General features: G+C 41.7%; 1 protein-coding gene and 1 non-coding gene across 3 annotated transcripts; both read right to left on the minus strand.

The window, feature by feature from the left end:
- Positions 1-252: 252 nt before the first annotated feature.
- Positions 253-53,829, minus strand: TTF2 (transcription termination factor 2). 2 transcript variants are annotated; one of them, XM_065906193.1, is made up of 23 exons: positions 53,738-53,829; positions 53,557-53,659; positions 51,570-51,656; positions 39,564-39,630; positions 37,253-38,251; positions 36,822-36,936; positions 36,074-36,256; positions 34,253-34,380; positions 32,268-32,349; positions 29,534-29,653; positions 27,811-27,961; positions 26,020-26,125; positions 20,751-20,932; positions 19,893-20,046; positions 19,466-19,557; positions 18,335-18,417; positions 17,800-17,933; positions 15,469-15,639; positions 12,578-12,636; positions 11,607-11,757; positions 9,927-10,009; positions 8,263-8,337; positions 253-3,386 (listed from the first exon to the last, which is right to left on the minus strand). In XM_065906193.1, exons 1-23 carry the CDS (start codon positions 53,763-53,765, stop codon positions 3,242-3,244), a joined length of 3,498 nt encoding a protein of 1,165 aa, XP_065762265.1. In that variant the 5' UTR covers positions 53,766-53,829; the 3' UTR covers positions 253-3,241. The 2 variants fall into 2 exon arrangements, with proteins under 2 accessions (XP_065762265.1, XP_065762256.1); XM_065906184.1 differs by having other exon boundaries at positions 36,074-36,259.
- LOC136156677 (U6 spliceosomal RNA) lies at positions 7,316-7,421 on the minus strand. Its single transcript, XR_010661166.1, has one exon. It is a non-coding gene; the product is annotated as a U6 spliceosomal RNA (small nuclear RNA).
- Positions 53,830-72,089: the final 18,260 nt, after the last annotated feature.

The raw sequence follows: 72,089 nt of genomic DNA on the forward strand, positions 1-72,089 counted from the left end.
CAAGAAGAAAAGAAACAGCACAAAGAATCGTATGCAAAGTTTTAGAAGGGCAGATAAGAAATGACTCACACATCACTTCTCTCCACATTCCATTTGTTACAGCCACACTCTCCGGGAAACAAACTCACTCAGAAGGATAATGCAGACAGTGGAGTGCAGTTTATTACACCGGAGGGCCCAAGGCAGAGTCTCCTCTGAGCCAAAGACCCCGACCAGCATTTGTGAAAATCTTTTATACCCCATGTGTTCGTGTCTAAACCCACCACCCCAATTTCCTTGAGACTTAAATAAACAAAGGAAGGGTAAATACAACTACAATAACCCCATCATTTAAGTGTTATGTGTTCAAACAGTTAATAATCAATAAGTCCGCAGTTACATTCCAAACAGTTAATAATCAATAAGTCCATGGTCATGTTCCAACCAGTTAATAATCGATAAGCCTGTGATTACATCCCGATATGGAAAAAAATGTATGACCTGTCCGGAGGCAGGGGTGATTACAGTATGTTTCCTCTTAGGCAATGAGTAACCTGGATGTGGTCTTCAAGATTCCCCTGCCCAGAGGGGGTCTTATCCTTCTATTGTCATTCCCATAGGCGCTAAGCACAGAGTTCAGAGTCCACTGGAGAGGTGGCCGTGCACAACCAGTACAGACAGGCCTGAGATGGAGTCCAGGCCCTATGAATTCCTTCTTCACACTGACTTAGAACTGAGTAATATGACCCATGTAACTGCAGTGAAGAATAGGAAATGTAGTCTCTGGTAGTCAGGAGGAAAGGGGACATGGGGATTAGTGGATACAAAGCATTATCTCTGCTACATGTCAAACACATATTTATTGGATTATGCCAATGATAATAAAAATACTATATGATTCAGTAATACTGAATATAACAATGAGACTAAGTGCTTCTATACTGCAAATGTGTAAAACTACAAATCCTATAAAGACACAAATGTTAAACTACATGACACAAATACTATATGGTAACAATACAAAATTATATGATAACATAAAAGATATGATACCAAATTCTAAATGATACAATAATAAGGAAGGGAATAGGTTTATTACTTTTATTTGTTTTATTAAATACTACCCAATTACGTATTAGGTAGGAGCCCACTTCTGCTCAGTCTATACAGAGATGGTTACTATAAAACTCTTAGAGGAAAATACAGGCAGAACACTCTTTTGACAAAAGCACCAGGATCTTTTTTGACCCACCTGCTAGAATAATGAAAACAGAAACAAAAATCAACAATTGGGATCTAATTAAATTTAAAAGCTTTTGCACAGCAAAGGAAACCATAAACAAGATGAAAAGACAACCCCCAGAATGGCAGAAAAATATTTGCAAACAAAGCAACAGACCAAGGATTAATCTCCAATATACACAAACAGCTCATGCAGCTCAACATCAAAAAAAAAAAAAAAAAAGACAAAAGACAAACAACCCAATCAAAAAATGGGTGGAAGACCTAAATAGATATTTCTCCAAAGAAGATAGAGATGGCCAACAACACAAAAAAAGAAGCTCAACATTGCTCATTATAAGAGAAAGGCAAATCAAAACTACAATGAGGTATCACCTCATACCTGTCAGAATGGCCATCATTAAAAAATCTACAAACAATAAATGCTGGAGTGGGTGTGGAGAAAAGGGGACCCTCTTGCACTGTTGCTGGGAATGTAAACTGAGACAGCCACTATGGAGAACAGTATGGGGGTAACTTAAAAACTAAAGACAGAACTACTGTATGACCCAGCAATCCCATTTTCCACATTCCCAGGGAAAACCATAATTCAAAAAGATACATGCACACCAGTGTTCACTGCTTCCATGTCCTGGCTATTTACAATAGCATAGCCAAGACACGGAAGCAACCCAAACGTCCATCAACAGAGGAATGGATAAAGATGATGTGGTGCATGTATACAATGGCATATTAGCCATAAAAAGGAACAAAACGGAGTCATCTTGAGAGGGTAACAGGCAGGAAGGCCAGGAGTCTCCAAAGGGAGGAAATAAGCTGTAAGCATCAGACATTTTTATCTCTTTTAAGCGGCAGGAGGAAACAAACTAGCGATTTTTTCCTTCTCTATACAAATTTAAAAGGTTTCTCTTAAAATACTGTGTTGCCATGACACCTGGTTTCACCTGAAGCTAACTATTCTCAAACCTTGAGTTAGCCAATACATTTTTCTTATGGAAATGTTTGTCTTAAGCTATGTTAACGTGCTATGCATTTACCCCAGACTTTGTCTTCAAGTCGGTTCAGCCAAACAGCTTAGAACCTACTTGACAAACCAGTATGTTATACTCAGATATTGTTCCCCTAGTCTATGTAAATGAAACTATTTGTATGGTAATCTGCCCTTCTACCAGATTCATGTCAATCGTTTTATGGCCTGGGATGAATCATCTGGTGCCAAGATTATCACAAAATGCAACTTATGGATGAGGGGCCTGGTGCCATTCTGAGTTTTAAGACATTCCTTTCTTTTCATTAACAGACTACTAGTGACTATATAACATCCAGCTGAAGACTAGCAGGGGGTACTCTTTCTGCCCCCTTCTGATGCCTATGTCAGAAGCTTTCTCTATCTCCTTTATACTTTAATAAAACTTTATTACACAAAAGCTCTGAGCGACCCAGCCTCGTCTCTGGCCCCGGATTGAGTTCGTCTCCTCCGGAAGCCAAGAATCCCAGCGTCTTATCGTTCAGCAACAACCTTTCAATCTGTAGAGATGTGGATGGCTAGAGACTGTCAAACAAAGTAAGTCAAAACGAGAAAAACAAATACTGTATATTAATGCGTATATGTGGAATCTAGAAAAATGGTCTAGAAGAGATGGTTATAGGAGCAGCCTTGTGGGCAGGAATTGAAGAGATGGGAGGGAGCCTATTAGAAAAGGCAGCAACACTGGGTCCCCATCAGCTGAGAAGAAAAAGGTGCAGAGGGCTTTCTGAGTTTTTATTGAGGCTTAGGTCCAACTCTCCCAGGGCTGTTTATCTGAAGCACTTTATTGGTTTTATTTAATACGCTGATTGGTTAACATGACTGGTTACCTAGCTGGTTAACATGATAATTCAACCTCGCTTGGAGAAGGGCATCAGGCTTGAAGGTGAAACTGAAAGCCAAGGAGAGCTCAAAGGACCAGGGTTAAGTCGTTCCCTCCAGATCCTAGTACAAACCAACAGTGGCACTACTCTGCGCCCGAAAAACAGGAAGTTAGATGCCAAAAAGGACTTTGAGGTCAGCCAAGGAGAGCTTGGTGACAAATTCTCCAGATCCTGATAGAATCTGTTTGGCTAAATCTTTCTTTTTTTCTTGGAGTTGCAAGATCTTCTCTTCCACTGTTCCCTCACAAACAAATCTGAAAAACAGACAAGAAAACAATCAAAATCCCAAAGCAGCATATCTAAAGAAATAGTCAAGCTTCTATGTATGCTTAGTTTTTTTGTTGTTGTTGTTATTGATACTTGCTAACAATATTTTTTAATATCATTTTACCCACACAGTACTTTACTGTTTAACAGAATACTGAAAATATAGTCCAACATCCCAGTTTTAAGTGCAATAATCAGAACCACCATTGTATTTAGGAAGTGAGAGTGAAAGTGAAAAGCCGCTCAGTCGGGTCTGACTCCTTGCAACCCAATGGAGTGCAGCCCACCAGGCTCCTACATCCATGGAATTTTCTAGGCAAGAGTACTGGAGTGGGTTGCCATTTCCTTCTCCATCTATGTATGCTTAGTTTTTAAAGGAGATTTCTTCCTTTATTTTTCCTTAGGTTTGATTAATAACTCTAAGTTTAGGAAACCTAAATAACTTAGACTAAATATATACATCCGTTTAAAGTGATCTGAACTCAGACTGACTTATTATTTCTTTTCAAAGCTGAGATAACTGACAAACGCCAGAATCACAAGAGATACGTGCCTAGTCACTCAGTCATGTCCGATTTTCTGACGCCATGAACTGCAGCATGACAGGTTCCTCTATCCTTGAGGATTCTCCAGGCAAGAATACTGGAGTGGGTTGCCATGCCCTCCTCAAGAGGATCTTGCCAACCCAGGGATCGAACCCACGTCTCCCACATTGCAGGTGGATTCTTTACCAACTGAGCCATTAGGGAATATGCCGAACCCAAAAAATAAAAATTGTAGAGGTCCAGCTTTCACACAAAAAGCCCCATTTTGGGAAGGTCAGAAGGTCTAAAAATATCAGGCTTCTGCTAAGAATATGTGTACTGGTTAAAGTACAGAGTGTCTTATTTCATGGCTAATTCACAGTGAAAACAGGTCTGACCAGTTGAGGAAATGCCACTGTCAGTCCTTTCGTCACTCACTGAGCAAGTACTGATGGAGAGTCACCATACGCCATGCACTATGCTCGGTATAGGAACATAGAGGCGAACATGCTCGTGCAGTCAAAGAGAACACAAGACAGAGACATGAAAATAAACAGCAAGAATAACGATATCACCTGGAAACTGCTCTAATGGAAATACGTCCACTGTACAAGACAAGTGAAAGGAAATCTGTCTGGGGTATTCAGGGACGACCCCATTGACAAGTTAATTCTTAATGTGACTTGTAGGATGAGCAAGGGTTTGCCAGATGGAACAGTGGGGAGGGCATCCCAGGGAATGGGAACATGTATAAAACCATGGCTAACATGTGCAGCAACATGAATGGATCTAGAGATTATCGTACTAAACCAGGAAGAGACAAATACACCACATGATATCACTTATATGTGGAGCCTAGAATACAACAGAAATTAACATATCTATGAAACAGAAACAGACTCACAGGTATAGAGAACAGACTTGTGGCTGCCAAGGAGGCTGGGGGTGGAGAAGGGATGGCTTGGGAGTCTGGCGTTAGCAGAGGCAAACTATTATATGATGGACAAACAGCAAAGTCCTACTGTATAGCACAGGGGACTATATTCAGTGTCCTGTGATAAACCATAAGGGAAAATGTGAAATAGAATATATATATGTATAACTGCCACTTTTGCTATACAGCAGAAATTAACAAACACTGTAAATCAACTGTATGTCAATAAAATTAAAAATAACAACAAAGAAAAAACAGAATGAATAGACTAGAGAAATTGTCCAACTCTTTGCAATGCCATGGACTGTAGCCCGCCAGGCTTCCCTGATGGAATCCTCCAGGCAAGAATACTGGAGTGGGCTGCCGTTACCTTCTTCAGGGGATTTTCCCAACCCAGGGATCAAACCCAGGTCTCCTGCATTGCGGGAGAGTTCTTTACCACTAAGTCACCTGGGAAGCCTAATAGGTATTTGTTTTTTTGAGTTGAATGAGATAAACGCATGAGTAAATGAAAAATGGGTGCGGATGTGGACACTTGGATTCATATATTTTGTGGGGATTTGGATATCTGGGCCTGAAGGTTAGGAGACCTTGGAATTGACGGTGTAGATTTTGGACTTGCTGGAGTAGATAGGATTATCGAGAGAGGTGCATACAAAGTAAGCTGAAAAAAGAGCTAAAGATAGAACAGTTGACACAACCGCTGTACTTGGCACATTTTGGAATTCATTGGTGCCCCTTAGCAAGAGCAGCTTCAGTGACGTGACAGGGGTGAAAGCCAGTTCATACGGTTGAGGAATGAATGGAAAATAAGTAAAGATAGACAATGATTTCTATATGTTCAAGAAACTTGGTCATGAAGATGAAGGAAAGCGGTCCACAACTGGGCTGGACTGCACTGTTAAGTGTCGGGAGCCGCCGGGATGCGGCCAATCCTTGACAAGGTCATGGGACGAGAGAGGAACCTGCAAGGCCGTTCTTTCCCTCGGGGTTGTCCCGGGGACAAGGTCACGGACGAGAAAGAACTTGCAAGGCAGCTCTTCCCCTCGAGGGTGTCCCGGGGGCCCGATATGTCCCTTTCCTCTTTCTGTCTTACTGTTGTTGAGCTTTCTATTAATTTTTGGAAATGTAATATATAGTAATAAGGTCTCCCTGGTAAAGTCCAAGCCTATTTAGAAATGCTCATGATTGCTCTGGCTCAGGACACGACCATAAACATCAAGTCAAAAAGGAAAAGGCCACAGGCATAGTTTGGCTGCTTGCTTAAAAGATTATAATGTTCTAGAATAGAATAGAGTAGAGGCATTTAGATTTAGAAGTAGAGATACGCTTCAGTTTAGGGTTTTCATTATTGCTATTTCCTTGCTGCTATTTGTCCATTGTTTCCCTTCCTTTAAACAACATGGAATATTATGGGTATTTTTGCAGAGTTAGGAAATGTGGTACATAGGATTTCAATAGAAGATTTACATTAACCAGTTTCACTGCCATCACCTATTAATAGAGGTGTTTTGTTGCTTTACAGGTGCTTTGCTGCTTCATAGTTAATCATTGTAGACTGAGGTTTTGTGGTTTCAGGTAAAGAAAAATATCAAAGTTTTCACATGGTACTATTCTCAGAAATGTTAAGCATGTTTTTGTAACCTTTCCCATGTATTGTTTTATTGTCCAAAGAATTCATACTATACCTGAAATTTGTGGAATATTGTTTTTGTTAGAATGAAAATGTTAGGCCATTGAAGCAAGAAGACTAATGTACGGGACATTCAAGAAAAAAAACCCTGTAATCGGAAATGTTCCAGATGAATGCACAGGGGAAAAACATGGGGAAGGAAAATATTGACAGAAGCATGAAACCAACATCTGATGTAACATGTGGTGACTTAAGGGGAGGTAATGTTCATTCTATAAAAACTGAGCTGTCCTAAAAATAAAAAAACTTCTTCTTCCATGCAACCTTCTGTGTGTGTCTGTCTCCTTCCTCGCTGACGCCACTCATCCCTTGGGTACTCCTAGACCCACTGGGGCTGGACTCCAGCAGTTAAGGCAGGTTCTATTATTGTTTTTATTTATTTTTTTTCTTTTTTATTTTTCAGTGGATTTTGTCATACATTGATACGAATCAGCCATAGAGTTACACGTATTCCCCATCTCGATCCCCCCTCCCACCTCCCACTCCACCCGATTCCTCTGGGTCTTCCCAGCCCACCAGGCCGGAGCACTTGACTCATGCATCCCACCTGGGCTGGTGATCTGTTTCACCATAGATAATATACATGCTGTTCTTTCGAAACATCCCACCCTCACCTTCTCCCACAGAGTTCAAAAGTCTGTTCTGTCCTTCTGTGTCTCTTTTTCTGTTTTGCATATAGGGTTATCGTTACCATCTTTCTAAATTCCATATATATGTGTTAGTATACTGTAATGTTCTTTATCTTTCTGGCTTACTTCACTCTGTAAAAATATGGAACGCTTCACGAATTTGCGTGTCATCCTTGCGCAGGGGCCATGCTAATCTTCTCTGTATCGTTCCAATTTTAGTATATGTGCTATACTAAATATAGTATATTTACTATACACACATACTAGTATATGTGCCAAAGCGAGCACCTATTATTGTTTTTAAAAAGAGGAGGGTCTCACATAAAGGGACATTCTACAAAATAACTGCCCCATGCACTTTAAAAATGTCACTGTCATAAAACACAAAGAAAGACTGAAGTGTTGTTCCAGATTAAAGGGGATAAGAGAGTCAGGAGAATTGAATGCTATGCAGGGCCTTTTGCTGGGAAGGACATCACTGGAAGAAGTGGCAAAATTGAATAAGGTCCATAGATCAGATAATAGTATTGTATCATTGTTAACATCCTGGTTTTGATAACTTTATTGTGATTATGTAAGAGATGTCATTTTTAGAAAGTGCCTATTTTAGTATTTAGAGGTAAAGGAACATCATGTCTGCAACTTACTGTCAAATGGTCCAGAAAAAAGCTCACACACATACACACACACACAAATGTCACAGCAGTCAGGAATTTTTTGGTATTATTCTTACCAGTCGAGAACTCTGGGGTATTTTTGTAAGAATTCTTACATTCTTTTCTATGTCTGGAGTCATGTCAAAATAAAAGTGAAAGAGAGAGAGAGAGAGAGGAGGGTCCTTTCATGGGCAGCCTTGACTGAGATAAGGCTCATCACTGTACTTGTTTTCCTCTGCAGGGACCAGCTCCAAGGTTACCCCCAAACTGCTTGTGTTCCCTTCCTGACCTGAGTGCCAAGGAGGGTGAGCCCCACAAACACCATCAGTACAGCGACCACCAAATACTTTACATTCTGTTAAAACACTACCCAACAAAGATTTTCACGGGAGCAGATCTTGGCCCCAGGAGATCTTTATATACTTACTTGTGTATGACGACATCTTTCTGCTGCCCTACTCGGTAGATTCGGTCACAAGCTTGATCTTCAAGCGATGGATTCCTGTGAGAAGACAGGTTGGGCTCAGGTTTACTGACATCCTCGACAAGGGGCGGGCAAATCCCACAGGCCAAATCCAGCCTGCAGTCTGTCTCTGTATGGCTCTTGAGTTTGAAATAGTTGTTACATTTTTAAAGATTTGTTAAAAAAAAAAACAAAAAAACCAAAACCAAAAATCCACAAAGAAAGAATACGTGACAGAGACCCATGTATCTGCAAAGCCTGAAATATTCATAGAAAAAGTTGGCAGGTCTCTGTTCTAGTCTATGTGGGGCTTGGAGACTCCCAGATGTCTTCTTGCCCCCTCATGAGAAACTGGGCTCAGATTTGCCTCCAGTAGGAACTCTTAGCACCACCATCAGTTGAAACTATAGGTAACAGAGGTTAAAGTGATGCTCAAATCCAATCATTAACTAGCTGGATGACTCTAGGCAAGTTATCTAACCATAACCTAAAAGGCTTGGGAATGGGAGGGCTGGCAAATGATCATTAATGCCTTTATCTTAAGATTTTTTTTTTAATGTGGACCAGTTTTAAAGTCTATATTGAACTTACTACAATACTGTTTGCCTTATGTTTTGGTTTTTCAGCCGCAAGGCTTATGGGATCTTAGCTCCCCAACCAGGATTGAACTGAACCCACACCCCCTGCAATGGAAAACAAAGTCTTTTTAACTACTGGACCATGAGGAAAGTCCCCTTTAATGCCGTTTTCAACTTTTAACTTTCTATGATTCAAATAAGAAGACTGAATTTGTTTCCTTCTTTCTAGATTCTCCTTTCCAACTCCAAACTAGTTTCTCATCTTGCCACATTTCTCCAATTCAGAAGCCAGCATGATTTCAATTCTGCTTTCCTCATGCATGGGGGTGGGAGGGGTCCCAAAGTAAGACCTAATCACATTCTCCAGGAAGATAACAACAGGTGGGCCTGTCTGTGCCCATCTGGGCTGCCTGGAGAACAAACGACAATCCCTGGCAACGGTGCCTGGTGTGGCAATCCCTAACTGGCATTACTGAAAAATCAAAACTGGGACAGATTATGATACTTTCTCCTAGCAACGCATGAATCATTTGCTTCGTATCTAGGAAGAACGCTGCTATGCTCCTGGTGTTGACACTATGAGTGGTGAGTCCAAAGCTGTATCTTAAGTGTGTATCTAACATAATTAGAAAATTTATTTCCCTTTCCCTTTAGGAGTAATGGTTCTCCTTCTTTGCCAATGTTGAGATTTCCTTGGACGTCAATAAGTATGTCTGAAATACGGTGTTTTGCAGAGATAAAACTCTTTGCTGAGTGAAGTAGCTCTTAGCCATGAGAAAAAGCCCTATTTCCAGTTTCCATGGAAACAGACATTAGGTTAACAATAAAGTGAACAGACTATTTTAAATAGTCATTTGAATCCTTCCTTGCTCAGGAATACAGGGCCATCAACTCAGCCTACACCATTTTGATCTGTATCTATACACATGTATGCACAGAGGCAGCTCCACAATACGAAAGGAACACACTCATTATAAGAAGTCAGGTTTTACTGCCCCTCTGGTCTCCCTGCAATGCAGGGACAACTCAAGAAAAATCCATAATTGTTACCAGTGCATGTCCAGAAGAAAAAGATGGTTTCCTCCAGTCAGGTTTAGACCGACACCTCCAGCCAAGAGAGAAATTAGCATAACCTTCAAAAGGAAGCACACCGTTCACTTTACACAGATTCGGTCTCATAAACCGTCTCTCCTGCTCCTTGGTTCAATACCAAGATCAATACAAATAAGCAACATGTTCTTATCAAATTTCCTTCTGCAGTCATAAAGGCATTGTTTTGAAACTTTGAGATGCTATTTCCCCTGCCTCACCTTGAAGAAGATTCTCATTTAACCTTTTTTGGGTGAGTCAATCTCAAGACATTAATTGTGTGCCTGCCGAACTACCATTTAGAATACTGGGGCTGGTCAGTTCAATACACTTTCCATCAACCAGATACTGTCTCTTCCACCAGTCCCTCACCACTGCCACGACTCTCCTGCCTATCACTCAACTGTTGTTTGGTTGCTCAGTTATGTCTGACACTTTGTGACCCCCGTGGACTGTAGCCCTTCTGTCCATGGGATGTCCCAGGCAAGAATACTGGAGTGGGTAGCCATTCCCTTCTCCAAGGGATCTTTCCAACCCAGGGATCGACCCCAACTCTCCCCCTTGGCAGGCAGATTCTTTACCACTGAGCCACGAGCAAAGCCCTAAATTCCCATCATCCATAATTAGATGTCTCTGAGAGGACAGTGAAAAAATTTGCTTAAAACTCAACATTCAGAAAACTAAGATCATGGCATCTGGTCCCATCACTTCACAGGAAATAGATGGAAACAGTGAGAGACTTTATTCTGGGGGGCTCCAAAATCACTGCAGATGGTGACTGCAGCCATGAAATTAAAAGACGCTTGTTCCTTGGAAGAAAAGCTATGACCAACCTAGACAGCAGATTAAAAAGCAGAGACGTTACTTTGCCAACAAAGGTCCGTCTAGTCAAAGCTATGGTTTTTTCCAGTAGTCATGTACAGATATGAGAGTTGGACTATAAAGAAAACTGAGCGCCCAAGAATTGATACTTTTGAACTGTGGTGTTAAGAGAAGACTCTTGAGAGTCCCTTGGACTGCAAGGAGATCCAACCAGTCCATCCTAAAGGAAACCAGTCCTGAATATTCATTGGAAGGACTGATGCTGAAGTTGAAACTTCAATACTTTGTCCACCTGACGTGAAGAACTGACTCATTTGAAAAGACTCTGATGCTGGGAAAGATTGAAGGCAGGAGGAGAAGGAGACGACAGAGGATGAGATGGTTGGATGGCATCACCGGTCAACGGACAAGAGTTTGGGTAAACTCCAGGAGTTGGTGATGGACAGGGAGGCCTGGCGTGCTATAGTCTGTGGGGTCGCAAAGAGTCAGACATGACTGAACGACTGAACTGAACTGACTGTTCTCCCACTTCCCTCCATCTTTCCTCATATCAAGATCCCACCCATCCTTCCAGGCTTGCCTTTTCCACAAAGAGTTTCTTGATCCTAACCATTTCTGTCCTTACTCTTTTTAACCTTTATATTTTATTCTCTTAGAGTATTTTCACACTTTGATACATACCCCTGATAAATGTCAAAGGAATCAAAAATATCTGGAGGGATCAAAGCTATGAATATTTTTCAATTGAGCTATGTTAAAATTGTGTAATCGGGAACAATCTGCTCTTAATTACAGAACTCAGCTGTGATCAGCTCGTACCTGAGGGCCCCTGGGGCTGTTAAATGCCTCTACCAAGTCCATTCTCTGTTTGGGGTTGACAGAACCATCGATGGTGGCATAAGTAAATCCACATCTCTTAAGATGCAAGGCTATAACCTTCAGCATGCTGGTCCACTGAGAGACAATGACACTGGAAGAAAGGAGAAAACAGAAATAAACTCATGAAATAAACACATCTGCAGGGCTTTAACACCTGCTATCCATATGATTCAGTTATCAAATGTGGAAGAAGGAAAGCCTTCTGATACCTAAGGGTACACACTTAGGTGACATAAGATTATAATGCTTCCAGTTATTTCTATATCCAGTCTGCTACGTATCTTGTGCGAAATGAAGTCAGAACAAATTGGTGGTGAAACTAAAGTGACGGCTGCAGCCTCCAATTATCTGGGGACTTAGTTCTCATCTAGAGGTCTGTCCTGCAGAAAAGGAGGACAGGCCCCTCCCCTTGCCAGTCAGAACCATAAGCCTCTAGGGTTTCTCTGTTCCCTCCATGCTGTGCTTTAATTAGAGTTTTAGATCAAAATCTTTCTGATCTACAAATGCAGTGAGTAACACAGAGTAAAGTAAAACAAAGACTGAACCTCCTGCATCCCCCGCCCCTAGCTCAGGAACATGTCCAGCACTGCGGGGGCTCCCGGTCTGACCACACCCCTCTCCCTCCATTTCCCTCTGTTATTCTCTAGCTTTGTTTAAGATGCTTCTTCTCTGCTCTTAAACGTTTCTTCAGATGCTCAGCTTACTTAGATCCTCCAGGGATTGCCTTTGCAACCAGTGTCAGAAATATTTTAATTAGAAATCACAGGAAATTTGTGCCGTAACCTCAGTACTTTCTACTGAGTGTGACTCAAGGTCCTTGATATAAAAAGCTAAGATTTATAACCATCCACAATACCCAATTTTCTTGCATAATTACAAGCAACACTTGGATAATGAAATAACACATTTACCTCTTTTGGGACCCTGAATTTCTTCGGACTGCCTCCAATTCTGTCAACAGGGATGAAATCTGGGAAAAGGTTGAATTAACATAAGTAGGTTTAAGCAAATTTGCTTTTCTCCATTTTCTCTGGCCTGAATGAAAGAATCAGTCTCCCCCAGGGCCTCTCAGCTTTAGGTGTTACTCCTCTCTGGTTCCCTCTCCTCTCTGCAACCAGAGGACTATTTCCAAAATGCCAGTTTCTTATTTGCTTTCACTGGCTGAAGACCCTCCAGTGGCCTCCCACAGAGAATAAAGCCCAAGCTCCTTACAGTGACCTCCCAGGTTCTCACTTCCTCTCATATCTCCAGCCTTATCCCTCACTACACCCAAATGATGCTTGGGTGAAACGAACACTCTCCCTCCACTGAGCTATGCTTTGTCTCATCTCTGTCCATTCCGTTCCCTCTGCTTAGAACAGCCTTAGGTGCCAGCTTAATGTCATTTCTTGGAGGTCCTCCCCAATTCAAGGTGCCCACTGACTATGTGCTACTATACACCTTTTCTTTCTATTATCATGGTCTTTTTAAAAATTATATAATAATTGCTTATTAGTTATCTCTTGATTTCAAGGCCAGAGATGCTCCAAGGAGGCAGAGCTGGCATGTGTCTGGTTCATCGGCACCCTTAGCACGGTCCCCCAGCACGCTGCGGGACCACAGAAGATACTACCCTAATATTTGCAGAAGGAGAAAGTAAAAGAGCCTGACCCGGTCTGAGGCCTGCTGCAAATGGTGTTGAAGAAGAGAACCTTTCCAGACTGAGGAACACTTGCTCAAGCTTTGTGACAAGCTCCCTGGCTATTTATCCAAACTGCTCCGGGCACAATCAAGTCAATGAAGGACCAGACAGTAAGAACACATGGGCAGGACTTCAAAGAGTGACTGAGTTCATTCTTCCCGACTGCTAAGGTGAGTGACCTTTCTAAAGGTTCTAAGAGGCCTAGAGTTCATCTCCAGAGTGGTACAGGAGGAAGAGAATTGGACTAGGAACCTGGAGATGAAGAGTTCCTACTTTGCCATCACGGGGCGAGCTCACTCTGAAACTCCTAGGGGAGAGTTCAGCTTCCTCGTGGGTGAAAGGAGCTGAGCCAGAGCAATGGAGATTCGCTTAGCTCTTCCCCTCTATGCTGTCGTGACATTAGTGATAACCTGTAGAGGCTCCCACATGAGGCTGCATTCCAATCTGAACAAACACTCCCATGACTGCGCAGGAAGATGGTCATAGGACTGTACCATTTTGAATCAGTAGGAATTTAAAAAGCACATACATGAAATGCCTAGTGTTCTGACAACTTGAGGTTATAGAAAGTTCTTCAATTGCCACGTGAAAAACCTAGCCATAGGTATTTTGAAGAAAAAAAAAATGCAGTGGGAGAGCAGGATTTATGGTCTGTGAGCTGTAGACTAATTCTAATAACATTCTGTATGAGTTTAGGTTTGTGATATCAAACAAACTCCCTTCTTTAACATGAAACCACCTTAAGAGGTTTGAACTATGATTAATGGGTTCACATTAAGAAGGCTTGTGAATCATTAACTGAGTATCAGACAAGTTGTGAGGAACACAAATTATTAGCAATGTGAGGTTTCAACCCATCTGCTAACTGAGGGTTGCCAGGGCCTGAAACCTGGCCACATAGGGTGCCCTTTGCATGTTCCCACCAGTTACTGATGGTGAAGACCTATGTAAATATTTTTAGAACCCTAATTAAAAGTAGCTGTGAGGTAACACAATTCCCTTGGCAGTGACCTCCTTCCTAGTTACATATTTTAAAAACTTTGAAAAAAATCTGAGGAAGCCTCAGAAAGCAGCAGAGAGAGAAACCAGCCACGCAGGGCAGGCAAGACAGCGGGCAGGTTCCAAGTGAGCCAGTGGAGGGGCAGGCCTGAGTCACACACACCCCAGGCTTCTTCTGATAGAACCCTTCAGTTCTTAAATCACTCTCGTGGGAGTTCAGTTCAGTCACTCAGTCATGACTGACTCTTTGAGACCCCATGGACTGCAGCACACCAGGCCTCCCTGTCTATCACCAACTCCCCTAGTTTACTCAAACTCAAGTCCATTGAGTCGGTGATGCCATCCAACCATCTCATCCTCTGTCATCCCCTTCTCCTCCCACCTTCAATCATTCCCAGCATCAGGGTCTTTTCAAATGAGTCAGCTCTTCGCATCAGGTGGTCAAAGTATTGGAGTTTCAGCTTCAACATCAGTCCTTCCAATGAATATTCAGGACTAATTTCCTTTAGGATGGACTGGTTGGATCTCCTTGCAGTCCAAGGGACTCTCAAGAGTTTTTTCCAACACCACAGTTCAAAAGCATTTCAGTGTCCTATCTTTTTGCCTTTTCATACTGTTCATGGGGTTCTCAACGCAAGAATACTGAAGTGGTTTGCCATTCCCTTCTCCAGCTTCCGTGGGAATAGAGTGACTAATGAGGACAGAAGGCTGGTAACAATCAAACCTGGCAGATTGAAGTTTCTCAACAAAGGAAAGCAATTGGCGCTCAGACGTAAGACATTGTCTTAAGGCCCAGGTCTTTGTGGCTTTCCCAAAACAAACTGCTCACTTGCCCAGGCCCTGTCCCCAGTGTAAACCTGACAGATTCTTTCCCCAGGAATCCATGCCAGAAATCTGCCTTGATGTGAGAGGTGGGCCCAAGCCACTCTCTGAAAGCCCACTTCAGTTCTATTCATGAAATGAAGCCAGAATTCAGAACTAGAGGGAGAATCTGACCAGCTAACATCTAGTAGCTCCAGCTCTGCCATCAAACGACTGGACCCACTTGGACAAACATGGTGCTCTCAAGCAAATATGTGAGGAGTTGAAGTCTTTCTACTAGAATGGAGGTGATCATACTACCTTGGTGCTCTCTCTCTTGTCATCAAAAAGCTCCACCTTGAAGTATTTGCCATTAAGGGAAACGGAGGCAGACGGCTCTGAGTCGTGAAATTCGGACAAGGTCAAGGCACTGAGTTGCTCCTCCAGGGAGAGGGCCAGACCTTCACTCTTCAGCTCCGTCGGATCCAGGGCCTAATGGGAATCAGACAGGGGACACAGCAAATGGGCGGCTGAGGCAGCAAGCCACTGGACTTGCCAAAGTGCTGACTGTTTAACACTGCACGTGGCAAAATGTTTTGTAATTTACCATCAGTACCCCCTTGAGTAAACCCAGATTAAAATGAAGTCTTACAAGTTTTTCTCACCAGATCAAAAATAAACCAAAGTGGAACTTTTTAGAAAATTGCCAGATAGACTACAAGATTATTCTATTTGCCCCAGCTGGAACAATAGAGCTAATTAAGCTATTGATAATCAAGACATAATTTACAGTACTACCAAAAAAAAAGACACATTACTTCAATGCCTCAAAGAAATAGCACATTTCAATAAAAACTTTTTAAATAAAAAAATTTTCAAGTACTAAGCAGTTTTTTTTTCTGTTCATAAAAATGATATGTGCTTATTACAGAAAACCTGGAAAAGTTCAGAAGAGTATAAAGAAAAGAATCATTGATGACCAAGGAGAAAATAATATAAATTCTAACTGCCAAGGAGGAAAAAAAGTAACACATTTCTCTTTTTTTCATTGAAGTATAGTTAATTTACAAAGTTCTGTTAGTTTTGAGCATACAGCAAAGTACTTCAATTTTATATCCATATATATTCCTTTTCAGGTTTTTTTCCACTATAGGACACTACAAGATACTGAGTTTAGTTCCCGGTGCTATACAGTAGGTCCTTGTTGTTACCTATTCAATATATAGTAGTACGTATATGTTAACCCCAAACTCCTAAATTATTCCTCCCCCCAGCCAGCCCTCTGCTATCCCCTTTGGTAACACTGTATGTTTTCTATGTCTGTGAGGCTATTTCTGTTTTGTAAATAAGTTCATCCATATCATCTTTTTTGGATTTCAGTTGTCTTTCTCTTACTTACTTAATACGAACTCGCTAGGTCCAACCATGTTGCTGCAAATGGCATTACTTCATTCTTTTTTCCGACTAATATTTCACTGTATGTATGTATGCGTGCATATATGTGCATATATATATGTATACATATCACATCTTTTTTATCCACTATTCTGTTGATGGACATTTAGGCTGCCTCTACAACTTGGTACTGTAAATAGTGTTGCTATGAACACTGGGGTGCATGAACCTTTTTGAAATAGTTTTCTCTGGCATGTGCCCAGGAGTGTGATTGCTGGATGGTGTGGTAACTCTATTTTTAGCTTTTTAAGGAACCTCCATGCTGTTTTCCACAGTGGCCGCACCCACTTACATTCTCACCAACAGGGTAGAATGGTTCCTTTCTCTCCACACCATCTTCAGCATTATTTGTAGACTTTTTAATGATAGCCATTCTGATCAGTGCAAGGTGGTGCCTCACTGTGGTTCTGATTTGCATTTCTCAAATAATTAGCAACATTGAGCATCTTTCAATGTATCTGTTGCTCATCTGTATGTCTTCTTTGAAGAAATGTCTATGTGAATCTTCTGCCATGTTTTGATTGGGTTGTTTGGCTTTTTGGTATTAGCTGTATGAGTTGTTTGTGTATTTTGGAAATTAATCCCTAGTCAGTGGCACTGTTTGCAAATATTTTCTCCCAATCCATAGGTTGTCTTTTCATTTTGTTTACGGTTTCTTTTGCTTGCAAAACCTTTTAAGTTTAATCAGGTCCCGTTTGTTTATTTTTGCTCTTATTTCCATTACTCTAGAGAACAAATCCAAAAACATATTGCTGAAATTTATGTCTGAGTGTTCTGCCTGTAACATATTCTTCTTAATTATGAATGTGCCTCTACCCATTGTAGAGACAACTTTTCCAACTGTATAAATACTTGAGTTTTCATAACTAGACTTATTAGCTTTACGACACCCTAAAATACCAAAGTATTCACAAATGGTTTCCTTTTTAATGAGGTAGTACTATTTTCTATTCTAAAGTAAAGCTTTTTTTAAAAATAAAATAAATAATAAAAACTGTTCTCAACATCATGGGAATTATCTCAAGATCACTAATGATTAAAATATAGTAAAATACGCAGTCCCATCTTTGCTGCCCCACCAAAAAACAAAACACCCTCGAATCCCATCTTGCTTGACCCGGCAGACGGGAGCCCAGGCACAGGAGCCTGAGGGGAGCCCTCCGCGGCCCCCGGGACCCACACCGGCGCTCTGCTCACCGACTTCAGCAGAGAGAGGTGGCAGCAGCACTGGCGGAGCCGAAGCAGCTGTGACAGGATGTGGACGGTGCTGGCGGTCGCCCAGCTGGCGGCCGAGGAGGGCCCAGGCCCGTGGGACCCAAACTCCTGGGCCACTTCCAAGAAGGAAACCAGACATGGGAAAGAGCACAGTGTTTAAAACAGAAACATGGGGAAGACCCGTGAACTAAACGAGGAGATTTGAAACCTGCTTTGATCTGAGCTTCAATAACACAGTTCTAACTCACTTCTCTGCTAATGAAGAAAAACAAAATACTCATTTTCTCTACAGAACTACTGTATTTGCATTTCAATAAAACAGATTTCAGAAATAACTAAAAACAAGTTTACATCACCAGGTCTGGTGCTCACAGATTATATTTTACTTTAGTTTGAGGTTCCAAGCTAAAGTCAAGTCTCCATTATCAAGAATTCACGACCCCCATTTCTGTAAGTTTACCAAATCTGCAGCCATATTTTCATAAGTTTCTGTATTTACAAGTGTCCCACTGCTCACCTCTATTGAATGGATTGTCAGGGCTTCTTCCAGATTGGTTGCTCCCACTTTCATGTCTTTTTAGATAGTACTGCAGAGCCAACCTGCCTCAGATCAAGAAACAAAATGCACATATAGTGGTCACTGAGACCAAACAGCTTTACCATGGTCGCTGCCTAACTGTGATAGTGGCAGGACCTTGAAGAAACATAGAAGTGGACTTCTTGGACCTCCCTGGTGGCCCAGTCGTTAAGGATCCACCTGCCAATGCAGGGGACATGGGTTCAATCCCTGCTCTGGGAAGATCCCACATGCAGGGGGGCCACTAAGCCTGTGTGTCACAGCTACTGAGCCCACATGCTTTAGCCCATGAGCCTATGCTCTGCAACAAGAGACGCCCCGAAATGAGGAGCCAGCGCACCACCAGGAAGAGCAGCTCCCGCCTGCTCCAGCTAGAGAAAGCCTACGTTCAACAACAAAGACCCACCACAGCCAAAAATAAATAAATTAATTTTTTAAAAAGTGGAAAAGTGGACTTGTTAAATGAAGGCAGGCTCACAGCAAGCACTGGCCAAAGGTAATAAAAATAATTAAAAGCAAAATCATTTAAAAATGATTAATAAATACTAACAAGCTTATTGTAATATTAGTATTACATTCTATATCAATTTAATATTAAATATGTAACAGTAATATATTATTAATTAGTTAAGATTAATATTAAAATGTTTATTAATAAATATAAGATCTACAAAGAGGAAAAAACTTAATCACTTAGGAAGGTTTGATGAACAGCTTCTTAAAAGTTCTGGTGAGAGGCTGGATAAGAGGTCAAAGGTCAAAGAGATGTACTAGGTTGGCCAATATTTTCCTAATACAGCCCCACAGCGATCAGAAAGACCTGGTGACAGTGTGCACAGCCTAGGCCTTCCATGCAAGAAAGCCAGTGAACAGGCTCGCTGTGTATATGAGGCAAAGGTCAGCTGGGGGCGAGGTGAGAGAACAAGGGAGCTTTTGTAAAAAGGACCACCAATATTCAACTTGTCCGTAATACCGTAACTGCAGTTAGAGGAACCTTGACTCAATCCCAAGCAAGAACAAGAATAAACAAGAATAAACAGCTGTGAGAAGGTGCTTCTTCACTGCACATACCTAGATCTTGCAAAAAGGACACTATAGACAGTCTCTTCGTCTTCAGAGAGTTTTAAACGGTGCAACTGAAATTTACGCTGGGGCAGCACCACCTGGAAAAGTGAAAGACAAAAGAAGCTGCAGTGAAGTTCTACAATTAACTGCGTATTACGGAGCATGTTCCCCAGAGTTGACACTGGGAATCTAGTCAAGCCTTCGATGGCAGCGCCCACCCTCCCCTGAGAGCAGAATGGCTGTAACACACCACAAAACAGGACAGCTATGACCCCGGGGGCAGGACAGCAACTCAAGGGCCTCTGTGTAGGAGCATGGGAGACTCGGGAGCTTCTGAAGCAAAGGCTATGGCAGTGCAATGAGAGTCAAGAACACAGTCACCCTCCTTCCTAACCCCCCACATCCACCCAGCGACAAGTGTCAGTGGGATTACCAAGGGCTTGCCGGCGGAGTCCAGCTGGTCCTTTGTTCTCCTCAGCAAAAGGGTCCTGGTTAAGATATTTAACCGTTCTCCTCCTTTCTTTGAGCCATTGTCTACTTGACTCTTCCACAGCTTAAACTCATCAAATGGAGAACAACGGAGAAATCTTTTTCATCAGAGGACGGAGAACAGGAAACAAGCATGGGATGATGGAGGAGAGAGTCAAAGACAGACATAAGAGGAAAAGCATACCAGGTTTCACATGTCATCCCAACCAATGCGAAACGTCAATTTCACAGCAAAGCTCTGCTAGACAGAGCAAAAGGGTCCAAGTCAACAACCACATCATAAAACCACATCATACAAACGTGCCTTTTCCCATTAAAATGTCTATATCACCACAACAGGACATATAACCAATAGCTAGAATTCATTCCTAAAGGTTCGAAGGCTAATATAGAAATTCTATATCCTCTTATGCGCTGACTTAAATAAAAGCAAATATTTAAAAATCAGCATTCTTTTCTGTTTGCTTCAAATCAACTGTAGCCCTGACCTCAGGCCATATGTTTTAAAGCAGAAGTAACTGAAAACATTCCTAGGACTTAAAAAAGTGACTTTTGTTTCCTTTAACTAGTCCTGTATTTTTCCACATAGAAGGACTGCATGTCATGAAAGTCCTGTATCAGCCAGTCAATCAACAGATTATATTCTCATAAATATTAATTCTCCTGTCCCTTAAATGTTGACAGGTTTGCCACCTGCTAGACATGCTAATCTGGCGTACACACTGGCGATACGAGATATGAAATAATCAAGAAGGGTTACCGACAGGGCTCACATCTACCTAATCTCAAAGAGTGTACTCACTTCAGCAGTGAATACATGTCCAACAAGTTGTTCTGAATCGGTGTTCCAGTGACAGCCCACCGGGCTTGGGCCTGGAGCTTACACACGGCCATGGAAGTCTGCACCCGGGGATTCTTAATGTTGTGAGCTTCATCCAATATGATTCGAGCCCACGTTACTCGAAGCAAAGGTGATGACGTACCCTGGAAGAAACACAAGTGAAATCTAGCAGAAATATAGGAAAACATGTGTGTCTTCCAGCCAATAAGGGGAAATAAGCAAATTTCACAGACTCACTCTTATCTTCAAGTTTGAGGGCCTAGATCAGGTACACTGAAATAAGGATTAAGCTTAAGAAATCAAGAGCAGAAACTCAATGAGTACAAATAAACAAGTCACTTGACTTCCCAATTGTTGAGCACAAGATGTTTAAGGGTAAAATGTTTCCTAATTTTAGTTTTCTGTATTCTTTCAACCCACTTTCAAGCAATGACCACGGGTAAGGGATACACTAGCTGTCAAGCCTGCAAAGTCATTCAATCAATAAAAGATTTACTCACTTTCCCTAAATTTACAATAATTCACTAAAAATTTACTAAAAGTCGACTTTATTTTCTTTCTTGGCCATACCACACAGCATGCGTGATCTCAGTTCCCCAATCAGAGATCAAACCCATGCCCCCTGCAGTGGAAGCATGGAGTCTTAACCCCTGGGTCACCAGGAAAATTCCCTAAAAGTCTCCTTTTACATGTAAGATACTAAGCCAGATACAAAGATCATTTCCTCTCTTCAAGGAGCTCACAATCTAGCCGGGGAGAAAAAATAAAACAAGCACAAAGATAATTATATACAATGTATATACAGCAAGTCCTACTAGATGATTTAATAAGGAACAGTAGGAAGCTAGTGGGTCTTGCTCACTGCTGTATACCTGAAATAGCATCTGGCACACGGTAGATACTCAATATTTGCATAATGAATGGAGTGTCGAGGTATAAGCCAGCAGCAGGTGCCAAGAGATGCATTTGACCACAGAGGGCAGGAAAGCACTCCATTCAGAGGGAGAACAGCTAAACAACACGACAGAGTATGGAGGGAAGTACAGCCCTTGGTACAGCTGAGCATGGGGTGCCCCTGGGAGGGAGGCAGGCGGGTAGGGAACAAGGGACACTCAGGAAGGGCAAGACTGTACAAGGCCTAAAAAAATCATTTAAAGGAATGAGGGTTTTAGCCTGAAAGCTAAGAGAAACCATTGAGGAAGCTGAAAAGTTAATCATCTACAAGAAGGCAGAGCTGGTCATGAGATGGGTAAGTACTCTAGTCAGTTCAATCACTCAGTCCTGTCCGACTCTTTGTGATCCCAAGGACTGCAGCACACCAGGCCTCCCTGTCCATCACCAACTCCCGGAGTTTACTCATTCATGTCTATCAAGTCAGTGATGCCATCCAACCATCTCATCCTCTGCCATCCCCTTCTCCTCCTGCCTTCAATCTTTCCCAGCATCAGGGTCTTTTCAAATGAGGCAGTTCTTCACATCAGGTAGCCAAAGTATTGGAGTTTCAGCTTCAAATCAGTCCTTCCAATGAACACCCAGGACTGATTTCCTTTAGGATGAACTGGTTGGATCTCCTTGCAGTCCAAGGGACTCTCAAGAGTCTTCTCCAACACCACAGTTCAAAAGCATCAGTTCTTCGGCACTCAACTTTCTTTGTAGTCCAACTCTCACATCCATACATGATTACTAGAAAAACCATAACTTTGACTAGATGGACCTTTGTTGGCAAAGTAATGTCTCTGCTTTTTAATATGCTATCTAGGTTGGTCATAGGTTTTCTTCTAAAGAGTAAGCATCTTTTAATTTCATGGCTGCAATCACCATCTGCAGTGATAAGTCTCACACTGTTTCCGTTGTTTCCCCATCAATTTGCCATGAATTGATGGGACCAGAGGCCATGATCTTAGTTTTCTGAATGTTGAGTTTTAAGCCAACTTTTTCACTCTCCTCTTTCATGTTCATCAAGAGGTTCCTTAGTTCTTCTTCACTTTCTGCCATAAGGGTAGTGTCATCTGCATATCTGAGGTTATTGGTATTTCTCCCGGCAGTCTTGATTCCATCTTATGCTTCATCCAGCCCAGCATTTCACATGATGTACTCTATGTATATGTTAAATAAGCAGGGTGACAATATACAGCCTTGACGTACTCCTTTCCCGATTTGGAACCAATCTGTTGTTCCATGTCTGGTTCTAACTGTTGCTTCTTGACCTTCACACAGATTTCTCAGGAGGCAGGTCAGGTGGTCTGGTATTTCCATCTCTTTAAGAATTTTACAGTTTGTTGTGATCCACACAGTCAAAGGCTTTGGCATAGTCAATTTAGCAGAAGTAGATGTTTTTCTGACACTCTCTTGCTTTTTTGATGATCCAACGGATGTTGGCAATTTGATCTCTGGTTCCTCTGCCTTTTCTAAATCCAGCTTGAACATCTGGAAGTTCATGGTTCAAGTACTGCTGAAGCCTGGCTTGGAGGATTTTTGAGCACTACTTTTGCTAGTATGTGAGATGACTGTAATTCTGTGGTAGTTTGAACATTCTTTGGTATTGTCTTTAGGACTGGAATGAAACCTGACCTTTTCCAATCCTATGGCCACTGCTAAGTTTTCCAAATTTGCTGACATATTGAGTGCAGCACTTTCACAGCATCATATTTTAGGATTTGAAATAGTTCAACTGGAATTCCATCACCTCCACTAACTTTGTTCATAGTGATGTTTCCTAAGGCCCACTTGACTTGGCATTCCAGGATGTTTGGCTCTCGGTGTGTGATCACAACATCGTGGTTATTTGAGTCATGAAGATCTTTTTTGTATAGTTCTTCTGTGTATTCTTGCCAACTCTTCTCAATATCTTTTGCTTCTGTTAGGTCCATACCATTTCTGTCCTTTACTGTGCCCATCTTTGCAGGAAATGCTCCCTTGGTATCTCTAATTCTCTTGAAGAGATCTCTAGTCTTTCCCATTCTATTGTTTTCCTCTATTTCTTTGTAACGATCACTGAGGAAAGTTTTGTATCTCTCCTTGCTATTCTTTGGAACTCTGAATTCAAATGGGTATATCTTTCCTTTTCTCCTTTGCCTTTCCCTTCTCTTCTCAGCTATTTGTAAGTCCTCCTCAGACAACTATTTTGCCTTTTTACATTTCTTTTTCTTGGATGGTCTTGCTCACTGTCTCTTGTACAATGTCATGGACCTCCATCCATAGTTCTTCAGGCACTCTGTCTATCAGATCTAATCCCTTGAATCTATTTCTCACTTGCATTGTATAATCGTAAGGGATTTGATTTAGGTCATACTCGAATGGTCTAGTGGTTTTCCCTACTTTCTTCAATTTAAGTCTGAATTTGGCAATAAGGAGTTGATCTGAGCCATAGTCAGCTCCCAGTCTTGCTTTTACTGACTGTATAGAGCTTCTCCATCTTTGGCTGCAAAGAATGTAATCAATCTGATTTCGGTATTAATCATCTGGTGATGTCCATGTATACAGTCATCTCTTATGTTGTTGCAAGAGGGTGTTTACTATGACCAGTGCGTTCTCTTTGCAAAACTCTGTTAGTCTTTGCCTTGCTTCATTCTGTACCCCAAGGCCAAATTTGCCTGTTACTCCAGATATCTCTGGACTTCCTAGTTTTGCATTCCAGTCCTCTATAATGAAAAGGACATCTTTTTTGGGTGTCAGTTCTAGAAGGTCTTGTAGGTCTCCATAGAACTGCTCAACTTCAGCTTCTTCAGCATTACCAGTTGTGGCATAGACTTGGTATGCCAAGACTTGGCATAGACAATAGATGATTATGATACTGAATGATTTGCCTTGGAAACAGAGATCATTCTGTCATTCTTGAGACTGCACCCAAGTACTGCATTTCAGACTCTTCTGTTGACTATGAGCACTCAGTCGTGTCCAAGTCTTTGGGACCCCATGGACTGTAGCCTACCACACTCCTCCATCCATGGGATTTTCCAGGCAAGAGTACTGGAGTGGGTTGCCATTTCCTTCTCCAGAGGATCTTCCCGATCCAGGGATCGAATCCCACATTGTAAGCAAGATGCTTTACTGTCTGAGCCACTAGGGAACTCTATGAGGGCGACTCCATTTCTTCTAAGGGATTCTTGCCCACAGTAGTAGATACAGTGGTCATCTGAGTTAAATTTACCCATTCCAGTTCATTTTAGTTCACTGATTCCTAAAATGTCGATGTTCACACTTGCCATCTCCTGTTTGAGACGAGTCATGCCGTGTAGCCATGAGCCATGCTGTGTAGGGCCACCCAAGACAGACGGGTCATGGTGGACAGTTCTGACTCAATGTGGTCCACTGGAGAAGGGAATGGCAAACCACTTCAGTATTCTTACCTTGAGAACCCCAAGAACAGCATGAAAAGGCAAAAAGATAGGACACTGAAAGATGAACTCCCCAGGTCGGTAGGTGCCCAATATGCTACTGGAGATCAGTAGGGAAATAACTCTTGAAAGAATGAAGGGATGGAGCCAAAGCAAAAACAACACCCAGCTGTGGATGTGACTGGTGATGGAAGTAAAGTCCCATGCTGCAAAGAACAATATTGCATAGGAACCTGGAATATTAGGTCCACCAATAGAAATCACCCCAAACACAGGAAGTTGTGAATATTCTATTGCACTAAGAATAAAAGTATATGCAAAACAGCAGGTCTTGGAACAACACTGTATTTTCAGGGGGGAAAAGCCCATAAGAGTTATGCAATAAAGCCTCTACATAACTGAGACTAGCCTGGAAACAGCAACATTCAGGTTTTTTCCCTTGGTTATTGTTTAAGCCTCTGGCCCACTGTAGCCTATTTCTTTGCAACCCCTTTTCCTGGGAGTTGGAGTAAAGGCAGGGAATAATGCCTTAGTATCAAAATACTAGTCCTGACACTGAATACAAAACACATCCTGAGAGTACCCCCCAAAGACTCTCAAACAAACACTGCAACAAGCAAAGCTTCCCTATATTCACACCATGATCAGCACAACTGCAATGTAGTCATTATTTCTAAAAAACAGCAAACTGCATCTCCACCTTCAGCACTGAGGAGGACATCTACAAGTAAAAGAGAAGGGACAGGGGAAAGAACTCTGTTTCCTCAGGAGAAGCAGCACGAATGCTAAGGACCCCAGTAGCGGGGACGTTTCCATCTGTGATGCTGTGAAAAGACTCCTGTTAAACAATCTGTGGTTCTGACCCTACTTCCCCACCAGGGTCCACGCCTCACCTCCACACTGGGGTTTGCACCCGGAATCTGTTCGTCTTGTTTCACTGTGGGGATCTCCTTGGCCAGGAGGCTGTAGGTGGTGATCACGATGTCGTATGTGAAGAGGCTGCAGATATAACACAAAGCAAATGGTAAATCATCCAGCATGACTCTGACAAAGTGAGACAGAGTTGATTCCTTCACAAAAATACCTCCAGCAGAACCCATTAATTTGTGTCAATTCACACACACACACACACACACACACACACACACACACCCCCTGAAGAGGTAAACTTTACACACTTGACTTCCTTATCGCTTACCACTGGTCATTTTTACAGACTACTTACTGTAACTAGAACAGCCCCCCTCTTCCCAGCCAAGTCACAAAGGATCATCTCTGGCTAAAGACAAATTAAGCTTGATGAGATCTGACAAGAACAGAAAGTTGGGCAGGATTGGGATTTAATATTTAGTTAATTTGACACAAATGATTCTAAAGTCCCAAGGAAGTAAGAAACCTCTGAAGTACTGTTCATCTTATATCAACAGTGCTTTCTCCTCATTGTTCTGTAATGGATTCATGAAAACCCATTCATCTAGCTCTGACATTTGGGCACAAAAATACATGCTGTACACTTTCAGCTCCCCTTGCCTATACTTTTTACATGTAAAGATTCTTAATGAAAAGCACAAACCTTTCTCCAAGGAAGCTTAATATTTGTACCTTAGAGAACTTCAGTAAACACTTTTGATAAAGATGACATGTGAATTTGGAGAAGCAGTGATGCCTACTTGTTGCCTTAGCATCATAAAAGGGTGTCTGACTGAGAATGAGTCCTATCAGTCAGCTAGTGCACTCAGAACACCAAACCCAGTACAATCAAAATGCAAATCATATAAGATAGAACTGACTTCTAAACAAAAATCTATAGTACTCTAAGCCAGAGAAAGCATGCAGGATGGCCACTACTGCCCTGATTCCATTTGTCTGCTGAAATGACTACTAGTCATGAGAGCTGTGCCCTTAAGACTCAGGGTCACCATTCTGGCAATTCACCCCCAAGAGAGCACTGTGTTGTTCTTTAAGAGATAAAATATCCAGTATCAGAGGTTGGGGAGAGAGATTACTTAGCAGGAAAAACAACTCAGTTCTTGCCTAGATCAGCAAGTACTCATTCCAGACCATCATATCATAATCAAGAACAAAAAACAGGTCCTGTAAAACCAAAAGACAAAGAGTAGGACTACAATCACCACCTGGGGAAACATCTTCTCTCCTCCTTCCTGGTCATCCCCTTTAGGAATTCAGTTAGGTTTAATCCTAAACTTTTGAATCCAAACTTCTTAGATGGTTCACATATGAAAAACACAGCCATAAACATTTAACTAGCATATATCAACTAATCATTAATATTACATCAAGATGCTCTATTAAGACTGAGTTGGTTCCATTTACACTAACAGAAAAAGAATGTGAATTTGGAATCAGATATTCAATCATGAAATAATTGTGACATATTCCTTTTACCAAGGGAACTCTGCTACTTCCTAGCTGACAATTCAGGTATCTCAGGCTAACTTGCAAGGCATCTTGTTGAGAACGATGACAGGATATAGCAACAGAACACCAGTCTCTCTAAAAATGCATCCCTTAGGTGAAGGCTGTTTGGTGATGATTGTGCCTGTGGCCTTCACAAATACCATTAGCCTTGATTAAATAAAATATCAGAGGGCACATAAGGTCAACATGACCCTTAAGCCAAGATGCTGAACACCTCATACTGATGGCAACATTTCTGCACTTACACTTTTGCATGTTGATTCCGGTTTGGCCCATGATACAGACAAACTCTTAATCTGTTGTGGCTCACATGTTTCTCCACCTCATTTTTCCAATGATGAATCAGAGAAGCAGGACAGATGATTAGTGTTCCATGAGAAGTGAACTCAGAGGAGTCTTGAGAGGGGGGAAAAAAATCAACAGCTAGTTACACTCATTAAATAGCTTTGACTTCTTCAAGGCATTACCTCTTTTCCTTGACTGATGTCTATTCATTTAATCAATATTTTTAACAACTGTTGCTCTTATTTCTACATATAGCTTATACCTTGGAGATACTGCAGGCTGGGATCCAGACCACAGCAATAAAATAAATATCACAATAAAGAGTCACACAAAACTCTGCGGTTTCCCAGTGCATATGAAAATTATGTTTACACTACATTATAGTCTGTTAAGTGTTCAATAGTATAATGCTTTTTTAAAAGTTACATAGTTTAAAAATACATATTTATTGCTAGACAGTGGTAACATCATTTGTAATCTTTTTACTGATGGAGGGTTTGAAATATTACAAGAATTACCAAAATGTGACATGAATGGAGACATGAAGTGAGGAAATGCTGTTGGAACACGGTGCCAAAAACACAGGGTTGACACAGCCCCTCAACATGTAAAAACAAAACACTGTTTGTGAAGTGCAATAAAATGAGGTACGCATGAAGTGGAATAGAAACTGGAAAAAAAATAATCTTTTAACTCAAACAATTATTTGTTTCTTTCCCCCTATAAAAGTGGAAGAGAGGCTAAACAGGGAGAGGAGAGAGGCTAGTACATTACTTCAGTTTAAAAACCAAAAAACCCCAGTGCACTTTCCCAGTGGCGAGAAGATAGAAGCTGGGTCATTTCCTAACTCTTCGTTGATTCATTACAGGGCAGTATTATTTATTACCTTCCTTTGAAAAGCATACCTTAATTACACTCATATTGAAGAATAAGTACCAAGTCCTCTAGGATAAGCAAACACTACTTCAGAGTCAGACAGCGGTGGAGTGTTTGTACCTGTGCCCCCGTGCATGCCCACGGGCACACAGGTGGCTGCTTCACACAGGGATGAGGACCCAGCTGCAACAGGGGTCGACGGAGGCCCTGAGAGCAGACCCTGAGAGCAGACGGCCAGAGTCTCTGACTGTCTAACCAACCGAGAAATATATTTGTGTACATGCAGTTTACATGTGGTGTCATCTATATATAATATACAGGACCTTTAAAGTACTTATACAGTTTTTACATTTTAAAAACAGAGATAGAAATAAGAGAAACTCTCTAGAATCTGGAAATTTCTGGAATTTCAGAAACATGGAAAACTGTCTACTATGGTGGCTGAAGTCTGAATGTGTTATAGATCTTCCTTCAAAAAATAATATTTTAACTATTTGGGTCTACCCTGTAGTTATGTTCTCAACATTAACAAAAACAATCATTAGCTTTAAACTAAGATTTTTAGACTTTTAGCTGCCACCATAAAACTGTTTCTAATCACAGGCCAAGCTAACCTTATATTTAAAGGAAAAAAAATGATCACTTCTAGTTAGCATACTCAGTGTCAGAAATGACAGTATAGGAAAGTAACAGTTTCCCAAAAAATTAAATATGACCAAAGGCATCCTTTCATGGCTGAAAAACTTCCACTCTCCACTGCCTCACGTCCTTTAGGAAGCAGAAGGCTAGCAAGACACTTTGGAATACCATTTTTGGAAAGCCAAGTCAAAGCTGTGGTTTTGTCCTTTTCTTCGCTTTTCTTTTGATTCTTTTGGGTCAGGATGAGTGCAATCATTGTTAGGGTTTTTCCTAACCCCATATCATCCGCTGGAAAATGAACAAAAAAAATAGGAGAGGTAATTACTTTGGGCAAGGAATCAGCTCAACTTCAAGAGATGTGGCCCGGGGGGTAGATATCAGCCTGGTCCCTATGCTGCCAGCACCACTCCAGTCACTATGCTTTGCCTCCTCTAATGAAGCCTTTGTCTTATTAAAATGAACACTAACTCTCGCCATTTATTTTGCAATCTAGGTCACAGACATTTATTACGACCTCTGTAAAATTTAAAACTTATTATTTAGATCTTATTCGCGTCTGTGTTGTATTGTTACTTATCCAGTACATTCATTGATTTCTCTCTCTCAGTTTGATGATGTTGCCTGTGTGTTAGTCTCAGTCGTGTCCGACTCTTTGCGACCCCGCTGACTGTAGCCAAGCAGGCTCCGCTGCCCAGAGAATTCTCCAGGCAAGAATACTGGAATGGGTTGTCACTCCCTTCTCCAGGGCATCTTCCTGACCCAGGGATCAAACTCAGGTCTCCTACATTGCCAGCAGATTCTTTACCATCTGAGCCACCAGGGAAGTTCCAGATGTTGCCTAATCTTATTATTTATTGCCCTGCAAAAGCAAAAAGGTCCCAGTAGATATATCCTACTACCCACTTTACTATTGCAATTCTGGAGTTAGAGTTAACTCAAGACAGTCCACTCCATCCCCTTAACCTATTCATCAGTGAAGGTCATAAATTAGCATTTCTTGGGTACCATCATCGTGCTAGTTACTGAGCTTATCCAATTTATTATTTACACCCTATAAAATGGTACTAGTTTCTTTTTAATGGCTTAAATATGCATTCTGACATAAGCAGAAGTAAAATGTCATAGCATGGGCTCTGGTTCAAGTTCTGGCTCTGCCACTGTGCAGAAGGGTTACTACAGCAGCTGACTACTCTCCTCTGAAAGGCCAGCTTACAAGGCTGGCTCTCAGCTAGCACGTGGAAACTCATTTCAGGAGGGGTCCCCCGCTTCCCAGACTGGGAAGAGTGGCTCACCACGCCTTAACTGCTTGGACCCACAGAACAGTTTATACCGAATGCCTGCTTTCCCTCTGGGAATCCCGAATTTCAGTACCCGCCAGCCTGAAGCTGCCTGTGTGGGTTTCTATCCCGCAGTAAAAATCCTGGGTGCCAAGTCTCTAACTAGCTCCGTGGCTGGCATCATTTTGCCTGTGTTTTCGCAGCTTGCTGCTGGGAGATTAAGCAGACACTGAGTGGCTCCGCTCGGACAGGACTTGGGCCCGGTTGCCCCTAGACTGTGCCCTGTGTGCCTTTTTCCCTTGCTGATTTTGATTTATATCGAATCAAAATAACTCAATTATTATTCACTTTGACTGCAATAAATTACACCCATGAATATGATGCTGGGAAAGACTGACGGTGGGAGAAGAAGGGGGCGACAGAGGATGAGATGGTTGGATGGCACCATCAACTCAGTGGACATGAGTTTGAGCAAACTCTGGGAGATGGTGAGGAACAGGAAAGCCTGGAGAGCGGCAGTCCATGGGGTCCCAGAGAGTCGGACACGACTTAGCGACTGAACAGCAACACATGACTATGTGCTGTGCGTTCTAGCAAATCATCCAACCAGGAGGTGATCTTGGGGACCAAGACACAGCCACTTAACTAGCCGTAGTGGACCTCTGTCACGTTTTCTAGAAGTTGAACACCTTGGGAATTTTTAGTGTGATGAGGTCCCAAAGCAGAGCCTGGAAAACTTGCTTCCTGCCTCCTCTGTAGCTAAGGCACCAGCAGCATGACCAGGCTCTACAGAGACTTACACTCACAGCAGACTTTGTTTCAGATGTGAGCAACTTCAGAAGATGAGGCTCCCTGTGAAGCCCTCTCAACAGGAAGGGGTGGAAACAGCAGTGTGTGGCTCTGGGGAGCGGTGCTTTCCTCTACTGCTCCGTGGCACGGAGCAGCCGTATCGTTCTCATAGGACATTCCATTGGTAACTCGACTCCGGCCATTGCTCCTGGAAGTCTGGCCTCCAGCCTGGCCCTCCACATCTTCCAAAGATTCTGTGGGCCACCAGAGAATAAACCCTCCCTCTGCTTCATCAGCCAGAGTCAGTCTCTACTGCCTGCAGCCAAGACCTGACTGACCCTATAGCTGTGTACTGTGGAGCACGTAACTCAGACTTCCTGACTGATGTTATGGCTGTGTACTCCGGAGTGCACAGCTTAAGCTGCCTGACTGATGCTACGGCTGTGTACTCTGGAGGGTGCGGCTTAAGCTTCCTGACCAATCCTATGGCTGTGAACTTTGGAGCTCATGGCTTAAAGCTTCCTGACTGATTCTATGGCTGTGTACTCTGGAGCATGCAGCTTAACCTTCCTGACTTATCCTATGACTGTGTACTCAGAGTGTGCAGTTTAAGCTTCCTGACTGATCCTACAGCTGTGTACTGTGGAGTGTGCAGCTTAAAGCTTTCTGACTGATCCTATGGCTGTGTACTCCAGAGCACGTGGCCTAAGTTTCCTACACTACAGTTTCCTGATCTGTCAAACAGGGTGTTAGAGTAAGTAGCTACCCACAAGAGCTATTGAGAGGACCGAACAAAGCAATGTATTTGTTGGCTCTTATCCTAACACGAGACTCACCCAAAATTCCTCCTCGTGGCTTCTGGCTTTCCCGCCATAGCAGCCAGGCTAACGCCTGCTTCTGGTGTGGCAGCAAAGAGACCTGACGAAGGTAATAACCGAAAGTTAGGTATCGATTCCTGACGAGAGGCTATGCTGGAGCCTGGCCACATGGACTTCCTCCTCCACTTGTTTATTTTCTGTAAGTGACCCTCCCAATACTCTAGCTATCAGATAAGCCGCTCATTTCACCTTGAAGTCCTGGACTCCACTCTCTCACTGAGGGTCACCACATGCCCTGGCCTGCCCAGGACAGTTATCATTCATGCCGACTGCCCAGCCTGTCTATCAAGGGCTGCCTCTGTCACTCGCAAGTGACTGCTGCTTTGTCTGCGTAATCAGTACAAGTCAAGATCTCTGAGGAATCACCCTACTTCTACCAGCCGTTCGGCTGGCTATTACTCGTTATCGCTTCAGTGTGACTCTCCTCTCTGTGGGCAATGTCTCAGTCTGCAGTGCTAGTCATAAGCTGATGGCCCTTTAACTAGGGGCCTCCCTGCTAGTCTTCCCTTCCTCCAGTTTATCTGGAATTCTGTGACATAAATAACCTTCTTAAAACTCTCTGCTCAGATTTCTACAGTGATTCCATAATATCTCTTAAGCTGTGCTATGCTTAGTCGTGTTCAACTCTTTGTGACCCCGTGGACAGTAGACCGCCAAGCTCCTCTGTCCCTGGGAATTCTCCAGGCAAGAACACTGGAGTGGGTTGCCATGCACTCCTCCAGGGGATCTTTCCAATCCAGGGATTGAACCCAGGTCTCCCACATTGCAGGCAGATTCTTTACCATCTGAGCCACCAGGGAAGCCCAAGAATATTGGAGTGGTTAGCCTATTCCTTTTCCAGAGGAATTTTCTGACCCAGGAATCAAACGGGGGTCTCCAGCACTGCAGGTGAATTCTTTACCAGCTGAGCTACTAGGGAAGCCCTCTCTTATGCTAGCCTAATCTAAATTCCTCCACCAATGCTAGGCTCCATAGCAAGAGACTCTTTGTGCTAAGTTACACCACCTGCTGCTCCCAGCTCAGGTGCTGTCGTCACCTGATCATCACTCATTAATATAAATATCTGATTTTCCTTCCGACCACCACTCCCTCTCACTGAAGTGTTTGGTTTCTACCCTATCTAAAGGCTTGCAGATTCTTTAAAGCACAAATAATATTGCCGACCTAGAAAAACTTGTCCTTTATTTCAAATGTCTTTGTATTTTGCATACACTTCACAGTATGTGACAATGAACATTTTCTGTCTTACAATGATTGTCTAATAATCTTACATTGATTGTACAGGCATTGTCACACCAACTAGTTCATTAAAAGCAGCAATTCCTCTGCATCCCTGTGGCACCTATTGAAGCTCAATAAGTGATAAATGCATCTGTTACTGCTACAGACATATAACTTAATGATGTTAAGGAAAAAAAAGTGTTTTTTATTTTCACTGCTAAATAGAAAAAAAGAAAACACCATAAGGGAAACCACTTGAGTGTGATTTGTAGAAAAGATATGTCAGAATGGCTCTCTGGGACTTCCCTGGTGACAGAGTGAATAAGAATTCACTTGCCAATGCAGGGAACACAGGTTCAGTCTCTGGTCCAGAACACTCCACATGCCGTGGAGCAACGAAGCCTGCACCGGAACCCAGGCTCCACAGCAGAAGAAGCCACCTCAAGGAGAAGCCCATGCACCTCAGGGAAGAGCAGCACTCCCTCGCCACATGCAACTAGGGAGGGCTCCTGTGCAGCAACAGAGACCCAGAGCAACCAAAACTAAAAACACATAAATAAAATCTTAAAAAGTAAATTAAAAAAGAAACCAAAAAGGACTATTTAAAGAAAAACAATGAAGAATGGCACTCTGGCAGGCCCTTTCCCAATGGTCAGTCCCCCTCCTCGTGGGCGCTAGGGCATTGTCCATGATACTCTGCCCTACAGGCCTTCCCAGCTCACCTTCAGCCCAGCTGGATCCTCTGCCATGGCGGTCTCCCCAGGACATGACTCAAGAGATCGATGCAGCTCATCAATGGCTTCACTTGTGATCTTCCACACTGCGTGAAGGCCATCCTGGCTCACAGAGCCTGCAGACAAATTGAGGTTGTGAGTATTACATCCTGACCAGAGCTGCAAAAAGGCAATTCACTATTTACCAGATGATGGGTCTGTATGGGCTAAAAATTCTTGCCTCCAGATTCTCCTAGGTGCTCTGGCTGCTTTAGCCCCATTCTCTGTATGTCCATGTTTTAAAGTTCACATTAATAAGTGCTCTAATAAAGGACAAAGTAATAGAAAGTATAACTAAAATATATGATTATCTATCTTTTTTTTTTTCAGCTTTGAAGAGGTGGCAGAGAAAACAATACCATCAGAATTTTTGGAAAAAAAGACCCCTGGGGCTGGATTCCAAGAAGAAAAGCCAGCAATAGAAGAGACCGAGCTAGAGGAAGTTGTCAAACTTTAGGCAGAGAGAGACAGCCCCAAATATGCACATCCCAAGGTGCCTAGACTGCCCCGGGAATACTTCAGTGTTGGAGACCACTCATTCTATTAACATACAGAGAACTTCTAGTGAGGTTAGGTAATAAACACAAGCACCTTAGCTGGTTGCAAATTTAGGCATGAAGTACCCAAAAATAGATTTCTAGATGAACAAAAATTAATTATCCACTTAAATGTTAAAATGTTTTTAAATGAAAATCTTTTTTAATGGGATTCTTTCCTAAACATATTACATAACTTCTTACCTTAATAATCCACCTTAATTTCTCTAGGCAACTCCATCACCATGGTGATGACTGAATGATGTCTGGAGCATAGCTAAGCTGTGCCACTGGACTAAATATGTTTTCTTTTTTGTTTCAGTGGAAGTAGTTAATTCACAATACTGTGTTAGTTTTAAGTGTACAGCAAAGTGACTCAGTTATATGTATTTTTTTATGTATTCTTTTCCATGATAGGTTATTATAAGATACCCCAGTGCTATACAGTAGATTCTTGCTGCTTATCTAGTTCACCTATGGAAGTACATTTTCTCTGTGCCCTTTTAGAGGGATCCTTGTGTCACATGGCATCCTGTCTATCCCTTACCCTCTTCTGACTACTGCTTTTCAACTTCTCTCCCCTCCCTCCTGTTTTCTTTTTTCTCTCCTTTTCCTTTCCACATCCTGAGCAGTTCTCAGGAGAAAACTGGCTTTTGCTTTTCTCATCACTGTCAGCCCACCCAAGTTCCTGTGTCCTGGTCAGGAAACCATATGACCATATTACATAGTTGAGGCTCTTCCAGGGATCCTTCTCCTGCAGCTGCTTCAGAATTCACTGTTTTCTGTAGAGTTCAGGATGGAAACGCTCATTTAAATAGGGTGGTACTGCGCTCTGTGGGTCTATTGGTCATGGTCACATACTCCCCTGCTCTGCCTCAGCGCACACACACATACACACACACAGGACTACAAACATCTCCACTGGTTTGCCTTCCTCCTCATGATGTGAGTTTGAGTTTTCACTCACAAACATGTAGTAGATGACTCCCATATGCTGGCCACCAAGCTGGTTGATTAAAGACCATGAACAAGGTCAGTGAACAGGGCAGACACAGTCTCTGCTCGTGAGAAGATCTAAATTACAAGGTGTAAAAACTCAGCTGAGCACCACCCGCTTCATCACACAGGCAACACAGAATGTCTTCTCCCTCCTCATGGGCACAAAGGCATCTACGAGGCAGCACTTAACTTGTAGGTGTAGCTACCCCCCCAGGGCCAGGCCCTCGGATCTCACCTCCACAGCACTGACCAGGCCCTCCAGCAGCTTCCTGGTGGGCAGCCTTCAGTCCTCGAGAACCCAGAGGCCAGGGATCCTGACCCTGCAGGGGCTTGGGAGGCAGCAAGTGGGGAGGGTCAGTGGTCTCTCTGGTGAAGTGACTCTGCTGAGGTTCCTGAGTGTTACTCTTCTCCTTAGCGTCTGCTCAAAACACAGGGAAGGACAGATTACACTTCAGAAAAGTGAAGGAATTCTATGAGCGAGGTGAGGTCAAGAGAGAGTGGGATCACCATGAGCAGGGGAGGGCTTCCTAGAGAGCGCAGCATTTAAACCGCTTCTTAAACAATGGGAAAAGACTCGAGTCCATAGGAAATAGGAGGAAATTTTTATCAATCACAGATGCAACTTAAAAGGAGGCTCAGGAACAGACAACAAGATGGGCAGGTGAATGCATCAACCTATTCTTTCAATGTCAGGAACTGTTCCTCAGATTTAAAAAAAAAAAAGTCCGTTTTAAAACTTTATTGAATTTGTTACATTGCTCCTCTTTTTATGTTTTGGGTTTTTTTGGGGGGTAGGGCCACATGGCATCTGGGATCTCAGCTCCCCGATCAGAGACTGAACCTGCACCCCCCTGCATTGGAAGCTGAAGTCCTAACCACTGGACAGCCAAGGAAGTCCCCCAACCTGTTCTTTATCGAAATGGCTCTCGAATGTCTTGGGAAGTTCATGCAAACCCCGGATTCAGGGGCAGAAACCCTTCTACCTTGCTCTGGGGAGAGGGCCAGGGCACTGAGCGCTTCCTCCAGCTCCTGGATTTGCTTGAACAACTTCTGACCCTTGTCTGGAAGAGCCTGGATGTTCACCGATGCCAGTGTGCTCTGGAAAACAGATCCTATAAAATGGGTCCCTCGCTCCTCTCGAGGTGTCAGAAGGCAGTTTCAGATTAAAACAGCCTAGAAAGCTAAAACTGTGACTTTAGCCTTTTAGCTACATGTGTGAAAACCAGAACCTTTCTTCTTTCTAAACCCAGCTGATTTACCAATCCTGAACATATAAACACAGCAAAAGGCAGAAACTAAACATCCACCTGTGAGACCTTCCTTACATTAATATATTTCACTTGTTTGTGGCGTACCTTGCCTGCCCACAGCAAGCAATGCTCTGACCTTATAAACAAATACAGGTAGTAGCTACCTTCTTTTGTTTCAGTTGTGTTGTGAGGAACACACGTTGGGCTGTTGGGTCTGAAGGTTCTCCCTTCTTGGAGACACTCGGAGCAGAAGAAACTTTTCTTTGCTCACTCTGACCAGGGAGTTTAAGGTTCTTCTTCTGTGTGTCTGGAGGCAAGTCAAAGAGTAAGGGGCTCCCTGGCTTAGACGAAACAAAAACAACATCATCTTCCTCACTGTCAGCACTGCTTGTGTCAGCGTCTCGCCTCCCTCCTGCGGGACGCCCTGTAGCCAGTGGGGCAGGCTGAGCAGCGGGTTCCTCTGGAGCAGGCATGTCCCGGGTCTCCGACTGAGCCTGAAAATGGCCCTGGGGCAGACTCTTCCAGAGGGTCTGTGTGCTTGGGTCGTTCCCTGTCTTTGTTTCTCCAGCCTCCCCACTCTTCAGGTGCTCCTTGTTGAGGTGCTTCCCTTTCAGGGGCTGGCTTACTGAGTGTTGACTGTGAACAATTCGAGGCAAAGGCTTAGTTTCCTTTTCTGTCGGAGGTTCTGACTCTTTTTGGACAGAATGACTCTCACTATCTGACTTCACCTGAAATGCAGATGGTTCTCTGAGCACATTTCCATGGATCTGTTTGGATTTCATCTCAAAAAGGTTTCTTTTGTGCATCCCTTCTATCTCCTTTGCTTCACACTGAAACTCTGTCTTCTCCCTTTGCTGCTTGTCTTGAACTGCAGATTCTTTTTTCTTTACTCCCAGGCCAGATGAGACCTCTTTCTCTGTCCAGCACTTAGATTCCAGCTTCTGTTCCTTCTTCTGATCCAGGAGTGGGTCTCCCTTTTCTCTTTGCTTCTTATCAGCTGTCTTTTCCTCATCTTCACCTTTGATGAACTGTTTCCAGACGGATGGTTCTTGATTCTTATCAAGTACCTTGAATGGGTTTCTCTGCTGGCTGGAAGGACAGTGAGATGGCTCAGAGGCATGCTGAGACTTACTGGTTCCAGAATGTTCTTTAGAATTAGGATCCTAAAAGACAAAGGAAATAATCTAATCTTAACATAAAATATGAATGCAACCTTCATACCTAGAATGCCTTTCTTCAGAGGAAATGGAAACACAGTAAAAGTAGTCCAGTTTTTCTAAATGTTCCTGGGATCATTTCTTGCTCTAGAAAGGACTGCCAAACTCACAAACTATTTGTTTCTTAAAAGTACTTCCAACGCTTGGTTCGCTTGGTTCCTTCTCTGTCTGTGATCACTGCTTTTACAGGCCTCAAGGAAAAGCAGTGTCCAGGTCAAACTGTTTTAATAATAGCAATAGCCACAATGTATATTTTTCATGAAAACAACTCTCTCAAGATGAACTTTTCCCCAAACCTAAACAGCTCTGATTTTGGCTTTAGGATGGTTTCACAGTGCAAATCTAGAACCTTACGTCCAAGCTATCCATCTACAAATCTCAAGACCTCCCTCAGTCTAGTTCCTCATGTAGTAGACATCTGCAGGGTCTCTCCCAGTTCTCACATTCCAGAAGCTTATGAATTACACTGAGTTTATACAAACATCAAGTAGACATCAGTCTATAAAAACATGTTGGGACTTCCCTGGCGGTCCGGTGGCTAAGACTTCATGTTCCCAATGCAGGGGGTCTGGGTTAGATCCCTGGTCAATGAACTAGATCCCACATGTCACAACTAAAGATCCTGCATGCTACAACTAAAATAAAAGTAGCCAAATAAATAAATATTAAAAAAAAAAAAATCCTGAGGTTAGTCAAGTAAATTTAAATTTTTTCCCTAAATAGGAGAATGCTAACCATAGAATGGGCTTCCCTGGTGGTCCAGATAGATGGTAAAGAATCTGCCTGTGATGCAGGAGACCTGGGTTCAATCCCTGGGTTAGGAAGATCCCCTGGAGAAGGGAATGGCTACCCACTCCAGTATTCTTGCTTGGAAAATTCCACAGACCGAGGAGCCTGGCAGGTTATCGTCCATGGGGTCGAAAAGAGTCTGACACAACTGAGCGACTAACACTACTATTATTAACTATAGAATGGAGAGATGTTCATGTGTGACTGAGTCCCTTCGCTGTTTACCTGAAACTATCATAGCATTGTTTGCTAACTGGCCATACTCCAATATAAAATTAAAAGTTAAAAAAAAAAAATCCAAATAGTCCTTTGAATTAAGAGTCCCAACAGGGTCTACCTTGCTGAAAGAAAAGAACTGTCTTTCAGAGAAAGTACGATGAAGACCAGTCAGTTTATAATGGACTTTAGGGTCTTTTCAGGTGATCCCACAGGTTAAACATCTTTACATAGTCAGATCTGAAACTCCTACCTGCCATGGGATATTTCCACACCACTGCTTCCCATCTGCTTTGCTTTTAACACATCGGAAGAACAACCTGATAAAGTATGAAACACAAATAATCAAGTCTGTGAAAATCCATTAGAATAACAGATGAACTTTTTTTTAATTCAAGAAACCCTTTTATAATTATTTGATAACAGTTTTGAAAGGTCACTTGAAACCAATTACTCTTACATGTACTACATTTAAAAATTCTTGACCTCAAAGGATATTTACAAAACCTGAGAAGTGAGAGAATACAGATGTCATAGTAACCAGAGGGTACTCATAGATTTATTCTTTTAACTCTACAGAATGATTGACATGGGGACACCAATCCACAGGGGCTGCTAAAATCAGAAAAAAGGAGGTAACCAGACATAATGTGTCCCTAATGGGAAGCCACAGTGCTTCCTGTAGAGTGAAAAAGCAAAAAACAGAAAACCAAGCCAAATCGAAGCAAAGACTTTCCCGGTCATCCAGTGGTTAAGACTGTGTGCTTCCTCTGCAGGGGGCCTGGTGTGTCCCTAATGGGAAGCCACAATGCTTCCTATAGAGTGAAAAAAGCAAAAAACAAAAAACCAAGCCAAATCAAAGCAAAGACTTCCCCGGTCATCCAGTGGTTAAGATTCTGTGCTTCCTCTGCAGGGGGCTTGGGCTCCATCCCTGGTCTGGGAACTAAGACCCCACAGAACTTACAATGGCATGGTCAAGAAAAGAAAACTAAGACAAAAACGAATCTGAATCTGGTCAAACCCCTGGATCCAATTAGCAATTTATAGGAAATGCAAACAGATGAACACATAAAGCTAGACCAGGGGATGTAATCTGCAAACTCTTAACAGTGGGAAATGCTATAAGACAAACAACTTGATTCTTCAACAAGTAAATCACAAGGCAGAAGAAAAAGACTGGGGGGACCTATTTAAGAGACTTAAAAAAATACATTAATTAACTGCAATCTGTAGACCTTATTAGAATCCTGACTTAAGCAAATGAGCAAAAACTACCAAAAATAAACTATTTATAATATTTATGAATCTTCTGAAAATCTGTATTCCAATTGGTTAAAAAAAAAAAAGTCCATATTTTTTACAGCTACACACTGAAATATTTACAGAAGAAACGACCTTATGTGGGATCTGTCTCCAAACATGGAGGAGCTGGTGGGTAGGGTGCAAGGATATAGATGCAAAAAGATTCGCCATGAGTGTGACTGTTGAAGCTCACATGCAGTATCCTGTCTACTTGCGTATATGTTTCCAATCTTTCATTAAAAAAAAAAAAAAGACTGACTACAGGCCTATATCCCAGGGCAAGGCAGTCCCTGCTCACACAAACACTACCTGTATTCCAGCTATGCAAAAATGGCTATGCTGTCCCGTGCTCAAACTAAGCCACACACTCCCCATCCTACTGAACTTTGCACGGGTACCACTCTCCATCCAAAGAATGTCCTCCTTATCCCTATTTGCCCACCATTACCCCATCACCAGCTGTCAATCCTACAGGTCCCTCCACACCCAGTTCAAGACATGCCGCCTTTGCACACTCTCTGCCCTATTCACACATTGTACTACTTCTGTGTTTTTGTCATATATAGTTGTATTAAGCTTATATCTGCCTGTCAGTAACTAGAAGGCGATAAATATCTCTTTATTCCTAAGCCTCGCTGTTTGTACATAATAGTTAAGTATTGTTGAATTAAACAGAACCAACTGAATTCTTCCTTACCCCAAAAGACTCCTCAAAAACATTTAATCAGTTAAATAAGAGCCTTTGAAATTATGCATTCCACTTAATTGTTTAAATAGGTAAAATGCTCAATCAAAAAGTATAAAATGACAGTGAAAAGCACCTCCTCTCCATCTGTTCAGTTCACATCCCTCCCAAGTAACCATTTCTCTTAGTTTTTTGTTTGCCTTTCCAGAGATGGTTTTAATGAATATTCAGGTCAATGTATTTTCTTTATTTCTTCCTTATCTACTCAAGTGGGTAGTGTAGTATGCTGTGCTGTGCTTAGTCGCTCTGCCGTGTCCGACTCTTTGCGACCCCATAGGCTGTAGCCCGCCAGGCTCCTCTGTCCTTGGGGATTCTCCAGGCAAGAATACTGGAGGGGGTTGCCATGCCCTCCTCCAAGGGATCTTCCCAACTCGGGGATCGAACCCAGGTCTCCCACATTGAGGGTGGATTCTTTACTGTCTGAGCCACCAGGGGAGTCCAAGAATATTTGAGTGGGTAGCCGATTCCTTTTCCAGGGGATCTTCCAGACCCAGGAATCAAACTGGAATCTCCTGCATTGCAAGTGGATTCTTTACAGTTGAGCTACCAGGGAAGCCCAGGTAGCATAGTATACATACTACCAAATACCTTACTTGCTTTTTTTTTTAACTGAACAATATGTCTTGGAGATTTTTCTATAAAAACATATACATAAAGGACTTCCTTATGTGTACGTATTTTCTACAATTGCACAGGTTTTTACACAGCAGCAGTTTTCCACTATAAGGATGTTCCATTATTTATTTAACCAGACCCCTCTGGTTATTTCCAATCCTTTACTATTAAAAGGAATATCACAATGAATAACCTTTTGCATATGTCATTTCACATGTGTTTTAATATATCCATTGGGTGACTCTCTATATTTCATGCTGTATATTAGAGCCTTCTCTGTTTTTCTTCATCAATTAGCTTCTAGATTTTATTTATTAGCTCACTTTTTTCCTTTCTACCTCCTTAAGTTCAATTTTATCTGCATTAATTCCTTCTTTCTGTTTTCTTTCTGTTTAATTTCTTGTCCTTTTTCTAACTTCTTAAATTAGTACTGTGATATATAACACAAGGGCTTTACTGGTGGCTTAGCGGCAAAGAATCCGATTGCCAATGCAGGAGACATGGGTTCAATCCCTGCATTGGGAAGATTCCCTGGAGAAGGAAATGGCATCTCACTCCAGTATTCTTGCCTGAGAAATCCTAGGGACAGAGGAGCCTGAGGGGCTACAATCCATTTTGTAGCAGAATTGGGGTTGCAGAATCAAATACAACCTAGCGACTAAACAACAAATACAACACAAATCACAACAGTCTGAGTCCTAACTCAAAATGAATCCTGAGCAGATCACAACCCCTCGATGCCACCACTTCACTTGGATGTAAAAGCAAAGATAACAAGCTCCAAGTGGACAAGTATTCGATAAGAGTGAAAAAGAAGACATGGACTTTCCTAGTGGTACAGATGATAGGAATCCACCTGCTAATGTGGAGACATGGGTTTGATCCCTGGTCCGGGAAGGTTCCACGTGCCACGGAGCAATTAGGCCCACGTGCCACAACTACTGAGCCTGCGTGCCGCAACTACTAAAACCCGTGCACAGAGTCTGTGCTCCACAACAAAGGAAGACCCCACAATGAGAAGCCCACACACTGCCTCCAGAGAGTAACCCCCACTCTCCACAACTAGAGAAAGCCCATGCAGACAACACAGGATCCAATGCAACCAAAATAAATAAATAAATAAAATTATTTTTAAAAAAGAAGAAAGGACCAGCTCCTATCACACAAACTCATAATTTTCTCATTCAAGTTCACCATAAAAAACATGTGTTGGTCTCTAATTTTTTCTTACTGCAATAAGAAAATTTAGTTCTGAACATATAGTTCTGAAAATTTCTGAAATGCCTTGATTGCAAAAAACTCAAAGAAATGCTACTATTAGGGAGTACTACTACTTATGAAAACAAGTCAAGAACAAATTCTTGCTGTTGAAAGTGTATCAAGTACCTGAAACCTTAACTGAAAGAATGTTTTATAAGTAGCATGTATTTTAAAGCCCAAGTTTCATAGACTTTCAGGAGAAGGGCAAGATTTGGAGAAACAGGGAAGTAAACAACACACACTGAGCATCAGCTATGTGCTAGACACACTGCAAAAAATGTTTCTGCTTACGTTTTTATTAAAAACAATCTAGATGAGCTTCTCTGTTTTTAGGATAAAAGTTTGTTATGTTTATTAAATTGTAAATCAACAGAGAAAGCGGTGGAAATACATTGTCATAGAGAAAGCAAACAATGAGTTCACTATGAAAAAGAGCATAATTTCTACAGTATATTCATTAATTATTTTCCAAGGCATAGGTTATGAACAAGAAAAATGAAAAAATCAGCTAGGGATCATTCAAGGCCAAGTTCAAGTCTCAATTCCTCCACTTTCTCAGTAACCTTCACCAGCCTTAATCTCCTACTGTTGGTTTTACAGCCAGAGAAACATCTGGCATTTGAACACATACAATTTAGCACTCTAACAAGCAGATTAGACTGCTCACCAACCTTCCTGTGTCTAACTCTTATCCCAATCGTGTCTTAGGGCCCTTAGAAATATGGGTTCACTTCTCCACATGCAGCAGTGGAAAAACATAAAGCTGGATTTCTACCTCACCTTTTACACAAAAATTCAAGATGGAACAAAAATGTATAGAATAAAACTGTAAATGTTCTAGGGAAAAAAACAGAGATGAATATTTTGGCAATTCTAAAGTAAAAAGGGAATGACAAAATCCTGCAGTTGAGAGATAAAGGATTTAGTAATTTGACTACACAGAAGTATTAAATGTCCATATAGTAAAAATACCATAGGCAAAATTACAAGAAAAAAGGCAACCTGGGGAAAGGAATTGCTGTACACATTATAAAAGGCTAATATCCTCTCCATGGGCTTCCCAGGTGTCCCAGTGGGCCTGCCAAGGCAGGAGATGCAGAGATGCTGGTTCAATCCCTGGATCAGGAAGATCCCCTGGAGAAGGAAAGGGCAACCCACTCCAGTACTCTTGCCTGGAAAATCCCACGGACAGAGAGCGTGGGGGGCTACAGTCCCTGGGGCCATAAACAGTCAGACACCACTGACTGAGTGAGCACACACACATGATAACGTTTCCATACAAGGATCACTTCTGTGGTACAGCACAGTGCATGATACTCCACAGTACCTAGTCAAAGCACCGGCTTTGTTGAGTGGGATTCTTTATGGGTTGCTGGAGCCCGAGGTCCCTCTGCATGGGTCTGGCTCATGTCCCAGTGCCTCTCTGTCATCAGCCTAGGTAATCATCAATGGGTTAGATACTCTGCATACCAATTTTACCCAGTAATCAACCTACCACAAAAGGGTTGTCCTAGATGTGCGCAGATTCGTGTGCTATTAAAAATGAAGCATTTTGGTTAGAAAGATGGTAACGATGGCCCTATATGCAGGGCAGAAGAAGAGACGCAGAAGTACAGAACAGACTTTTGAACTCTGTGGGAGAAGGTGAGGGTGGGATGTTTCGAAAGAACAGCATGTATATTATCTGTGGTGAAACAGACCACCAGCCCAGGTGGGATGCATGAGTCAAGTGCTCGGGCCTGGTGGGCTGGGAAGACCCAGAGGAATCGGGTGGAGAGGGAGGTGGGATGGGGGACCGGGATGGGGAATACGTGTAACTCTATGGCTGATTCATATCAATGTATGACAAAACCCACTGAAAAAAAAATAAATAAAATAAATTTTAAAAAATAAATAAATAAAAATAAAAATGAAGCATTTTGGGGGACCTCTCCGGTGGTACAGTGGATAGGAATCTGCCTACCAATGCAGGGGACATGGGTTCGATCCCTGGTCTGGGAAAATTCCACATGCCTTGGTGCAACCAAGCAGGTGAGGCACAACTCCTGAGCCTATGTGCTACAACTACTGAAGCCCGCATGCCAAGAGCCTTTACTCTACAACGTGAGAAGTCACCACAATGAGAAGCCTGCACACTGCAACGAAGAGCAGCCCCTGCTCTCCACAACTAGAGAAAGCCCGTGCACAGCAATGAAGACTCAGGGAAGCCAAAAGAAAAAAAAACCTCTTTAAAAAAAAGTAAAAACATAAAAGTATTTTGAACATCCCAGTACAACCAGTTATTTAAAGAACTAAAACCTGTTTTACCAATCTACAGATGAAGAAAATTACCATCTATTTTGATCCTTGAGAATAAAAGCTGAGAGAGAGAGAGAGAGAGAGAGAGAGGAAAGAGAGGAGAGAAGAGGAACTCAGGAGCTTGACAACCATATCCAACATTCGTATATCAACAAGTACCACATCGTTCATGTCAAGGCAGGAGTTCTTCTCTCTGGTTTTACTGAGCAACAACCATAGTTTTCTTTTAATGCCCAACAACAGGGTCATGGCTGAAGGGCCAGTCAAATGCTGGTGAGTGGTACCATCTGGTGTTTAGTTAGAGAACTACACAATAAAGCAGCTTCATGCCAAGGTAAGAAAAATGGGCACCTCAGTGTTACTTCAGTTTACACCTCCCGTCCACTAGTCCGGTACACCTGTCTCCTAGCTAGGTTAAGCATTAAACATAACAGTACTAATTCAAGGATACAAAGTCCTTTAAGTTCTTGAAAAGAAAACCCAATTTGGGGGAAGAAAAGCTTGTGCTACATGATGTCTTTCTCCAGACTGCAGGGATTCTGGCTAAATGCTTTACTGTCTACTAAGGAAGTCATCATCCATAGATACATTACCTATTTCTTTTTAAAATTTTCAGCCTATACCACCTATCAGGGTGTACTTGCTGGATTTTTTGCTGGTTTTTTTTTTTTTTTTTTTTGCTTTGTTGTTAATTTGTTGTGTGCTGTAGAACTGTATTTTATTTGTGCTAAAACAATCTTTTCAAAGCTCTAGTAAGTACCTCTTAATAATTCTGGACTTGAGCTAAAAGAAATACATTCAAGCATTTTTTTTCTATTTTTAAAATAATGAGCACCTCAGCCTCCTCCACCTCGTGTGAAAAGTAACAGAGGCAAGTTCTCAAGATTCTATCCTCAGCCTAGACCTCTTTGGAGCTGCCCACTCACTTGTCCAGCCTGCTTCACATGTACATAAGACACAATGAGTCCAAAGCTGTATGTGTTAGTGATCCTCTACTGATGTTAACTTTCCTTCCTTGTTTTGCTTAATGGTAAACTCACCCACCCAGGAAACCATTTCCAGAGCACTGACCACGTGCTAAACACCAAACGAAGTGATCACACACATGACTGCACTGACCCTCGCCGCCCAGGAAATCCAGTGCTACCATGACTGCTATCCCAGCTGAGTAAATGGAGGAAAAGAACATGCTTAACCACCAGGAAACACGTTGTATCAATTCTCTTTCAGCAAGTGTTATCTAGTCTCTGTGTGTGTGTTAGTCACTGAGTCCTGTCTGACTCTTCTCCACCCCATGGACTGTAGCCTGCCAGACTCCTCTGACTGTGGAATTCTCCAGGCAAGAATACTGGAGTGGGTAACCATTCCCTTCTCCAGATCTTCCTAATCCAGGGATCAAACCCAGGACTCCTGCACTGCAGGCAGATTCTTTACCGTCTGATCCACCAGTCTAAGCACACCCAACTCTACCGCCAGGGCTTCAATCTAAATTCACCTTTCACTTAGAGAAAGTGGGTGTGCCTGGAGTTGGTTAGATCTAGGCTCAAATCCCAGGGGCTTCCCTGGTGGTTCAGTGGCAAAGAATCTGCCTGTCAATGCAGGAACCATAGGTTCAATCCCTGGGTTGGGAAGGTCCCCTGGAGAAGGAACTAGAAACCTGCTCCAGTGTTCTCGCCTGGGAATCCTCAGGGACAGGGAAGCCTGGTGGGCTACATTCCATGGGGTCACAAAAGAGTCAGACACAACTTAGCACCTAAATAACAACAACAACCAGGCTCCCATGCCAGCCAGGCCACACTACAATGCTGGGACCTCAAATTCCTTTTCTAACCTCTCTAAATGTTTCCTCATCCGTCTATAAAACAGGGATATTGAAACCTGTCACAGTAGATTCAATGAAGAGGTCATAAACGTGCCAGGTAGTAGGCATTCTAGAGCCCCACATAGTTCAGTGGGCTCCTTGCCTCCACTGCCATCAACTCCTAATCTAACTTCCATAGTTCTTCTTTTGATGCAAATTGAATAAAAAATTCTTCAGCATATTCCTACCACATAGAACAGTATTTCTGTATGATCCAGGGCCCCCAGTAGCATGTAAAGGAGATTGTTCTAACTTCAGGCACTAAAGGCTTACTGGGCCCGCTGTACTAGCAGGAAACAATAGAAAAGTGAAATTTTTAAAAATTCCACTTTTAAAGACTTCTCTGGTGGCGCAGTGGGTAAGAATCTGCCTGCCAATGCAGGGGACACAGCTTGGATCCCTAGTCCAGGAAGATCGCACAAGTGCACACGTGTGACTAAGCTGGTGAGCCACAACTACTGGGCCTGTGCTCCAGAGCCCACAAGCTGCAACTACTGAAGCCTGAGAGCCTGCGCCTGTGCTCCGCAACAAGTGAAGCCACAGCAAGGAGAAGCCCGCACGCTGCAACCAAGAGCGGCCCTCACTCACCAAAACTAGAGAAAGCCTGTGCAAAGCAACAAAGACCCAGCACAGCCAAAAATAAGTAAACAAATGATTGTTTAAAAATTCCATTCATAAGAGTGTCAAGAAACGTAAACACTGAGGACTAAATTTAACCAAAAGGGTATATAGCACTCTATAATCAACTATTCCACAATGCTAAAAGAAATTTTAAATGTCATAAGTAAATATACCATGCTCATGGACTGGAAGATCAAGATTAATATCAGTTCTCCCTACGCTGATCTATACAGATTCAAAAGAATCCCAACTGAGTTTTCTGAGGATACTGTAAAAGGTGATTCTACATTTTATATGGAAATGTAAAGGACCCAGAATAGTAAATCTTGAAGAGGGAAGTGGGAAGACTCACAGGATCTTATTTGATCATGTCAGGATAGACAAAAAGATCAATGGAAGAGACTAGCAAGTCCAGAAATAGATCCACACATGGTGGTCAACCAATTTTTCACAAAGGTGCCAAGTGTTTCCATGGGAAACATTAAAAAAATGGTGCTGAAACAATTGAATAGCATTCATTCAATACTACATGAAGAAATAAAAAAAAAAATACTACATGAAGAAATAAATGAACTTCTATCTCATAAGGTATGTCAAAGTAATTTGAGGTAGGGCACAGAGAGATAGTGAAAGACAGAAAAGCCTGGCATGCTGCAGTCCATGGGCTTGCAGAATTGGACAAGCCTGAGCAACTGAACAACAAGAAAGGCGTAGACTAAACAAAAAAGTCATTAAAAAAAAATAAAGAAAACAACTATAAAACTTCTAAAAGAAACCATTAGAGAACTTTATGATCTTGAGGTAGGCAAAGATTCCTCACAGAAGACAAAAAGCACAAATCATAAAAAAACGATAGATTGGATTTCATAAAATGAAAAGTTTCTACTCTTCAAAAGACAGTCAAGAAAACCAAAGCCACAGACTGGGGGAAAAAATACACAATATATATATCTGCCAAAGGACCTGTGCAGAGAATACATAAGGAATTCTTCCAACTCAATAACAAAAGACAACACAATTTTGAAGATAGAAAAAAAACCCCAAAGTTACACTGTATGATTCCATGTACGTAACATTTTGAAGTGATAGCATTTGAGAACTAGAGATCAGGTTCATGGTTGCCAGGACTATACAGAGGGAAATAAGAGGAAGGTGGGTATAGTTACAACAGGGCAACAAGTTTCTCCAGTAAAGGAACTGCTCAATATCTTGACTGTTGTAGTAAATACACAAAAGGTGGCTCAGTTGGTAAAGAATCCGCCTGCAATGCAGGAGATCTAGGCTCAATCCCTGGATTGGGAAGATCCCTGGAGAAGGGAATGGCAACCTACTCCAGAATTCTTGCCTGGAGAATCCCACGGACAGAGGAACTTGGCAGGTTACAGTCCATGAGGTCACAAAGTGTCAGTAATGATGGAGCAACGAAGCACGCATGCATGCACATATGATAAAGTTGCATAGAACTAAACGTATAACGTATACATGCCTTTAGGTAATGTGTAAGTCTGCAAAGGATCTCCTTGTACTATTTCTTAAGCTGCCTGTGAATCTATAATTATCTCAATAAAAATTTCAATTAAAAAAATGGGCAAAATTTTAAAGATACTTCATCAAAGAAGATATACAGAAATAGCAAAAAACTACATGAAACAAAATGGCTTTCATAAATGGTATTCAAAATGGTATTCTGGTATTCATTGCATATAAATGTCATATAGACTACTACATCTGGCCCCTGCCTTTCTGGCCAGTATTATCTTCTGAATCTCCACTTAAATATATGCTAAACGACCACTGAACAGAGTTTCCCTGCTGGCTCAGTGGTAAAGAATCAGCTTGCCAATAATAAAGAATGAATTACTGATAGATACAACTACATGGATGAATCTCTACAGACACTGTTACATAAAAGAACATGAAATTAATACCTTAGTGGCTTTTTTGACCCTGTACTTCGCATTTGGTTATTACTAGGACTATGGTTTGAAAGATACCTTGGAAGACTCAAGAATGTGATTGTACAGACTGTGACATGGTTTCATGAAGCTCTGCTGTCCTCTGCAGGTTTTGGAATGGAATGTATAATCGCTTTGAGAAGGGACTGACTTCTTTTATGTACAAAAGAATACATGCAGTATGAATCAAAACAGTGATTAACTATGATAGGGGGAGGGATTATCTAGATGGGACCCAATGGCACTTAATGGGGTAATGGAAATAAATATTCTATATTTTGACTGGAATCTTGGTTTTAAGGATAGGTATATACCTTTCTTAAAACTCAATCAGAAAACAGACAAAAGTCAACTAGTTGAACACTTAAGAACTGTGCATCTTATTGCATGCATAACTCAGTAAAGAAATATAGTAGTACAGGCAGTTTTCAGTTATATAAAATTGTGACGATGGTACTTGAGTGCCTATATTTGGGGGGAGGAATCAATCTAGAATATATAAATTTCAAACTGTCATTTAAAGACCATTGCATATAAATGTCATATAGACTACTACATCTGGCCCCTGCCTTTCTGGCCAGTATTATCTTCTGAATCTCCACTTAAATATATGCTAAACGACCACTGAACAGAGTTTCCCTGCTGGCTCAGTGGTAAAGAATCAGCTTGCCAATGCCAGGGATGTGGGTTTGATCCCTGGGTTGAGATCTGCTGGAGAAGGAAATGGCAACCCACTCCAGTATTCTTGCCTGGGAAATTCCATGGACAGAGGAGCCTGGCGGGCAACAGTCCACGGGGTCGCAAAAGAGTTGGACATGACTTAGTGACTAAACAACAAACAAAAAACCATTGAACCAAATGTTTGCAATTACTTCATGACTCCATATACTAATGTAGGATACTGGTCTGTTATATACGACCTCTTTTTTGCCCCTAGGGAATTCCTACTTACTTTTCAATACTCATGACAAATATCTGCCACCTATATAGACTTCCCTGCCCTTCTTCTGAGTGCCCATAGAAAAGGAAACTAGCACTTACTGAGTGCTTAACATACATTAGACATTTTTACACATGACCTCGTGGCTCATATGGTAAAGATTCTGCCTGCAATGTGGGAGACCCGGGTTCAAACCCTGGAGATTGAAGATCCCCTGGAGAAGGGAATGGCAACCCACTCCAGTATTCCTGCCTGGAGAATCCCATGGACAGAGGAGCCTGGTGGGCTACAGTTGCAAAGAGTCGGACACAACTGAGCAACTAACTTTCACTTTCATTCTACTACCAGAATGAAAAGTTGACAAGCAAGTGCAAATTAATGACTGCTGGTGAGCTGATGTTACTGGCTACTTGAAAGCTGGAGAGGGAGGGAGGTGAAGCAGTTTATCCAGAAGTTAACCAGAGGTCAGGCTTCTCACATCAACAAGTAGCTCAGAAGTTAGGAAGTGACAGTCCAGAAGATATTCAATACATACAAAAACACCATTTGTTTCTTACTGACTTTTAAAGACTAGTCAATCCTAGGAAAACACCTGACCATAACCCTTCCAGGCAAAGGAAAACAAAAACAAATACACTTAGCTGTTCCTTTTGGACACTTACCTGTATTCTTTCTTGTTCTGTGATAGAGACAGACCCTGAAGCTCTACCACAAAGTCCTCATGCAATAAACAGTGAGAAACAGGAATGCTAGAAGGAAAAAAAAAAAGAAGGAAATTTGTGTTTTAGGAGGTAAAGAATAGAAGTCAATATCCTAAAACGAAATCTAAAATATGTGTTTTAAACATAAGGGCCCATGTACAATCTCTACTGGGTTTGTAAATCCCACACACTTTCTTGTCCATGTGCATTCCTCTGGGGAAACGGCCCATCTTTTCATCTTTTCTCATGCCCCCAAATAAAGCATGACAATAAACATACTTATTTTTTTCCTGAGGACTCAAGTTTAAAATGATATTGTGCTATGTACCACTATACTGTGATTCCTCCAAGCTGTGACTTTTTCCCAGGTTCTCCTATCATCCTTTTCCCTCTAATAACCTGTTAGCTGTCACTATCAACATGAGGACTCTGGCAACACACTCTACTAATTCACTTCATGCTTGATTGGCCTAAGTTTAACTCCTCCCTTCCAACTTCTTAGTAGGAAAGAATTAATGTATAATATTTGAGAGTGAAAATCTAAAGTACTCTCATATGACCTGTGGCATTTTCCTTCTTTTTGTTTATAATCTGGTTACCAGACATATTATAAATGGGTCAAATTATCAAATAACCATCTTTTGAGTCAAATATTATTATACTAGTTTGTATAGCAATATGTTCGTATAAATGGTACTTTACATAAGGGCATTTTCCTTTTCATTTAAAACCAAATCTTATGCTGCCATTAATATTTAATTTCCAAAAATCCGAATGTGCTTTCATGTCTCATGAAACTTGAGCTAGGTAATGAACCTAAGAAGCTCCATATACATATTAGAAATTAAACAGTAAACCCTGACATAATGATGTTTATAGCTTGAGAAATTTGTTTGGTTCCTCCTATCTCAAGATTTAACACTAATTTAAGTAAAGTCATTTTGTATTTAATTTAAATGGATCCCAGTAATTTCTTTCAAATGAAAAAACAACTTATTAGAAGGCTAAGAAAATACTTCTTCTAAAAAATTTATTTTCTAAATCTGAAAAAAGGTAGAAATCTTCCACTTAAGTTTTAAAGTGTAACAAAAACACAAATCATCTAAATCATGTGGGAAAAACATGAGAAGCTAATATATGTATAGAAAAAAAATACTTTCTTTTCTATTGATATCCATAGTGTCTTACACATGTAGAAACCCAAGTTCAGTAAAAAGCAGGGAAAAATGCATAATTTTGTGATAGTCTAAAATTTCACATAGAAACTGTGGACACCAGATACTATGAAATATTAACAATACTTATGAGAACAGTATTTTCTCACTTCAAAGAAGATGCTTATTATTTCTCGGTCTCAGCTTTTAATTTTATAAAAACTAGAGTGCTGAATCAGATTACTTATGTCTTTTCAGGTTTAATCCCTAATTTGTTTTTGTCGAGTATCAAACTCACCACTTAAATGCGGAGAATCCTGTTTTTAAAGGGTCGCGTTAATCTGACTACCAGGGTGTTTTAACCTCAAACATTTGGAAACCAATTCGGCCTAAGACTAGTGTAAAGCTGGAGCCAATTATTTTCTGCTATGTCTGCACGTTCTCAGTTATAAACGGGATGGGAGTAATGTCCCAACAGGAAAAGGGACGGCAAGGCGAGGCCAGTGAACCCAGAACTGAAAAGGCCCAGAAGGATCCAGATGTAGCCAATCCTCTAGATTATAAACGAGAGCCTTGGCGGCCCAGAGAGGGAAAGTGAACAGCCATGGGTCACATAGCAAGCAATAGTGGAGTGTGTCCCTAACATGCCGGGGACTACCAACCACTTAAAGGGCCCTGGCTCTGAAGACCAGGAGTCCCAGCTCTCCTAGCCCTTTTGGGCAGCGGGGAGCTGGCGGCGACTCCTGAGTGGCCACGCGCAGTCCCGGTGAATTGTGCCTAGCTCGGAGACCTACTCGGTGGTCCGCACAAAGTTGCATGTGTCCGCCCGGCACACGTAGAAGCTCTTTCCTTTATTCGGGCCCTCTCGGACGCCGGTCTTCAGAAGACATGAAGTCCCTAAGGAGAGAAGGTCGACAACGATTACACCAAGCTAGCCTGGCAGACCCCTTGGACCCTTAGGCCCTGACCTCCTACCATGCTCCGGACACCTAACTACTTCCATCTCGCTCCAGCTTTCCTCTTCTCAGAAGCCACCGCCTCTCCCAACGCCTGCTTCCGCCTTTTTCTCCGCCCTCCTCATTCAAGAAACAATCTTCACCCACCTCAACCACTCTTAATCCCCCATAATTCACCGCGGCGGCTTTAGCCACACCGACCCTAACTACTATCAGCCAATCAGACGGGACATGTGCTCACCTCCAACCAATCACGGCCGCCCTGAGATTCGCGGCGCGCCGAAATAAAAAATGGAGCGGGGGGTGAAAACCTGCTTTTTGTCCCGTGGGGCGTGGCTGAAACTGGAGTGAGTTTTGGAGGCTGGCGGGGCTTTCCGGAGGAGGGACGCTTTGCGAGGAAGGAACTGGTCGACTCTACCTTGCACGCTTAAGACCTAGAGGCATCCCTAGAGGAAGCAGGCATTACAGACTGCAGAGAGGAGCTCTACAAAAAGACTCTCTTCTCCCCGAGGCCGAGAGCGCCTAGAGCTTCGCGGTCTTCTGGATGCCTGCCGGGGCCTAGCGCTGGTGGGCGCTCCGCCGCCGCGCTCGATCTCTAGGGAGGGGAGTCCCAGAGAAGCCGCCGCCTCGGGAAGAGGCACTGGATTTGCATGTGGAAGCGAAGCGAGGTGCGAGTGAGGGCCGTTGGGGCGTCCTTTATAGCTAAGCGGTGAACTGACCAGTCTGTTGTAGAGCGGGCCTAAAGACTTCTCTAGAACCCCACAACACAGCCCTTACCCATACACGTCTGTCTTGACAACCTGGTGGGATGTGCAACATTTTAAGGACCCCGAAACTCAAAAGTTTGAGTTAGTCCCCCCAGGTCAGAGAATTAGTGAGTGGGCAGTTGGCCGACGGTGCTCAGAAAACTGCCTCCTGTGTGCTGTACGTTCTGTAGGCACTCAGTGTAGGAGACCTGAGTTAGAAATGTCAAAGTGGAAACAACAGGAGGAATAGATCGCCTTTGGTGAAAGAGAGTTTTATACTGTATCTTTTGTATTGTCAGACTTTTGCTATTAATATGCGTTTGTAATATTAAAAATCGAGGATGTAATTAAAAGAAAGGGGACTATTTGAAATCGTAATCAGATCTCATAGTCAACAAAAAGCGAGGAATAGGAATCAGACATGGCAAGAGAGACGGCTTTATCTTACAACTATTGAGGACCATATGTACAGACATATGGTGTGGCGTGTGTAACTGTATTTACAGAGACAGTAGGACAGGAAAATCTGCAAGTTCTAGGAAATCTGAGCTATGTGGTGAATGTAAATGTCATAGGGAGCCAGAGGAGGGGAGACAAACCTGAGAACAAACAATTCTTGTTTATTAAGAATTAAATAAGTTCTTAATAAATAGCTTTTTGTATACCCAATGTGAACTAGGTGCTTAGGAAATATACAATCCATTTATTCACATATAAAGTTTAAGACGACTATTCTAACCACAAAGAACTTGCTCAATATTTGGAGGAAACTAATCTAGCACATACTGAACACTTAAATAACAATGTAATAGCATTTGAATGCCATGATAAGTGGAGATCCCAGTAAATTCTTAGGACTAAAGAGTGTCTGGAAGCAAAGTAGAGTAAGTTTATACATAATTATCCCTTCTGAAACACATATAGATAAATGTAGAAATAGGAAAGGAGTAAAAAAACAAATAGCGACAGTTTCATTATACCCAGATTTTAATTCTCGCATTGAGAGAGTTCTATTCATTTATTCAATAAATGCTATATTAGGAGAATTAGAGCTTGAATATTGGATTTGCAGGACAAGGGGCATGATAATTTAATTATTTCTTTAAAAATGCCTTTTTTAAACAAGACAAAATCAGGACCTCTTAAGTGCCCCATTAAGGAGGGACCTGTTCCTCTGTCAAGTATTCAAGCTAGGGTCTCAGGTCAAACCCCATGAAAGGGTGCACAGTCAAATCACAGAATGGGAGATTATTTCTCCCATAAATTTGGTCACAGTTCATGGGGGTGCAAAGAGTCGAACACCACTAACACAGAGAATTATACAATATGCACTTTTCAAAGTATATACATTTGTGTGTGTATATTGTTTATATCCTTAATTAGTTTATAAACTCTTGGAGAGCCCTTTGGACACAATGTGCTTTATGGACCCTTATTTTTAGTAAAGTTGAGACTTTGAGTTTGTTTTGCTTTAAAACTTGATGTATTCAAAAAGAACACCTAGGCTATGTCCTAAAGCTCAGTAGTTTAAATCCACAGGTTAATGAGCCAGTAAGTTCTTTGTGCATGGAGGTGGTCAGACATAAAGTATGTGACAGAATTATTCTAAAACTCGGTTGTGGTAATAGCTGCACAGTTGTATACATTTCCTGAGACTCAGGGAATGATACACTTTAAATAAGTGAATTCTATGGTGTCTATTCTTTAGTAAAGCTGTTAAAAACAGTGTATAGGCAATACCAAAACATCTGCAAGGAAAATAAAATCTCGGCTCGATCACCAAAATGTTTCAGCATCCTAAGGACTCTTTAGTTTTAGATGGTATTAATCCTTAAGCAGACTGGTTCTCTGACCTGTGGAATAAAATCCAGAGTGGTACAAACACACATTTTAATTCTTGGGAAATAAAGCAGTTGTATATTATCTGGTCAGCATTGTGCTGGGTGGCACATATTAACCATGAAAAGTGAAGTTGCTCAGTCATGTCCGACTCTTTGCAACCCCATGGACTGTAGCCTACCAGATTCCACTGTCCATGGGATTTTCCAGGCAAGAATACTGGAGTGGGTTTCCATTCCATTCTCCAGGAGATCTTCCCAACCCAGGGATTGAACCCCAGGTTTCCCGCATTGCAGGCAGACACTTTACCATCTTAGTCACCAGGGAAGTCCCCATAACGTGAAAGGCATCTATAAGATACTGGCGGTGAGGGTATCAGCTGGAAGTCACCCCTTGACTTTCTTGTCACTCTCTGGTTTTTCAGTCACTAAGTCATGTACAACTCTTTGTGACCCCATGAACTGCAGCAAGCCAGACTTCCCTATCCTTCACTATCACCTGGAGTTTGCTCTAACTCATGTCCATTGAGTTAGTGATGGAAATAATCAACAATTCTAAGTTTTAAGTTACTTGTAAAATTCACGTTCTATGCAACTGATGCCTCCCAAAATCTTGGCTTTCTCTGCCCACCAAAGCCAAATAAAAAGTATGGAGAGAGACTTTGGAGGAAATATAAAGGTGGCTTTAATCCTCAGCATGTGGAGGGGAGACAAAGGAGACTCAAGTGCCCCCTCCATGAGGAATCTGGGGGATTATATGGACGATGGCTAGCAATCAGAGGTTGGTGATGAACAAAGCTGTAAGGATCTTTTATTTTTCCTCTTGCATTGTTTCAAAAAAATGGTCACAGGCTGGCATCAGGTAGCCTGGTAATTGGGTCCGTTGTCTTCTGTGTATTGTACTGTGGCCTTCTTTCTATTGATATAATGCAAAAAGAGAAAAACTACAAGAGATGGTCTCCAAGAGAGTGCTGTAAAGGGGAGCACCAGATATAGGATGTAATTAGCACAGAGTTAAAAGAAGTAGGTGCAAAATGTAGCTCATGCAGCGCTAGAGGGCAGAGAAACAAACTGAAGTTATAGACAATAATTAGGAATGGTTAAAGTAAAAATTGGGAATGACCAGGCCTGCTCACTGTTCTCTCCATCTTCTTTGTTCTCAAGAAAGAATAGAACAACTCATTCCTCTTTTTTTCCTTTTCACTGTTTTAAACATTAAGTTTTCCAAATATGCCTCTCCAATTAGCAGATAATCTAAGTTTATTTCAATTTTATATCCCTCTGGGTTTCTGCTCATTGCTTTGGGGTGGGTGGGAGGGGTAACTAATTTTAAAGAGTAGGTAAAGGATTTTTTGTCCCTATGAGGCATATTTACTATAGGGAAGCAACACTGTAGCTCCTGCAGTGTATTTTGAGGTAAGTGCTTTAAAAAAAATTTTTTTATTTACTTATTTTTGACTGTGCTAGGTCTTTGTTGCTTCATGTGGGCTTTCTCTAGTTGCAGCAAGTAGGGGTTGCTCTCTAGTTGCAGTGCGCAGGCTTCCCATGGCAGTGGCTTCTCATGTTGTGGAGCACAGGCTCAGTAGCTGCGATTCCTGAGCTCTAAAGCATAGATAGGCCCAGTAGCTGTGACACGTGGGTTTAGTTGCTCTGTGCGTGGGGGACCTTCTGAGAGCAAGGGTAGCACCTGTGTCCCCTGCATTGCAAGATGAATTCTTAACCATTGAACCACCAGGAAAGCCCTGAGATAAGTGCTTTTACAGACAGCACTTATAAGTGGTTTTAATTCACACAGCTACCCAGGGAGCAGGAATTCCTTTATCCCCATTTTAAAGAATGGAACACCAAAGTTTAGAGAGCCACTTGCTCACAGAGTCCCACTACTTGAACTTTGGAACAAAAAGATTCATCTTTTCCTGGCTCAAAGTCACAAAGCTGACATCAGATCAGGAACGGGAAGTCACTTTGGAGGGACTCCTATCCCAGTTCTTGCCACCACGGTATTTTTAGGAAGCATAAATTATTCAGTGATTCATTCAGACATTTAACCTATACATAGCCAAGCATTCAAATATTTGTGTTATACAGATGCAGCTCAACAAACCCAAGGAAACAAAACAAATCAAGTCCTGCTGTTTTATAAGTGATCACTAGGTAGCACTATATTAACATAAAAACCAAACACAAGGCCCACTTCTGTTTTCACGCTCTTTAGTGACAAGCAATGGTAATTTAGTTTCATTTTATTTTGTGCCTTTCAAATATATGACCGTTTTAAACTTTACCATTGATTAAGGCATAATCAAGATGAGAATATAGTAAGGACAAATTTGGTTATTTGGAAAAGGGAAGAGATTTTATAAATTCTTTTGTTGTGCCAGTATTTTCTATTAGGTTCCAAATGTCACTGGTGTTAAATTATTATCCCCAAAATGGTTCAAACCTGGCACCCCTTCATCTATTTTTGTTTTTCATTAAGTATGCTATTGAGTGCTTTTAAAAGTAAATTGATAAAGTTGTGCAACAATCACCACAATCTAGTTTTAGCACATGTCCATCATCCCCAAAACTTCCCTCAAACCTGTGTATAGTCAACGGACACAACACCCTTGTTCTCAGTGAATTGAAGGTTTTTGCTTCATCTTGAGAAAGAATTCAGAGACGTAGCAGGGAGATTAAGACTGTAAAGTGAGAATTTATTTAAGCCAGAATGTGCTCTCAGACGGAAAGCAGGCAGACAGGTGAGGAGCTGCTGTCCTGGGTTTCCGTGGCAAGCCAGTTTTGAGGGGCATACAAATGAAGGGACGGGATATTTCACTGGAGAAGGAGGAGTTCGGGAATCACACTGTCGTCTTCCCTGATTTCCATCCCAATTCCATCTTCCCAAAGGGAGGAGGGATTTTTGTCTTTATAGGAGTGTTGGGCTTCCATGGTGGCTCAGTGGTGAAGAATACACGGGTTAGATCTCTGGTCTGGGACGATCGCACATGCCACAAGCCGTGCGTCCCCGTTACTAAAGCCCACGCGCCCTAGAGCACAGCAAGAGAAGCCGCCACAGTGAGAAGCCTGCCACAACTAGAGGGTAGCCCCTGCACATCAACAAAGACCCAGCACAGCCAAAATTATATAAATACATAAAGTTTAAAAAGAAGAAGAAGCATCACTGGGTCAGTGAATGATGGGCACTTATCTGCAAGGCTAATTTTATTGTAATGAGATCATGTTGAGCCACAGGTCACATTCCTATGCAGGAGATTGCCACCTTCCCTCACCTTTCTTTGCGTGCTTCCATGACACTTATCATCCAACCTCCTGTGTATTTCCTGTCAGTCTGGAGGCTTCTGCTTTTCTTTGCCTGCCCCTGGACCCCTGCTGTTTACAAGCTGCCACCCAGCCCCTTATGGCATTTCTCTGCTCTTACCTGGCTACCCGCCTGCTCTAAGACTCCCAGCACCACGGCCCCCACTGAGCTGCTCTCTGTGTTTATAAATACGCCTTCTGGGAACATCTCTTAGAGTTTACAGTGTGTAGTCTGTTGCCTCTGTTTTCTTTCATTTAGCACAGGGTTTTGGAGTTTCACCCATGTTCTAATGCACGTCAGTGTTTCACTCTTTACGGCTGAATAATATTCCATTATTTTCATCACCAGTTGATAGATACCTGCATTGTTTTCCCTTTGGGTTTATTAGGAATAATGTTGTTATGAACATTAACAAGTCTTTATGTGGGCATTTGTTTTCATTCCTCTTCTGTAGATACCTATGAGAGGAATTGCTGGTCAGGTGGTGAGTTTATATGTAACTTTTTAAGAAATGACCAAGCTGTTTTCCAAGTGGTGGTACCATTTTATAATCCCAGGAGCAACATATAAAGGTTCCAAGTTCTCCACATCCTTACCAACACTTGTTATCGTCTTTCTTTTTTATTATAGTCATTCTAGCAGCTGTGAAGGGGTATCTTATGTCGGCCTTATTGTACATTTCCTAATGACTACTGAGGTTGAACTCCTTTTCACATACTTATTAGCCATCATCTTCCTCTTTTATGATGGTTTTGAAAGGCTTTTTCCTTTAAAGGTTTGTATGAAACAAACCAAAAAGCAAAAATGACATTTGCTGTTGTTCAGTTGCTCAGTCATGTCTGACTCTTTGTGACCCCATGGACTACATACAGCACGCCAGGCTTTCCTGTCCTTCACCATCTCCCCGAGCTTGCTCAAACTCATGTCCACTGAATCCTTGATGCCATCCACCCATCTCATCCTCTATCATTCCCTTCTCCTCCTGCCTTCAATCTTTCCCAGCATCAGTGTCTTGTCCAATAAGCCAGCTCTCCGCATCAGGTGGCCAAAGTATTGGAGCTTCAGCTCCAGCATCAGTCCTTCCAATGAGTATTTGGGACTGACTTCCTTTAAGATTAACTGGTTTGATCTCCTTACAGTCCAAGGAAGTCTCAAGAGTCTTCTCCAACACCACAATTCAAAAGCATCAATTCTTATAGCGCTCAGCTTTCTTTTTGGTTCAACTCTCACATCCATACATGACTACTGGAAAAACCATAGCTTTGACTAGACGGACCTTTGTTGGCAAAGTAATGTCTCTGCTTTTTAATATGTTGTTTAGGTTTGTCATAGCTTTTCTTCCAAGGGACAAACATCTTCTAATTTCATGGCTGCAGTCACCATCTGCAGTGATTTTGGAGCCCAAGAAAATAAAGTCTGTCACTGGTCACTGTTTCCATTTTTCCCCATCTACTGCCATGAAGTGATGGGACCAGATGCCATGATCTTAGCTTTTTGAATGTTGAGTTTTTTGTTTTTTTTTTTGAATGTTGAGTTTTAAGCCAGTTTTTTCACTCTCTTCTTTCACCTTTATCAGGAGGCTCTTTAGTTCCTCTTCACTTTCTGCCATTAGAGTGGTGTCATCTGCATATCTGACATTCTTGATATTTCTCCCAGCAGTCTTGAGTCCAGCTTGAGCTTCATCTAGCCTGGCATTTCACAAGATGTACCCTGAACATAAGTTAAATAAGCAGGGTGACAACATACAGCCTTGACATACTCCTTTCCCAATTTGGAACCAGTCCATTTTTCCATGTCTGGTTCTATGTGTTGCTTCTTGACCTGCATACAGGTTTCTCAGGAGGCAGGTAGTGTGGTCTGGTATTCCTGCCTCTTGAAGAATTTTCCACAGTTTGTTGTGATCCACACAGTCAAAGGCTTTAGCAGAGTCAGTGAAGCAGAAGTAGATGTTTTTCTGGAATCTCCTTGCTTTTTCTGTGATCCAACAGATGTTGGCAATTTGATCTCTGGCTCCCAGCATTTTCTAAATCCAGCTTGTGCATCTGGAATTTCTTGCTTCATGTCCTGCTGAAGCCTAACTGGAAGGGTTTTGAGCATGACTTTGCTAGCATGTGAAATGAATGCAATTATGCAGTAGTCAGAACATTCTTTGGCATTGTCCTTCTTTGGGATTGGAGTGAAAACTGACCTTTTCCAGTCCTGTGGCCATTGCTGAATTTTCCGAATTTGCTGGCATTAATTTTTATTAACTCAAGGAGACCAAAGAAATATTAATGCATAATGTTAATGTTTGTAGAATGTTAAGTAAGAAAACCGAATATATACTGTAATATAGTTCTGTGGGGAAAAAAATATATATATATATTTTGGCTGTGCCACCACATGGCATTTGAGATCTTAGTTCCCTGACTAGTGATGGAACCCATGCCCCCTGCAGTGGAAGTGCAGAGTCTTAGTCACTGGACCACTAGGGAAGTCCCCTGTGAAAAATTTTTTAATAACAAGCTATTAACTTTTTATAATTGAAGTATAGTTGATGTATAGTGTCATATAAATTACAAGTGTACAATATAATGATTCACAATTTTAAAAGATTATACTCTATAGTAATTATAAAATGTTGGCTATATTCCCCGTGTTGTACAAATATATCCTTGTAGCTTGTTTTTTAAAAATATTTGTATAATTAGTTTATTTATTTGCCTGTGCCAGGTTGGGTCTTATTTGCAGCATGCAAACTCTTAGTTGTGGCATGTGGGATCTAGTTCCTGGACCAGGGTTCAAACTCAGGCTCCCTGTATTGGGAGCTCAGGTCTTAGCCTCTGAACCACCAGGGAAGTCTGCCTTGTAGCTTATTTTATATCTAATAGTTTGTACCTCTTACTCTCCTACCCCTGTGTTGCCCCTTACCTCTTCCATCTTTTCACTGGTAACCACTAATTTGTTCTCTATATCTGTGAGTCTGCTTCTTTTTTGTTATGTTCACTAGTTTGTTGTATTTTTTAGATTCCACATATAAGTGATACTGTTGTAGCCTCGAGTTCCGGGAAACAAACTCACTCAGAAGGACAATGCAGATAGTGGAGTGCAGTTTATTACACCGGCGGGCCCAAGGCAGAGTCTTCTCTTTGCCAAGGACCCTGTCCAGCATTTGTGAAAATCTTTTATACCCCATGTGTACACGTCCAAACCCACCACCCCAAATTCCTTGAGACTTACATAAATTAAGGAAGGGTAAGTACAATTCCAATAACCCCATCACTCATGTGCCATGTGCTCAGACAGTTAAACAATTAGCCAATAATCAATAAGCACGAGGTTACACTCCGACAGGTACAGAAGAATTTATGGCCTGTCTGGAGGAAGGGGTGATTAATGTATGTGTTCTCTTAGGCGATGAGTAACCTGGATCCGAGCTTCAAGATTCCCCTGTCCAGAGGGGGTCTTATCCTTCTGTTGTCGTTTCCATAGACACTAAGCACAGAGTTCAGTCAGAGTCCACTGGAGAGGTGGCTGAGCGTGATCAGCAAGAACAGCCCTGAGATGGAGTCCAGGCCCTATGTATTCCTTCTTCAATACCTACAATGTTTTTCTCTGACTTACTTTGCTTAGCATAATACCATCCAAGTGCATCCAGGTTGCTGCAAATGGCAAAATTTCATTCTTTTTTTATGGCTGAGTAGTGTTCTATTGTGTGTGTGTGTGTATGTGTGTGTGTGTGTGTGTGTATCATATCTTCTTTTAACTTCTTTTAACAAACTGTTCACTTTTAGGACTATATTCCATTTACATACCTCTGAGAGATTGGATTGGGTGCAGTTTTCATTTTATACAGTGCATATGTATTGCTCTTATGACTTAGAAAAAATCCAATAAAGATCTTAAAAGCAGACACAAAGGAAAAATAACAAAGAAATACACAAAATTAATAATGATGCCAATTGAAGGTGGAAGGATTATTGGTAGCTTTTTTCTCTTTCTCCCCCTTTTACTATACAGCCTGCAGTGTTATGATACTGTTGGGTAAAGTGGCTGTGAGAACCACATCTCCACACCTCACCACAGCCCCTCTTAAATTTGCTTAGTTCTCAATCTAGCTATTCAATCCTGACCTTCCAGTAATTAATCCTTTATTTTATTTTTTAAAATTCATCTCATTTCCTTCTTGGTATCTAATTTCAATTTTATAGCAAAATCCCTCTTCCCTTAACTCTATTCTAGTTATTTTGCTTAATTCTAACCATATTCTCAGTTCCAATTCTAAATATTACTAGAAAGCAAGCATATGTCTCACTTGTTTTCTAAGACCTTTACCTCTTTAGAAATTATAGATAACCTGAATCTCAAGGTATCTGAGGCTGTGAACTTGTTTGCTGGAATTCACCCTGAGTTACACTTCTTCTGGAAGGCAACAAATGACACTAGGGTAGATTCCCTGTTCTCAAGTTGAGAAGGAATACCGTGCCCAGTGCTCCAGAGGCTTCCGCCGTGGTGTTTTGAGCCTCACTGGAGGCAAAAGTAGTGGAGTGGTTGCCATGCCCTCCTCCGGGGGATCTTCCCAACCCAAGGATCGAGCGCACATCTCTTGTGTCTCCTGCATTGGCAGGCAGGTTCTTCACCACCAGGGCCACCTGGGAGGCTGTGGAGGGCCTTCCTAATTGATCTCTGTCTCAGCACCCTCTTTGTGGTCAGTTGTCTGCTCACCTCTTGATGGTCTGTCTCCTCCATCGATTACATAGGGAGGTGCCAAGAGAGCAGCTTCTCTTCTGCTCACCACTCACTGTATACACAGGACATAGAATTTCAATATATACCTTTCAAGTGAAATAAGTTAGACCATAGAGTGAAAGAGACCCCAAAGTCACCTAGTGTGTCCTCCCAATTCCCTCCACATCTTTCCTAATGAGTTCAAGGTAGAAACTTCGGGTCACAGCAAATGCTGTATTTGGATATCTCAAAATGTCAATTAATTCTTAAGTATGTTGAGTAGAAATCTGTCTTTCTGTCTGAAACTTCCTTTTACTTGTCATCTGGAGGTACACATAATAGACTTAATTCTTTTCAATGTCACTTTCAAATATTTGAATATGACTATCTCTTCCTCCCCACACTCCACACACATTCTCATTCCTCAGAGAAACTGCTCTGCTTCAATTACTTCTCCCCCACACCAGACCCCCTCACCAGCATTTTTCAATGAATGTTTGCTTAACTCGAGGCATCTCAAATAGAATTCAATATGAATACTGTGGGGGTAATTATCTCCCCCCCTTTTTTTTAACATGACCACTTTATGTATGTAATAAAAGCTGCAAAAATTGTTTTCCCTCTTTTCTAACAAATGTCATGCTAGTAATTATCAAGAGTGCAATCAGCCAAAACCACTGTTTTCATTTCTCATACATGTACTCAAGTCTCCCTTACCTGGTGCATCTAATTGCTTGAACTTAACTGTGGCTTCCATCTTTCATCTTGTTAGTTCTGATCTGTCATTCTAATCTGTCTAGATCTCTTTGAATCTTGTTCCTGTCAGCTGACTTATTAGTGCTATCTCATGACTGTGTGTCAACTGAACCCTTGACAGGCCTGCTTGTTTTGACTTCATCCAAGTTGCCAGGAAAAATGCTGAACAACGCAGACACATTAGCACAACCTGGACAGACCTCTTCCAGGTAAACATGGCACCTTGGACATCACACTTTGGGTTTGGTCATTCAGTCAGGCGTGGAGTCTCATTAAAGCATATTGCTCCTTTTTGTTCAAATGCCTCACTGAAGGTCGTTCACGTTCTATCTGGATAGCTATCCCTTGCTGTCCCAGCCTGCAAAGCTTAGCAGAAAAAGAAGTGAGGTGAATCTGGGTGACTTTTTTTTCTTGGTGAGCAGCACAGGAAGCAGCCTAGAAGCCGCAGGGGGATGTGGTTCTTCAGGATGAAGGCTTGTGCTTTGCACTGGCCTAGTGATTCATTCAGTCAGACCATCTCCGTCTCGTTGGTTTGCCTCACAGCACCTCTCCCTTCTCACTTCTTATCTAATCTGCCACCTGCTTCTTCCCTCTCTTGGTCCTCTCTCAACATTTACATCCATTTGGATGAAGGCTAGGAAGTTCTAAAGGAGTGATTTGCTACAGTCCAACGATGAGAAGAAGAGCTAGTAATCCTTTTGATGAAGATCTGAGGCAGCCTTCCTGGGTAGCCCAGGGCATCCCCTTCAAAAGATGTAGCTCTTCCTAGTTCTTCAATTCTTCTTTATACTTTCTAACCCTCCCTTTCCTGGACTGACTCCCTTCTTACTCTAAGCAGAAGTTGATGGGTCTGTTTCCACACACAGTAGACGGAACTTTCTCTACTATTCTAGAGACACAGTGAGCCTTGCCTCGGGGCCGTGGGACTGCTGCCTCCCTTGGCATCTGAAGGGTTTCTTTATGAAAGCTTTTTCCTTCAGAAGCCACTAGCACCTGATGCAGGGCATCAAGAGAAGAGCTTGAGTGGGGCCGGGGCTGTGAGGCTCTTTTTTCTGTAGTTTGCGGCTTTAATTTCTGCTTTCTTGCTCTATGTGCTAATTGCCCATTTCTTCTCTCCCATTCCCGCTTTTTCTTCATTTTCCCCACTACCCCTCCTCCAACCCTTTGGTCCAGAAGAGACAAACCCAACATTATTGATTGGCTGTGGAGGATGATCTTCCAGGTTCTGTATATTCTCACCCAGAGCTCTGCAATAAGCAGGCCCTTTTCAGCCTGCAACTTTTTTCATGATGACACTGTACCTGCCACTTCAGTCATCACCTATTTGTGATGGAAGAGCTGAAGCGTGGTGAAGTGGGAGGTGGGAGAATGCTGCAGGTTTGAATGGCTTTGCCTCTAAGTTGTACACCCTACCCATGTGTGTGTGTGTGCAATAGAAAACACCAAACATGTAGCGCTCAAATAACTTTCTCCCTCTGCCACATGCAAACAGGCATGAAGAACACAGGTACAGGGCAAACCACAGTTCAGGTCATCACACTGCACTGTCAGTTCTGCTGGGGGCTTACCTGTGTTCCCTCGAGTTCTTACGATGAAGCTCTACCTCTCCGTGTGAGGGTATTTGGAAGTGGGGCCATTGGGAGATAATTAGGTTTAGATGAGATCATGAGGGTAGAGCCCTCGTGATCACATTAGTGTCCTTTTAAGAAGAGATACCAGAGAGCCTCTGTCTGTCCATCTCTTTCTCTCAGTCCTATGAGGACACAGTGATAAGTTTTCAGTCTACAAGCCAGGAAAAGGGCCCTTGCCAGTGACCTGGCACCTTGATCTGAGACTTCCCAGCCTCCAGAACTGTGAGGGAATAAATTTCCATTGTTTAAGCCACCCAGTTTATGGTATTTGTTACGGCAGCCAGAGCAGACTAATACAGATTCCCAAGCTAATTATTTGCTATCTGCCATAACATTTGTTTTCTAAATGTGCCATTTGAACTCAAATCTACATGTAAATTGAATTAGCTAATTAAACAGGTATAAAACACCTCAGGATAGGAGTCCCTGGTGATTTCATTTCCCATTAATCCCCGTATATTTATATGTCCTCCCTTGGAACTCCTGGATTAAACTATATTGTCTTCTCACTTCACTGTAAAGCACTCAGACAATTTTATCTAAATGTTCCCCTGTCCCTGTTACCTTGATATCCTGACTCTTTCCTGAAACTCTACACCTATCTATCCCTAAATTAGCCTCTTGGACTCTGGGCCCAAAAAATGATCCCATTTTGTAGCAAAACCCATGGTTTCATTTCATTTCCATGCCCCGTCTCTCTGCTGTTATGTTAAAAAATTAGGACTTAAAATGTAAAAAGGATTAAAATGGCCAATTTCTTGATCATGATAAGATTGATATCTAACATTTGCCAGTATTCATTTAACCATTCTGACAAATGCTATGAAGTAAGGGATATTCTCTCCATGTTTATGGATGAGGGAGGTGAGGGAAAGCAATTAACCACCAAAAATTATACATCCAGTGAGTGATGTCATCAGGATTTGAACTTAGGCTACTAAATCCAGATCTCACATTCCCGACTATTAAGTTACCAGAAGTATTCATTGGGCATGCCATCTAAAAAGACCCAAAAGTCAAAGTGGAAGACCCTAAGAGGGAGTAGTTAGCAGCCTGGATTTTGTCTCACTACAACTTACTTCTCAGGAGGATTTATATGTTGACTATTTCTTTTGTATGGAAGGGTTACTAAATATCACCTTGCCATTTAGCCTTCTGTTGCCAGGTGGGAAGTCTCCTGGTTTACTTCATTTGAATGATTCATGCTTCATACTGTACTGAATACTTTCCATCAATCAAGAAAAAGGTTTAACAAACTCATAGACATAGAGAACACACTTGTGGTTGTCAAGGGGAGGTTGAATAGAAGAGGGATGGACTGGGAGTTTGGGATTTGCAGATGCAAACTAGTGTATTGAGAATGAATAAACAACAAGGTCCTACTGCATAGCACAAGAAACTATATTCACTATCCTGTGATAAACCATAATGGAAAAGAAAATGAAAAAGAATACATATATATATATATATATATATACACATATACATATACAATACATATATATATATATTTAACAGAATCATTTTCCTGTATAGCAGAAATTAATACAACATTGTAAATCAACTATATTGCAATATAAATTTTAAAATAAAAATAAAATCTAAAAAAATTTCACTTGTTTCAAGTGAAGAGTTTAGACATGCGTGTTAGGAGCTGATGTTAGACAGAGCCAGTAACCCTCATTCAGTATGGATGCTAAAGGCCAGCCCACAGGCACTTCAGACTCCTGTAAGGCTGCTCAATTTTTTGCTTCCATAGTGATGCTTTTTACACAAGCATCCTCATTTGCCAATTTTAAGGCTAGATATTTGGCCCACACATGGGAAACAAAGGGCACCCTAACACTTGGATCCTCTTATTGGGCTGATTCTATCTTGGATATTGAGAACAGAAGAATCTTCAAACAATTTCCTGCTGCTAGCAGTGTGATACAGATAGCTGTTGTTGGACAGACCATTAAACAATACAAAGATTCCCTTAAGACAGACTTAAGAACTCATAGCATCTGCCTTTAGTCATGGGAGACTGTAACAAAACATGCTCTAGTGTGTCTATTTGAACAGTATCATCGGGCAGCACAGAGTAGCCATTTAATCAACATGCACTGAGCTGAATGGAGATCTGTGGGAACCAGGGCAAAGAGGGCAGTGGGATCCCCTGCTTCTCCAGTCCAAATTCATCTCCCCTTTGTAGAGCTAACTGGCCCCAGAGAGCAAGTGGCAAAAAAGCACATGGCATTGTTTTCTGTCCCAACCATCCCCTCACTACCTTGTAAACATAGATCTTCGCTGGTGATCAGATGGTGGAATCCCCACAGCTAGAGGAAGCATGCTGTGACAGAGCATCGTTTTTAGAGGCCATGCTCACGCTCTGCCCCTTAATGCCTGGTGACCTTAGGCATAATGTTTTACTGCTTTCTCCTGGTGTGTGGTTTAATCTCCGTTTCTCTGCAGGTTTGTCATAAAGATTCAGTCATCATCACTCATGAACCCCTTTCTTTCCTCTTTGAGGAAATGGATGATGTCAGTTATTTCTGCATGCCTAGCTCCTAGTGTATGTCTTGGCTTATGTTAGACATAAAAAGGTGCTTGTGAAATGTGTGTCTCATTTCTCTCATATGTTATACCTCTCTATATATTGGTCATCTAGTTAATTCTTAAATGCTTTTTGAAAGAGAAAGAAGTTTTTTTAAAAACCCAGGTTTAGGTTATTTACATATAAGCTATCTGTTAAGTTATGTGTTAGTATTATTAGTATTAAGTTCAGTTATTTACATACAATAAAGTACTCAATCTTAAGAGGACTCATTCCTTTTTTTTTATTTTTTCATTTATTCTTATTAGTTGAAGGCTAATTACTTTACAATATTGTAGTGGTTTTTGTCATACATTGACATGAATCAGGCATGGATTTACATGTATTCCCCATCCTGATCCCCCCTCCCACCTCCCTCTCCACCTGATTCCTCTGGGTCTTCCCAGTGCACCAGGCCCGAGCACTTGTCTCATGTATCCAGCCTGGGCTGGTGATCTGTTTCGCTCTAGATAATATACATGTTTCAGTGCTGTTCTCTCGAAACATCCCACCCTCGCCTTCTCCCACAGAGTCCAAAAGTCTGTTCTGTACATCTGTGTCTCTTTTTCTGTTTTGCATATAGGGTTATCTTTACCATCTTTCTAAATTCCATATATATGCATCAGTATACTGTATTGGTCTTTATCTTTCTGGCTTACTTTACTCTGTATAATGGGCTCCAGTTTCATCCATCTCATTAGAACTGATTCAAATGAATTCTTTTTAATGGCTGAGTAATATTCCATGGTGTATATGTACCACAGCTTCCTTATCCATTCATCTGCTGATGGGCATCTAGGTTGCTTCCATGTCCTGGCTATTATAAACAGTGCTGCAGTGAACAATGGGGTGCACGTGTCTCTTTCAGATCTGGTTTCCTCGGTGTGTATGCCCAGGAATGGGATTGCTGGGTCATATGGCAGTTCTAATTCCAGTTTTTAAAGAAATCTCCACACTGTTCTCCATAGCGGCTGTACTAGTTTACATTCCCACCAACAGTGTAAGAGGGTTCCCTTTTCTCCACACCCTCTCCAGCATTTATTGCTTGTAGACTTTTGGATAGCAGCCATTCTGACTGGCCTGTAATGGTACTTCATTGTGGTTTTGATTTGCAGTTCTCTGATAATGAGTGATGTTGAGCATCTTTTCATGTGTTTGTTAGCCATCTGTATGTCTTCTTTGGAGAAATGTCTGTTTAGTTCTTTGGCCCATTTTTTGATTGGGTCATTTATTTTTCTGGAATTGAGCTTCAGGAGTTGCTTGTATATTTTTGAGATTAATCCTTTCTCTGTTGCTTCATTTGCTATTGTTTTCTCCCAATCTGAGGGCTGTCTTTTCACCTTGCTTATAGTTTCCTTTGTTGTGCAAAAGCTTTTAAGTTTCATTAGGTCCCATTTGTTTATTTTTGCTTTTATTTCCAATATTCTGGGAGGTGGTTCATAGAGGATCCTGCTGTGATTTATGTCGGAGAGTGTTTTGCCTATGTTCTCTTCTAGGAGTTTTATAGTTTCTGGTCTTACATTTAGATCTTTAATCCATTTTGAGTTTATTTTTGTGTATGGTGTTAGAAAGTGTTCTAGTTTCATTCTTTTACAAGTGGTTGACCAGTTTTCCCAGCACCACTTGTCAAGGAGGTTGTCTTTTTTCCATTGTATATTCTTGAAGAGGACTCATTCTTAAGTGAATTTTCACATAGGCATACAATCATGGAACCACCACCCAGATAAAGATAATAAAAAGCAATTCAGTTGCTTCAGAAGTTTCCTTCATGCTATTTGTAGTCAAGGCTCCCCTTGCTAGGGAAAATCATTATTCTGACTTCTGTCACCGTAGATTCATTTTGCTCATTCTTAGACTATGTACCCTGCTGTGTCTGGATTCCTTCATTCAACAGTGCTGTGAGATTCATCCATATTGCCATGTACATCAGTAGTTTGTTCATTTTTTCCACTGTGCAGTATTCTGTGGTTTATATAAACTGTAGTTAATCCACTCACCTAATTATGGACAATGGATTTGTTTCCAGTTTTTAGCAATGATGAATAAAGCTATAAATATACTTGTGTACATCTTTTGGTGCATGTAGACATTCATTTCTTTTAGGTAAATGCAAGGAATGGAATTAGTAAGTCATAGGGTCATTGTATTTTTACTTTTATTAGAAACTACCAAATTATTTTACAAAATAGTTGAACAGACTTATACTCTCCTCAGCAATGTATTGAATTCCAATTCCTCCAAATTCTTACATGAGCATTTCCTTTTTTTTCCCCACTGTGTGGCACATGGGATCCTAGTTCCCCGACCAGGGATAGAATCTGTACCCCCTGCATTGGAAGTGTGGAATCTTAAGCACTGGGCCAGCAGGGAAGCCCATCTCTTACGAGCATTTGATATTGTCAGTCTTTTCAATTTTAGCCATCTTGATGTAATGAATTTGGGTTTTCATTTGAGGGTTATTTATAACTTATGAACTTATTAATAATTCCTTATCCAATGTGGTCCTCCATCTTAGCAAGTGGTTTAATGTGATGAATATGCTTCTAGTCAAAACATCTTTATCTGGCAGTCAGAGCTACAGAATGAGGGGCAGAAGGAGACTTGGATTCAAAGATGACATGGTAGGAACTCCAAATTTCTAACAAGTAAATTAAATGTAAAATCAAGTATCAAAAGATAAAGTAAATAGAAAACCAGTTAAGATAATGAACAATGTAACTCTCCCTTGTCCCCACACTTAATCAGTAGGAAATTTCGTTAACAAATATTTACTAAACGCTTCCCAGGTGGCTCAGTGGTAAGAAAAAAAAAATCTGC

Source organism: Muntiacus reevesi, chromosome 1 (genome assembly GCF_963930625.1).
Source record: "Muntiacus reevesi chromosome 1, mMunRee1.1, whole genome shotgun sequence".
NCBI lineage: Eukaryota > Metazoa > Chordata > Mammalia > Artiodactyla > Cervidae > Muntiacus > Muntiacus reevesi.

Excerpts from the sequence above, each read along its gene's own strand:
- TTF2 (XM_065906184.1), bottom strand. The coding sequence starts at position 53,765 with ATGGAAGTAGTTAGGTGTCCGGAGCATG. Across the intron at positions 17,934-18,334 it reads TGACAATCCATTCAATAGAG|TGGCCCAGGAGTTTGGGTCC; the intron begins GTGAGCAGTGGG and ends CCTTCTTGGAAG. Across the intron at positions 15,640-17,799 it reads ACCTCTCTCTGCTGAAGTCG|GCCCTGGATCCGACGGAGCT; the intron begins GTGAGCAGAGCG and ends GATTCCCATTAG.